This window comes from Vidua chalybeata, chromosome 17, assembly GCF_026979565.1.
Source record: "Vidua chalybeata isolate OUT-0048 chromosome 17, bVidCha1 merged haplotype, whole genome shotgun sequence".
NCBI lineage: Eukaryota > Metazoa > Chordata > Aves > Passeriformes > Viduidae > Vidua > Vidua chalybeata.
Window position 1 is genome coordinate 12930310 of NC_071546.1, and position 71261 is coordinate 13001570.

General features: G+C 46.3%; 2 protein-coding genes and 1 long non-coding RNA gene across 5 annotated transcripts in view; 1 reads left to right on the forward strand and 2 right to left on the reverse strand.

The window, feature by feature from the left end:
• Positions 1 to 6160: 6160 nt before the first annotated feature.
• Positions 6161 to 37492, reverse strand: DOK5 (docking protein 5). Of its 3 annotated transcripts, none has more exons than XM_053958872.1 (8): positions 37326 to 37492; positions 21364 to 21471; positions 14895 to 15009; positions 14692 to 14811; positions 13821 to 13909; positions 10521 to 10656; positions 8723 to 8843; positions 6161 to 6761 (listed from the first exon to the last, which is right to left on the reverse strand). In XM_053958872.1, exons 1-8 carry the CDS (start codon positions 37389 to 37391, stop codon positions 6656 to 6658), a joined length of 861 nt encoding a protein of 286 aa, XP_053814847.1. In that variant the 5' UTR covers positions 37392 to 37492; the 3' UTR covers positions 6161 to 6655. The 3 variants fall into 3 exon arrangements, with proteins under 3 accessions (XP_053814847.1, XP_053814846.1, XP_053814844.1); XM_053958871.1 differs by having other exon boundaries at positions 13821 to 13971; XM_053958869.1 differs by having other exon boundaries at positions 13821 to 14010.
• A 6978-nt stretch (positions 37493 to 44470) lies between these two features.
• On the forward strand, positions 44471 to 45459 carry LOC128796748 (uncharacterized). The gene is made up of 3 exons (XR_008433886.1): positions 44471 to 44576; positions 44853 to 44919; positions 45093 to 45459. It is a non-coding gene; the product is annotated as an uncharacterized LOC128796748 (long non-coding RNA).
• Positions 45460 to 70959: 25500 nt separating this feature from the next.
• The window catches only part of PFDN4 (prefoldin subunit 4), a 2453-nt gene continuing 2151 nt past the window's right edge, over positions 70960 to 71261 (reverse strand). Inside the window, exon 4 of the mRNA XM_053958857.1 lies at positions 70960 to 71261. This exon is cut by the window's right edge and continues 128 nt beyond it. Within this exon, the coding sequence (XP_053814832.1) occupies positions 71258 to 71261 (4 nt within the window). The 3' untranslated portion in view covers positions 70960 to 71257.

Sequence of the window (71261 nt, forward strand, 5' to 3'; positions counted from 1 at the left end):
AGGGTAAGGGGCCTTTACTCCTTCCCTGCTCTAATCCTGCACAGGTAATTACTTCAGAGCCCTGCCCCGATCCAAAGCACGCTGAAATTGGTGCAGCCCTGCTGAACTCGCCTGCCTCCCTGCACTGGGGCTGCCTAAGGAGTGGAACTAATACAGTTTAAGGGTGCATAATTCCCATTCATGTCAGAAAGGAGAGGATTCCTGTGGAGATCAGCATCTCCTGATTGCATGGCTAATCACTGCCTCCCCGCTCCACAGGCGAGGCAAATAAACATTTTTCCCGGGAGTGAATAAATTCAAAGGTGACAGCTGAAGTGATGGAAGTTAATGGGGAGAGCAGCATTTCAGTGGGAGGAGTGATAAATAAATCCTGAGCTCTCAGGACGCTTCACCAAACCTGGGGGACAAGGCTCTGCCCTGCCCAGAGCATCCCCACAGAGAGGAGCAGGTTATCCCAAAACCAAACAAACTGAAAGGAAAAAAAGGGGGAATCCTGCTTGGAGTGAGAAATATCTCTGGAATGGGCAGGGCTCTGCCTCAGCTCCTTCCTGCACCCTCGGGGTCCCAGAACTCTGGTGCACAGTGGAAGAGTCAGCACCTCCTGCCTTGCTCAGGGGGGACACAGGGAATTTCACCATCTGCTAAGATGCTTTGGAGCTCACAGGAAAGGGATCAGCAACAGGAAGAATACCTGGGCAAGCAATTCTGCACCTTGCATATGGAGAAAATAAATTTGTGTGCATTGGCAGGACAGCCTGGGGTCTGTTCTTCTGATTAAGGATGGTACTGCCCTCCAAGTTTTACTTTCCAGAAGCATTTCAATGGTTCCATGATGGAAAACGAGTGGAGAGTGGATGGTGAGAACGGTGCCAACATAATCCCTAAACAGACCAGAGAGGTGAGAGCCTTACCTGAGAGCATCCAGCTGCCAAAATCAGAAATCACCCCTCATGTTAAACCCCACTTTCTCAGCTTTAAACAGTTCTCTCGCCTTGGTTAATCAGAGAATCAGAATCATCTGCTTTTAGTTTTCTGTCCCAGCACGTTTTTTTTAATTTTTCCTTCCCTGTTCACAGCCACAACTTAATTTTAACCACAGCTACATCCCCCTGCCAAGAAGAAATGAAGTGGCAGCTGGTTTTAGGTATCAGCAATTTGCTGGCTCCAGAGCAGTATCTCAGCACACCTTCTGCTGGCATCTCGTGGTTTCACTGCAGAGCAGAGTCAGGAGCATTTGATGGAGCAGGCACAGGTGTTATTCAATTATTGGCACTCTGCTGACTTCATGGCTTACACTGCTTTTCATCCTTGGCTAAATGGCCTCATTCCAAAGTGCATGCTGTGGGCACAGCAGAGACCAGGAGTGTTCCATTCATCTATAATCAGTTCCCTGTGTGGAATTTACAAATCTTTATTCCATCTCTTTCCTCCAGGATGAGCCCCCCCACCAGCTCCCCTCAGCCACTCCTCACAGGACTTTGAAATTATTTATTTTCCTGCCGGAGCCGGGCCCGGGGCAGTGCCGGGCGCCGATCCCAGGGCCAGGACAAGGCTGGAATCCTGGGATCCCAGGGCCAGGACAAGGCTGGAATCCTGGGATCCCAGGGCCAGGACAAGGCTGGAATCCTGGGATCCCAGGGCCGGGACAAGGCTGGAATCCCGGGATCCCAGAGCCAGGACAAGGCTGGAATCCCGGGATCCCAGGGCCAGGACAAGGCTGGAATCCTGGGATCCCATAGCCAGGACAAGGCTGGAATCCTGGGATCCCAGGGCCAGGACAAGGCTGGAATCCTGGGATCCCAGAGCCAGGACAAGGCTGGAATCCCGGGATCCCAGGGCCAGGACAAGGCTGGCAGCCGCAGATCCCAGGGCCAGGACAAGGCTGGCATCCCGGGATCCCAGAGCCAGGACAAGGCTGGAATCCCGGGATCCCAGAGCCGGGACAAGGCTGGAATCCCGGGATCCCAGAGCCGGGACAAGGCTGGAATCCTGGGATCCCAGAGCCGGGACAAGGCTGGAATCCCGGGATCCATCCCAGAGCCGGGACAAGGCTGGAATCCCGGGATCCCAGAGCCAGGACAAGGCTGGCATCCCGGGATCCCAGAGCCAGGACAAGGCTGGCATCCCGCGATCCCAGGGCCAGGACAAGGCTGGAATCCCGGGATCCCAGGGCCGGGACAAGGCTGGAATCCCGGGATCCCATAGCCAGGACAAGGCTGGCATCCCGGGATCCCAGAGCCAGGACAAGGCTGGAATCCCGGGATCCCAGGGCCAGGACAAGGCTGGCATCCCGCGATCCCAGGGCCAGGACAAGGCTGGAATCCCAGGATCCCAGAGCCAGGACAAGGCTGGAATCCCGGGATCCCAGGGCCAGGACAAGGCTGGAATCCCGGGATCCCAGAGCCGGGACAAGGCTGGAATCCCGGGATCCCAGGGCCAGGACAAGGCTGGAATCCCGGGATCCCAGGGCCGGGACAAGGCTGGAATCCCGGGATCCCAGGGCCAGGACAAGGCTGGCATCCCGGGATCCCAGAGCCAGGACAAGGCTGGAATCCCGGGATCCCAGGGCCGGGACAAGGCTGGAATCCCGGGATCCATCCCAGAGCCGGGACAAGGCTGGAATCCCGGGATCCCAGGGCCAGGACAAGGCTGGAATCCCGGGATCCATCCCAGAGCCGGGACAAGGCTGGAATCCCGGGATCCCAGGGCCAGGACAAGGCTGGCATCCCGCGGCAGCCACCGGCATCGCAGCCGGCAGCCACAAACACTCCCGGCTGCTCCTGCTCGTCCCCTTATCCCCTGTATCCTGCGGCAGGAAAATCACAAATTCTTCTCACCAGCGCGAAAAAAATCAGTCTTGCGATGGCTTCGAGCAGATGAACCCCTCCCTCCTTTTACCCGCAAGATTCCCAGAGTGTTTAAAAGCCGGGAAAAACACTCATGGACGAACCAACCACCCTGAATGCCTCAGCACCTAATTCCTTTTTTTTTTTTTGTTTGTTATTTTTTTTTAATTTATTGACAAAACTTACTATCTTTCCTTATAAAGTTTTTAAGGTTAACGTGTTTAATTAAGAAATGACACTTAAATTATTTTTACTTTTAACTTAGTTACTAAGTCCTAAATGAGGATTTCTTTGCTTAATTACAAAATACTGTTTCAACTTTTGAAGAAGGTGGTAAAGGAGAAGGACTAGTTTCTGCCTTAAATTTTTATCTTGTTTTGTAAATATTACCATATTTTAAAGTTTTTTGGTATGTGGTATTACACACTTCTAGTCAAAAGACACACTTAATCCCAGTTCTGTCAATCAATTTTGGAAGCCTTCTCCACAGCCTCAGGTCAAATGTAGTGCTGTTCTTCTGGGGGTCAGTTTGTCAGCACAGAAAGTCTCAAACTCTCAGCATCCAGAACTCCAACATCAGAACCCACAGGCAATAAAAAACAACCAGAACAAACTTTTCCCTGCATTTGTAAATCCAGAAGTGCGGAGCAATCAATAGAGCCGAGGCCTGGGTTTTAATTAGAGCCTTCTGTCTGAAACCAGCTTTGCTTTAAACACTCCAGGGCTCGTGGTAGGGGCAGAATATTCCCTAAAAAATCAGGGAATGGTTCATTAGTGTTCATGGAAACAGAGGATCAGTCTGCCCTTGTGAAAGTTAATGAGTACAGCAGATTTCACATCCTGGCCCTGATCTCAGCGCCTGAGGCTGCAGGGTTGTTATCACTCCCCAAACTGCTCAGCTGCAGGGCTCAGGTACAGCTGTCCTCGAATTAATTTCATCTGTGTGAATATTTAAATGAATGCAAATCCGCCTGCAAGTCACCAACTTCTAGAGATGCTCACCTGCTTTAATATTGATGAAGCTTTTCTGCTGTAAGGTGTAAGGGAAAGGAAAACTGAACACAATTATAAGAATAAGCATTGAGAGCAGTGAAAGCTGGAAAAACAGAAGGTGTTTCACCCAGACAAATGCTAAACCAACCCACTTCAATCACTGCCTGCCCTCAAGGAGGCAAAAATTGCTTTATTAAATCTTGGTCAAGCAAAAAATGGAAGATCTACTTTATGTAAGGAAAAAAAAAACAACAACAACAAAAAAAGGTCTGACCTATGATAAAAATACCTCGAGGTTTTGAGTGACTTTTAGCAAGTCCTGGTGCAAATCCATGTCCCTTCATCCCTTTAAATGGGAATGGAGATGATGTGACCCATCCCATTTCTCCCAGCAGCACCAGGATTTATTTCCAGCAGCTGTGTTGCCCTCTGTGCTATTTAAATCATGCCACTTGTATTTTCTTACCTGAAATAAAAACATCTAAGAAAAAAAAAATTAAAAAAAAAAAAAAAAGGGAAGTCCTGATATTAGATTTTTTTTTTCTAATGCATTTGATTCCAAGATTGGCATTTTAGGATCATTACCTGCTGTGATCTGGACTCACTCTATCCACTGTGCTATTCCAGTTTGTTGGTTCAAAAACTGGAATAACTTCTCAGCATGGATCTGAGACCTGGGATGAGCAGCTCCACACTTCCTCCCTGCTCCCTTTTTCCCTTTCCCCTAACACATCTCCACTGCTCTGGCCTGCAGGTGGATTTTGTGGGACGACAGCATTTCCCTGAGGCTGGAGGATCTAAAAAAGGCCATGCTGGAATCCCATGGGGCAATTGAAACCAGTCTGTAAATTGGGTTTTATTGTCCTTTTTACCCAGAGCCCAGCCCCGTGGTGAGGGGCTGTTTTTGTGGAAGGTTTGCAGGGCAGACTCTGGAGATGAGGAATTCTCAAGGATGTGGCACCCACTGAACCCTGGACCCCAGAGCCCCACGAAGGGTTTGCAGCACGTTCTCCGAGTCCATCTCCTCAGCCAGAAGCACCTGGAGGATCCACTGCAGCTCTCCCCAGGTGTGCCAGCGTCCCCAGAGCCTGAGCAGCCAGCTCCAGAGCCAGGGAGCCCTTCCCACTGCCAGGAAGTATCGGAGTTCAGGCGACCCCGGCTCGGGGAAGAGATGCTGATGTCTGCTCCAGATCAGGAGGCACAGCTCTATTAAATCTACACTATGTTACATTAATATACTATTTAAAGAGACACTATCCTATTTTACATATTTACTTTTTACTTATTTAACCAACTCAAACTCGTGACTCAGCTGAGAGCCCAGCACAGCTGGATCCCACTGGGCACTGACCCCAACCAACCTTCACCAGGATCCAGCCCAGCAATCCCTGCAGGTGAACAATCTCCACACCACATTCCACATGGGGAAAACAGAGGGGCAGAGATGAAGATTGTTTTCTCTTCTTCTCTCTGTGCTTCTCCCAAGAGACAGAATTGTGTCTGTCTGTCCAGAGTGTGGCTGTCACAAGGCAGCCATTCCCTCCAGGAGCAGCAAATCCCCTCATTCCCTCTGAGCCTTCTGAGCCAGCAGTGATGCGAGGGTGACTTCATGTGCTGCTACCAAAAATCAAACCAAAGCAGCTTCTTCATCCTGTGTCACCCCACCCAGTGATTCACAGCAAAGTGAATTCCAGGCGGTTTCCCAGCCTTCCCAGGCAGTTTCACTGGCAAGAATCATCTCAGAGCTGGTTGATTTAATGACCCTTCATTTAAAGGCCAAGGTTAGAGTGGCCTATTTTTTTGGGTCTCTGTAATTGGAGTGTTCAGCCACAGATAACTGTGTCCTATCAATCACTGCATAAAGGTGAATAAAAGCATTTACTGAACTGTCATATCCAAATAAAACAACAGCTGCTGCCAGGGAGGGAATGCATTAGCAGAAGCAAACCTGGAGGATAAAGACTTATTAGTCACAACATGCCTTTGAATCCCTTCTTTGCGTGAGCAGCTCAGCTCTGGGATGAACAGAATCCTTATTTACAATAAATTAAGCTTATCTTTGCACTGTGGGGTACCTCCCACAACAATGGCAGATTGATTTTACTTCCTTCAGAAACACATTTGCCTGCACCACTCTCAGGGTTTGGCTTTCCCTCCCCTCCAGTTCTGTTCCTACAACACTCCTGCACGTGGAAATCCAGCACTTACCTTTTTCTATTTTCAACTCAAAGCCCCAGACCATGATCCTGTCCTAGCAGAAAATCAGCTTGTGCTAGTTGAATGACAAAAAAAAAAAAAAAAAACAAACACTGCGCCACAAATCGCTTGGGACTTTTTTTATTTTCAATGTTTACAGAGATGGAAATAAATACAGGGAAGAGGAGATTCTTTTAAAAGAAATCAACCAAGTCTTCAAACGGGAAAAATTGTATCCAAGAGCTGCTTCAAACTGGCCACCATTCCAGAGATCAGGAACAGGGTAACAATAATGGGAATAACTAAAGGTAAGCATTGCCACAAACCAGTGTCAGGAGACAAAATAACCACACCACAGCAAGACTCTCACGTATTTACAACATAGCTATCATACAAAACCAGTGGGAAGTGTTTAGGGAGTGATTTCTTCTCTGTCCAGCTGTAAGATACAAAAGATACACCAGAGGGTTTGGTGGTTTGGTTCCTCTCCCCAGTATCCACAGAAGTGTTTCTACTTTTGGCAAAGTTTAAAAAGTCCTTTGTATTGCAAGAATTTTTCATCCAACCTGAACTTCTCTGTGTCTCCATCCTTGGTTGTCATCAGCACTGCACTGGGTTGGTCAGAGGACAAAGATTTTGTGAAGCTCTGCCTGGATTTTTATCGGTGCTCCGACCTGTAGGCTGGGAAGGTGTCCGTGGGATGGAGCTTCAGCGGGCTGGAAACATCTTCACAGAGCAGATGGAGAAAACAGAACAGCCCAGTCAAACACAGGCACCCCAGCCAGTGATTCACACACAGATCAATTCATTACATCTAACCCTGCTTAACCTGCTGCTCCAGCTCAGAAATATCCACACAGATTTTCTTTACCACTTCCATCAGAACAGAAACTTGTACAAAGCAAATTAGGTTTTTTTTTTTTGCAAACTTCTGAAATTTTCTTGCATTTAAGATGTAAAAATGCTCTTTTAGATCCTTTTTCCCCAGTCTAACAAGCAAGATATTTTTCTAAACATAAAACAAGTGGTTTGTACCCCTGCAGTCTGTTTATCTCGTGCCAGCTCCATGCTGAATTACTGATTTAATAAAGGGCTGCCACCAGCAGCTCCTCCTGCCATGCCCTCATCCATGGAACAACTCTGAGCAGGCAGGGAAGTGCTGCTTTCACCCTCCATCCCTCCTCTGCACGGAGCTTTCCGTGTGCTGCCTGCCCCCTCTAGTGTCGGAAAGAAAGAACCAGGAAAAACATTTCCTTTAGGAGTTGTTTGGGGGTTTTTTTTTGTTGTTTTTTTTTTTTGTTTGTTTTTTGTTTGTTTTTTTTTTGTTGTTGTTGTTGTTTTTTTTGTTTTTTGTTTGTTTGTTTTTTGTTTGTTTGTTTTGTTTTTTTTTTTGGTTGGGGTTTTCAATTCTGCAAACAAACACAACTCCACGGAGCTGAGCTTGGCCCAGCTCCTCCGAGGTCTGAGCATCTCGTGCTCCAGGAGGGGAAGCACATCAGCACAAGGCATCAGTGCTGCACATCAGGTGCTGCACTGTCCCCTCTCGCAGGAGCCTGGAGCTCAGAGAGCTGAGCAGTATTCAGGCTGAGTGTCACCCATGAGTGTCACCCATGAGTGTCACCCCCACGAGTGCCACCCCCACGAGTGCCACCCCCATAGAGCTGAGCAGTATTCAGGCTGAGTGTCACCCATGAGTGCCACCCCCACGAGTGCCACCCCATAGAGCTGAGCAGCAGTTCAGGCTGAGTGTCACCCATGAAGTGTCACCCATGAGTGCCACCCCCACGAGTGTCACCCCAAAGAGCTGAGCAGCAGATCAGGCTGAGTGTCACCCATGAAGTGTCACCCATGAGTGCCACCCCCACGAGTGTCACCCCAAAGAGCTGAGCAGCAGATCAGGCTGAGTGTCACCCATGAGTGCCACCCATAAGTGTCACCCCCACGAGTGTCACCCCCATAGAGCTGAGCAGTATTCAGGCTGAGTGTCACCCATGAGTGCCACCCATGAGTGTCACCCCCACGAGTGCCACCCCCATAGAGCTGAGCAGCAGATCAGGCTGAGTGTCACCCATGAGTGCCACCCATGAGTGTCACCCATGAGTGCCACCCCCACGAGTGTCACCCCAAAGAGCTGAGCAGCAGATCAGGCTGAGTGTCACCCATAAGTGTCACCCCCACGAGTGTCACCCCCATAGAGCAGATCAGCATTGGGGCTCAGTGTCACCCCCATCAGTGTCACTCCAACGAGTGCCAGCCCCATCAGTGCCATCCCCACGAGTGTCACCCCCGTGGATGTCACCACCACAAGTGCCACCCCCATGGAGCAGAGCAGTGTTCGGGCTGAGTGTCACCCCCATGAATGTCACTCCCATGGATGTTACCCCCATCAGTGCCACCCCAATGAGTGTCACCCCCATGGAGCAGAGCAGTGCTCAGGCTCAATGCCACCCTTGGGCAGGTATCAGGTGAGGCTCAGTGCCACCCTGGGGAAGGGTGTGGCTCAGTGCCACTCTGGGGTGGGTGTGGCTCAGTGCCACCCTGGGGTGGGTGTGGCTCAGTGCCACCCTGGGGCAGGTGGCAGGTGTGGCTCAGTGCCACCCTGGGGCGGGTGTGGCTCAGTGCCACCCTGGGGCGGGTGTGGCTCAGTGCCACCCTGGGGCGGGTGGCAGGCGTGGCAGTGTCCTTACCTGGCAGGCCCAGCAGCTGCCCGGTGCTGTGCTGCCGGGTGATGTGGTGCCAGTAGGCGCTGCGGGGCAGGGGCACCACGGTGCCCAGCGACACGGCCCGCTCGCTCCTCCTCAGCTGCAGCTGCAAGGCAGGACAGGGCTCAGGGACAGGCTGCAGCAGAGGGGCAGCACCCCTGCAGCACAGCTGCCCCTGCAGGGGCTGCACGTTCCGTGACGGGGTGCTGGGGGGGCACGGCGCTGGTGATAAAGCTGGTTTAGCTGCTGCCTGCCTGCATCTCGTGGGTCTGTGGGCACTTGGGAGACGGAGGTTTTACATCATCTGTTAAAGATGTTACTCCACAAATGCAAACCAAACGAACTGTAAACCTCTTCAGGGTCATTTCAGAACTGACCCTGCTTTCTGGAAGTGGAATTGTTCTCTCAGCAGGTTCCTGCATCACTTCTGACCCTGCTGGGCTACAAATGTTAATGAAGTTATGCTGACCTAGCCTGGGTTAATTTGAAGCTGCTTAATTTAGCCACTGTTGAGTGCTCGTCTCATCCATCCATCTGTCTCCACTGAAGATAAATTTAGATATTTTTGAACAAGAACTCCCTTCATTAAGTGGAACTGAGAGGTTCTTGGTTTTAAAGAGAAAAGTAAAACCCAGCAAAGATGGTGTTAGGTGATGTTTTACTGGGAAAGGGCAAAGCTGCAGCACTGCTGGCTGCAGGTGAGCTCTCCTCGTATTTCTGAAAGAATCCAAGTGGGCAGCTCTTCCCAGGGAGCCTCTCTGGCCCTTCCCAAACCATCCCTGGAGCACACACACCACTCAGCAAGTGGAAAACCAACCTCACTTTGCAAATAGACTGATGAGAAATGCTTCCAAACAAACTCACGGTGCTGATTAATCACAGGAAATTAATGAGACTGAGACTTTCTCTGTATTCATTCACCTTACTGAACAAACTAACTTTGCACCCACGAACACCGAGGAATGTGCGTGTCCTTGTTGTTTTTATCCTTGAACAGGAATTCCAGTTATACAGATTGCTCTGAATTTTATAATCGAATGGGACTGAATGAATAGAATAGAATAGAATAGAATAGAATAGAATAGAATAGAATAGAATAGAATATACTGTCATGTAATATAATGTAATAAATATAATAATATAATATAATATAATATAATATAATATAATATAATATAAATTACTGATATGATAAATATTATATAATGTAATGTAATATAATGTAATATAGAATATAATATAATGTAATATATAATATAATGTAACATATAATGTAATATAGAATATAATATAATGTAATATATAATATAATGTAATGTAATGTAATATATAATGTAATGTATAATATAATATAATATAATATAATATAATATAATATAATATAATCTATGATTGATATAATGTAATGTAATACAATATACTGCAATAAATATGATATATAATATATTATAACGCATTGATATGATATGCTATTAAATGGTATTATATAATATAATGCAATGTAATATAACGTAATAAATATAATAATAAAATATATTATTAAGATAAGATGATAAGCTAAGATAAGGCGATAAGCTATGATAAGCTACGATAAACTTTGATGAGCTACGATAAGCTAAGCTAAGATATAGTCAATAATAATATCTTACTAATGATATGTAAGAATAGTAATAATAACAAAACTAAGGCTCTACTGATACCGATGACGGTACCAGGAACACCCCCCGAAGCAGCAGAAGCCCGGCGTGGCCGCCCAGCCCCAGCGCCCCCGGGCGCTCCGTACCATGGAACTCTTGAGGCTCTGCAGCAGCCGCTCGTGCTGCTCCGCGATGGCCAGGGCAGCCGAGTGAACCTTCTGGTAGATGGCCTCCCCGTGCCTGGTGTGGAAGACGAAGAGCCCCTCTCCCGTGTCGCACATCCTGCCAAGGCACGAGCACAGGGCAGGCAAGTGGCAGGCGGCAGCTCCCAGCCCTGCAGAGCCTCCCGTGCTGCCCGCCCGGCTCTGCCAGCGCTGGGGGACAGAACATTCCTGTTCACCTGCCCACCTGTGCATTCCCTGCCCTTCCTCAGCCTGGAAATGAACCTCGGGCTCATTTCAGCGAGGACGTAACAGAGGAGGGGGTCTTTATCAGAAAGCCTCCAGGGGCGGTTACGGAAAGATAACCCGCTAGGGGTGAGGGCACTTTATAGGTTTTAGGAAATTAACATAATTAATATTATTGATTGATTATGATTCATAATTATTAATCGGTATTATTTGATACTAGTAATAATATTATGTTTCAATAATTGGTTAATATGTTATTATAATATATATTTATATTTAATATAAATATAATATAATGTAATGTAATGTAATGTAATGTAATGTAATGTAATATAATATAATATAATATAATATATAATGTAATATAATGTAATAATATGATATGATATGATATGATATAATATAATACAACATGATATGATATAATATAATGTAATGTAATATAATATCATGTAATGTAATGTAATGTAATGTAATGTAATGTAATGTAATGTAATGTAATGTAATATAATATAATATAATGTAATGTAATATAATGTAATGTAATATAATGTAATGTAATGTAATATAATTAATATAATATAATATAATATAATATAATATAATATAATATAATATAATGTGTTTACTATAATAATCTTAGTTATAAATAATTAATAATAATTATTAATTAGCATGAATAATAATTTTTATAATTAATAAGGGCACTGGCAGTGCTCTGTCCATGGAACATCTCCAAGAGCTGTTCTCCAGCTTTGGTTCCCAGCAGGAGCCAAGACAGCTCTGGGGCCCTGGGCCCCCCGGGCTTGGAGCTCTGGAATTTGTTTTGCCTTTCTGCCAAGGGAAAAGCCTTGGAGAAGGACTGGGGAGAGCAGCCACAAATACAGAGCAACAAACGGGCGTGCAGAGAGCACAGGGACACTGAAAAAAGCTGAAGGGCATCATTTCTGCCCCTGCCCAGCCCTGGTGCATTTACTGCATCATTTCTGCCCATTTCTCTGCCCAGCCCTGGTGCATTTACTGCATCATTTCTGCCCAGCCCTGGTGCATTTACTGCATCATTTCTGCCCAGCCCTGGTGCATTTACTGCATCATTTCTGCCCCTGCCCAGCCCTGGTGCATTTACTGCATCATTTCTGCCCAGCCCTGGTGCATTTACTGCATAATTTCTGCCCCTGCCCAGCCCTGGTGCATTTACTGCATCATTTCTGCCCAGCCCTGGTGCATTTGCTGCATCATTTCTGCCCCTGCCCAGGCCTGGTGCATTTACTGCATCATTTCTGCCCAGCCCTGGTGCATTTGCTGCATCATTTCTGCCCCTGCCCAGCCCTGGTGCATTTACTGCATCATTTCTGCCCAGCCCTGGTGCATTTACTGCATAATTTCTGCCCCTGCCCAGCCCTGGTGCATTTACTGCATCATTTCTGCCCAGCCCTGGTGCATTTACTGCATAATTTCTGCCCCTGCCCAGCCCTGGTGCATTTACTGCATCATTTCTGCCCAGGCCTGGTGCATTTACTGCATCATTTCTGCCCAGCCCTGGTGCATTTGCTGCTCCCTCTCCAAACAGCCCCAGCTGGACCCTCACAAGTGCAAATCTCTGGAGAGTTCCTGCACAAACCCAGATTTTTATATTCAGCCTCTGTCTGGAGTCTCTGCCAGGCAGGATTAATTTGTCTTCCCCTTTTGGACTTTTAATGAGTGATGCAGACTTTTGTCTTCCCCTTGAAACAACAAATACAAATTTTATTTGAGTTTTTTTGGGGGGGTGTATATTTGTTTCAGTATTTTAACAGGGCTACATATTTGTTTCGGTATTTAAATTTGGGGGGGATGGTTTATATTTGCTTTAAAATTTAATTTGGCTTTTTTGGGGGGGTTATATTTGTTTCAGCACTTTAATTTGGTATTTTTGGGGGGTTTTATATTTGTTTCAGTATATTGAGTGGATGTTTTTTGGTAGGGTTTATACTTGTTTCAGTATTTTAACTGGATTTTTTTGGGAGGGGTTATATTTGTTTCAGTATTTTAATTTGGTTTTGTGGGACAGTTATATTTATTTCAATATATTAATTGAATGGTTTTGGGGAGGGTTTATACTTGTTTCAGGAATTTAACTGGAATTTTTTTTGGGAGGGGTTGTATTTGTTTCAGTACATTAATTGGCTGCTTTTTGGGAGGGTTTGTACTTGTTTCAATAATTTAACGGGATTTTTTTGGGAGGGGTTATATTTGTTTCAGCATTTTAACTGGGTTTTTGAGGGATGTTTATATTTGTTTCAGTATTTTTTATTGGGATTTTTGGGAGGGGTTGTATTTGTTTCAGCATTTTAACTGGGTTTTTGAGGGATGTTTATATTTCTTTCAGTATATTAAATGGATGATTTTTGGGAGGGCTTATATTTGTTTCAGCATTTTAACTGGGTTTTTGAGGGATGCTTATATTTGTTTCAGTATTTTTTATTGGGTTTTTTGGGAGGGGTTGTATTTGTTTCAGTATTTAAACTGGGTTTTTGAGGGATGTTTATATTTCTTTCAGTGTATTAAATGGATGATTTTTGGGAGGGGTTATATTTGTTTCAGTATTTTAACTGGGTTTTTGAGGGATGTTTATATTTCTTTCAGTATATTAAATGGATGATTTTTGGGAGGGGTTATATTTGTTTCAGTATTTAAACTGGGTTTTTGAGGGATGTTTATATTTCTTTCAGTGTATTAAATGGGTGATTTTTGGGAGGGGTTATATTTGTTTCAGCATTTTAATTGGGTTCTTGAGGGATGCTTATATTTGTTTCAGTATTTTTTATTGGGCTTTTTGGGAGGGGTTATATTTGTTTCAATCTTTTAATTTGGTTTTGGGAGAGGTTATACTTGTTTCAACATCCTAATTGCATGTTTTTTTGTTTTTTTTTTTTTTTTTTTTTGAAGCAATGGATCCAGACTCTGGCTGCAGATCAGCTCCCTTAGCCTTGGGAACCCTTTGGGAATGGTTGAGCAGCCCCGGGAAGGCAAAGGCAGAGCAAACCCTGCACCTACCTGCCTGCCTCGAAGGTGAACCAGGCTGGGTCCCGCCCGTAGCGCCGCAGGGCACTGAGTGGCCACGAGACCAGTTTGACTCTGGGATTCTGGATGTCCCAAAGACAGATATTCTCAAATGTTATCTGCAAGGTACATTCCCCATGCACATCTAAATTAGGGGATGGCATCAAATACACATTGAATCTCTCTGGGAGAAAAACAAAAGGTTAGTCTAAAATCCCTGCCCAGCACATGTGCAAGTCATTCAAGGAACTTCCTATTTTCCATCTCTATTTCCACTATTATTTCCACTTAGAACTACTCATTCCCACACAAAGAATTCCCTCCTTTAACTCTGTAAACTCCACGAATGCTGCACCCAAAGGGCAGCAAATATTTGTGTGTGCACTCAGAGCCTGAGGAGAAGTGCACCAGCATACTGCTGGCATTTGCAAACTGCTCATAAAGTTGTGAGCAATTTGTGAATAAATCCCTTGCTTGTGCAGGTAATGAGCTCATTTGCACAGGGAAGTGGAGTAGCCACGGGCTCAGGTTTTGCATGCAATTACTGTTATTTATTATTCTCTTTACAAAGCCTCAGTCACTGACATCACACCAAAAAAGCACACAACAAATAGTTCCCATCTCCAGGGGAACTCCATCATCTGAGAAAGGGAAGTGCTGCTCCAAAATAATTCTAGATAACTTACTTATTATCTCTGCTAGCAATTAAAAGCCAAAAATAAACCCCCAAACAACCAAAACCACCCCCCCCCCCCGAATGGCAAGGAGGGCTTGGAAAAGCATTTTTGCTCCTCTTTATTCCCAGTCAAAAAGGCTTGAAAATAACTCAATTAAAAACCCGAAATGTAAAAATCTCTGTACCTACCACTCTGCTCCCTCTCTACTCCAGATGCCAGCAAGTCAGGCTCTCCAAGGCTAATGTCATTAATTCGTGTTCCCAGGCACTCCATCTGCAGCACCTTGCACCACTCATCTGCCTCAAGTTCTGTATGAATGCCCAGAAAACCTCGGTGTAGGTACATAACATTTATAATTCCACACTCAGTGCTCCGAGGCCATTTTACCCACCTGAGTCACAAGCAAAGGTTTTGGAGGTGTCATCACTGAAATAAACGCCCACGGCGTGCTTCTTTGTGCTTTTTGGCAGCCTCGAGACACTCTTCACGTTGTTGAGCTCCGTGACCTGGAAAAGCACAATTTGGGATTTTAACGAGCTCGGCAAGAGATCTGTCCGTTCTTGGCTGGGCAAGGGGAGGAGAGAAGGGAAAAAAAAAGAGGGAGGAAAAGGTGAGGCAGCATCAGCAGGCTCGGGATGTCGGTGGTGGCTCTCGAGGAGATGCAGCCTGGCCAGGAATCACCTCGGAAATCTCAGGGGAAATCCCACGTTCCCCTGGGGGATGCAGCAGCCACGTCCTCCAGCTCTCCCAGCTCCACAAGACATCAGTGTGACACCATCCCGATGGAGTTTCAGCCAGGGGAAAGGTGGAACCAAAGCCCCCTCCAGCCTGAGCAACATTCACACGAAGGGCACGAGAAAAACCAACCTGGTGCAGCAGAGCCAAAGGGAGGTGGAGATGGAAACCCAAAGGATTCACCCGTGTGGAGTTCCAGCACTCCCAGCTCCAGCACAGAGGGAAAAACAGTGGTGAAAAGCTGCTCTCTACATTTTTTTTTTTTTTTTTTTTTTTGAGGGAAAGTTGAGGATTTGTTAGACTGGTCCACTTAAAAAAAAAAAAAATCACAGTTTTTGTTATCACAAAGTCTTCTAGTAGTAAAGATTCAGAAACACATATTTCTGTTGTTTGGTTGCCAAACAGTGATTGGAAAAATAGCTTTTACACACAAAAAAATATAGAATTTGGTATTTCCTTGTACACAGCTTTAGTAAATACATAACACACTGATTTCATTTTTCTAATGTGAACCTTTCACCCTCACAACCCATGAATAATGCTCCAAAATTTGGCTGAGGAACAATTCTTCCTTATTATTTCTTTAAATGAATCACACTTCCAAGCAAGACCCCAGAAAAGCTTTTCCTGCTGTGAATGGGAGGCACAAAGAGCAGTTCATGGACAGCATCTCCCCAGAATAAAATCAAATAACAGAGCCAATAACAGAACCTCATTCCATGGGCAGCAGCAGCAGGATGGAATGGAAGGGGCATCCCATGGGGAGCACCCAAACCTTCAGCAGAGCTGCCAAATTTGGAGCTCAGCTTTTTCCAGCCTCCAGCTTGAAGATTTTGCCAGGTGTCAAAACTGAGAGTTGATAATTGGGCTTAATTCTGCACGAGGTTTTTGGTTTTCCCCCCCTCTTGCAGGAAATGCTGCGGTGGGAGCAGATCCCCCACGCTGAACACAAATCTGTCACAAATTCCTGGGACGTGGCAGGCCAAGCACAAACTGCCAGCTGCCACTTCCACTCCAAGACGTTTTTCTCAGACATCAAGAAAGGATTTGAATGCAAGGGAGAATAAAATCAGATTTTTCCCCATTCAGGACAGCGACCACCTTGACATTTAGGCCGAGCACATTTGCATTTCCTGCAAGGGAAACTGCAGGTTACCCAAGCACTGTTTATCTCTTACCTATTGCCTCTGCAGTACTCACAGAGGTCTGTCAGGCTTTTCTGGGAGACTAACTCATCTTTTTAAGTAAAAATTCTCTCTAAATCAACGCCAGAGCAGAGGGTCAAGACAGAGAACACGAATCGGACACTGCCAATAGTTTGTTGCGTCATTAATTTCACCAAATCCTTTGGAATTTGTGCTTTAGCTCTGAATTTTAGGGGGGGAAAAATGAATTTATATTTGGAGAAATGCTTTCTACAACATTTGGCAGCACCTGTCTCGTTTTGTGCTGCACTGAGAGCTCTTGTGTGATGGCATTTCACAGAGCAGGGCCCCAAAGTCTCCTTCTCCACCTTCAGATTTCCTGGTGCCACCTGATATTCTCCACTCTGGAATATTCTCCACTCTGGAATATTCTCCATCTGCAGCTCCTGGCACCACCCAAAGCTTTATCCAAGGAGCAATTTCCCAGGGGAAAAGCCTGTGGGAAATGAACCTGCCAGGCCAAGAAAGGCTTATAATGTTTTGTAATTAAGAAACAGTTCTGACTTCTCTTCTCTTCTCTTCTCTTCTCTTCTCTTCTCTTCTCTTCTCTTCTCTTCTCTTCTCTTCTCTTCTCTTCTCTTCTCTTCTCTTCTCTTCTCTTCTCTTCTCTTCTCTCTCTTCTCTTCTCTTCTCTTCTCTTCTCTTCTCCTCTTCATCTCTTTTTTCTTCTTCTCTTCTCTCTTAACTTTTCTTTCTTCTTCTCTGCTCCTCACAAACATTCCACAGAACTCCCCTGGGTGGAATTTTAGCAGAGACACCAAAAACCCCTGAAAAGTTCCTTTAATTCTCTCGAAGCCCTGAACCTGGTGCCTCAATCCCAGCTAAGCTGAATGTTAAGTTAGCTAGCTAACATTAAAATAAATGTTCAACCAGCTCCTTCCTAGCAGAGTGCTCAGATTTGAAACATTTCATCTGCTACCGATACAGTTTTGCCTGGAAAACAATTACAGGTTCCACAATCCAATTTTCCAAATGGATTATTCCATAAGCAGGCAGAAAAGACTGTGTAAATGACTTCTGCTGTTTCCAGGCAAGATTAATACAATGGGATTAAAACTCAGAGCCCCTCGAGGGCTCGCTGTAAGTCCTGTCAGCAGGACACAATTAGTTCAGTTTTTATTGGAATATTGAGGATTCTTCTGGCACATCACAGAGTCAAAAGAAATAAAGAGTTTCTTCCTTCCTCCAGTATTATATTGTTCAAGAATGTGGCAATTTGTGTTGCTTATTTACGTTTAACAAGTGAAAATCAGACATTCACCTGAAAAGCAATTCTCTGTGCAGATTTTGTAGCCTGAATTCTAATTATTTTCCCTCCCTTGTGGGACCAAAGGAATTACGTGGGCAATTTGCTTTGTGCATGCAGATTCCCAGTTCACTCCATAAACCCCAGCTGACTGTTCCCACATAACCTTTATTTTAGGGCACTGTGACCTTTCCACTTTCGAAAAATAGAGCAAGATCAGATTAGAAAGGATTTAAAGGTTAATATTACACCCCCAAAAAAATGTGCTTATTTCTGTTTGGCACCTCCAGTGGTGGGGATGTCCAAACCCAGGCCCCGTGCAGAGCTGCAGACAAAGCCCACAAATGCAAATATTTGGGATTCTCCAAAATAACAGGAGCAGCACCAAGACAGTGCTGGGGGCCCAAAATTCCCATGGAGGAGGAAAGGAGCTGCATCCTGAGCCCCTTGGAATTGGTGCCACCACAACCAGGGCCCTGCCAGCCCCTCTGCACCAACAAATCAGAATAAAATCTTGCATTTTAATCCAGGAAAAAAGGACAGCCTCAGAAAGGAACAGCTGAGTGAAGGAGGCAGGTGCTGCTGAGAAATGAGCTCCATTCATCATTTTCCTTTTCCCCCCTTTAGGGTTTTATGATTAAACCTCTCCTGAGACTGATGGGCTGAGTGAGGGCTCCTCAGGTTTTGTATTTTTATCAATTATTTTATTTCATCAATAAGTTTTATCAATTATTTTATCAATAATTAACTCTGATTTCCATAAGAATCATTCGACTACAGCATCACCAGAGATGCTGCTGCTTTCAGCAGCATTTCAGAATCACTCCAGAGCCCAGATAAATGGAAATGGATTTGTAGAAAATTTTGAAAGTTTGAGAGGAGGTTTACATAATGTGTATTTGTATGGAAACTTCGAGATAAGAAATGTCAATTTCTAAATGCTGTGGAACAGGATAGATATTGCTGAGAGAGAAATTGAATTAGAAGTAAGTTTTAAAGGATGGTTTGGTAAAAAAAGATTAGGTATTTTAGAGAAATAGAATTATGAAAGATGTATTGTAGTAGGACTTATAAGAGCTAATTACAGATGATTAGTTTTAAGGTATTTATAGATTAGTGTAGTTAAAGTTGATAAGTTAAGGAATGTTTATAGTGTCACAAAAATCCCACTATCTTTATAAAGAAGATCACCAAAATCCCAACATTTTTATAAATAATATCTCCAAAATCTCAACATCTTTATAAATAGTAGCACCCAAATCCCAACATTTTATAAATAATATCACCAAAATCCCAACATTTTTATAAATAATATCTCCAAAATCTCAACATCTTTATAAGTAGTAGCACCAAAATCGCAACATTTTATAAATAATATCACCAAAATCCCAACATTTTTATAAATAGTATCTCCAAAATCCCAAGATTTTTATAAATAATATCTTCAAAATCCCAAGATTTTTATAAATAATCACCAAAATCCCAACATTTTATAAATAATATCTCCAAAATCCCAACATTTTATAAATAATATCTCCAAAATCCCAACATTTTATAAATAATATCACCAAAATCCCAACATTTTTATAAATAATCACCAAAATCCCAACACTTTTATAAATAATATCTCCAAAATCCCAAGATTTTTATAAATAGTAGCACCAAAATCCCAACATTTTATAAATAATATCGCCAAAATCCCAACATTTTTATAAATGATATCACCAAATTTTTGTAACTAAAAAGCAGGTGGAAAGCAGTGAGTGTGGAAGACACTGCCATGTTCTTTGCTGGGTGTTTTGATCAATAATTAACTATGATTTCCATAAGAATCATTCAGCCACAGCCTAATACAGAGCAGCAGGGACAAGTTCTCTTTTTCCAGCAGCTCATATTTAATACTCTCAGAAGCTCCATCATTCACATTTAAATTTCACACATTTACAAGGCTTATTTAAAAAAAAAAAAAAAAAAAAACCTGCATTTTTATCCACCTGTGCTCTTCACAAAGGAGCACATTTCGCCCAGGAATGCCATTTAATATTCATTAGCTCCCTCTCGGTGAGGTTTGTTAAAAATAAAGGAGATCTGTCAGTTTGGAGAGCTGATGACTCCAAACCAGAGAACAGCCTCACTCAACATCCCATCTCAGCTCCCCCTCTGCCTGAGATTATTCTCAAAATCCAACTGAACCCCAGAAAATCAAAATTTTCCCACTTTTCATCCCCCTGGAATTGTCCAAGGCTGGGCTGGGCAGGGCTTGGAGCAGGGAAGGGGTCCCTGAGGAAGAACTGGGTGATCCTCGAGGTCCTGTGCACATGACTGGCAAAGTCCTGATAAAAACCACACCAGATTTGTGTGTCAGTTCTCAGGGCCTGATCTTGGACCTTCATTCATTCCTGTCAAATCAGCTGCTAGAGAGATCCAGAAATTAAATCGACAGCAGGAGCAAAAGTTTGAAATTAAATAAGTGCAAAGCTTGGCTTAAAACTGGAAATCCCTCCGAGCCAGTGAGGGTTCCCATGGTGCTTTCCTCTGCAGAGCCAGGCTGTGGTGGGTTAAACACCTGCAAACAGGTGCTAACAACTTTAACTACACTAATCTAGAAATACCTTAAAAACTAATCATCTGAATTTCATGAAAGAAGAGAAGGAATTCCAGCCTCATTCAGGTTCCTCTTGGATTTCATATCCATTGCCCAAGGTGCTGCTCATACATGGCATTGACACAATGGGAAAAAAAAAAAGCAGATTTGCATCAATAATTGAGAGAGTTATATAATTATATATAAATAAAATAAATGCAGTGTTGGACAGGGGGCTGAAGTTCTTACACACACTGTGCAGCCCTCACACAACAAAAAAAAAAAAAAAAAAAACCCTCATTACTTCTGGAAGTTGCCTAATAGAAATGTGAATTATTTCTGGGCCTGACTTATTAGAAATAGCCACGGGTTTTATGACCAATCAATTCCAGACTCCGTGGCACTCAGAGGCAGGATTCCCCCAGGATTTCCTCCTAAATGCCTGTCAGAGGGAGTGCAGAGCAGCCTCCAGCTCCTGGGAATTTATGCCCATAACCCCTAACCTGCAGTTGCTGCCTACAATTATGATAAATTAAAGGGTTTCTGATTTCCACCTCCATGCCCAGGAGAATGACACATGGAAAAATGAGACGTGCATCATTCCAGAGCAGTGGCTGGAGGGAGATTCGTCATTCTTTTAATAGCAGTGAATTTAGCAGAGCCTTGCACAGCATCACTGCTGTAAAAATGACTCTGCAGCTGCCTCCTGTCTTCCCACAGAGGCAAAACCCCAGGAAAATGGGAACCTCTGGCAGCCTTTGGCACTCCCATGCTCCCTGGGATGGCTGTTCCTGTAAAGATGAAGAGCAGGAGCCACTGCAAAGTATTTCAGATGTGATTTTAAAGGGCTGGGGAGAGGAAAGGCCAAATGCTTTAACAAAAAAGTCATTTTCTGCTTGCTTTGCAAGGTATTTGCTAGAAAGAACATTTATTTGGCGTCCACTGAATGAAAGCACACACAAAGGTTTAGGACCTTAAGAGTTAAAAAAAAAAAATCAATTTTCAGGCTAAGCAATACACAAAACTTTAGATTTTACTAAGCAATAAAAGTAATCAAGTGATGAAAGTTTGAGAAAACCTCGTTCCTTACCTTGTGGTAGCACCTGAAGTAAGCAGCTCGTTCATCTGAGAACTTCTCCAGCCTCTTGGGGCCTTTGCTTGAAGCTTTTTTGAAGACTAACCAGCATCTCTGGTAAATCTGGAGACACAAAAGAACAAACTTGACCTGAGTATCACCAATACCCACAGAGGAGTGAAATCTGATTAAGATTCTCTCAGAAGTTTAGAGAGAACACAAGCCCAAGCTGTTGGGGAGTGTGTTGGGTGTATTTGTGTGAATTCTGTATTTTGTGAATAAGGGTAACACGAGGGAGCAGGAACTGAATTACTGACAATGGAAAAAATCAGATTATTTAACTGCAGAACCCAGGATTTTGCGCCCAGGGTCTAACTGAATTTAAATCCAAGTCATTTGGGGCAGACTCTGTGCAGAGTGGTTTTTAAACCACCTTTTCCAACTCTCCAGCTCCTGCCACCATTCCCTGCAGTCCTCCCAGCCACCCCTGAGTTCTGGTGCTCCCGTCTAGGAATATAAAAAGGTAAAAGACTTTAGAAAGTGCAAAAAGGCCCCAGAAATTAGACATAAAGCTGAGAAAGGCTGGGAAATTTCTAAACCTTCTCATGGGAAGCTAGGAAGAACCAAGTGAATACATTGGTATTTATCATAAGGAACAAGAAAGAACAAGAACTTATTGACAGCTCAAGATGTGAAAAGTCCTAGATATATGCTGTGCAAAGATAGAAAAGTTTCCATCTTAAAGAATGAATTGTCGTGTGTTGTTTGAGGTTCACAGAAGTCCTTTTGTTAATGTTAAACCCACGTGGGTCCTTTCCTAATTGGTTAGAGTATAATGGCTTTACACCTTTTCTTTTATGCTGTTGGTTCAAAGAATATGCAGAAAAAGGCTTTGCACGGGCTGCCATCCTGCCTCTGATCTGTGTTTGCACGGGTGTTGTTGTTTCCCTGTGTCTCTTGCTTTTTGCCTGTGTGGTACAGACAATAAACCCTCGGTGTGGAGCAGTCAGGGTCTGTCCCGTTTGGGACACACGGGCCCATCCTGCACTCGGAGCTCCCAGCTGAGCTCGCCCTGCCTGCAGAGAAGGCAGGAATTACAGCCCTGCCAGCCGCTCACAGCCCACGCTCCACCAGCAGCTCCAAAGCAACACCTGGCAGCTTCGAAATAGATCCAGACTGCCACCACAATGAGTGGGATTTCAAGAGCAAAACAACAACAAAATAATAATAATAATCAGGCAGGCCCTCAGCAAGTCGTTCACAGCACAAATTCAGTGGTCACAACATCCCACTGCCCCCTAAGGCAGCTCCCAGCAGACAAACAGCTCCATCCTGATGGACCAAAAAAAGTCTTTACGTCCATGAAAAATAGCTGTAACTGCCTTGCTGCACCCAAAAAAGGTTGTTAACCGACTGGCTGTGCTTTTTTCAACAGTTTCTAGCTGTTTCTCCCAGCTTTATCATTTTTCCCCCAGCTTTCCCACCCCATCTCACACTCCTAGCCCTTGTGGCTGCAGGAGCATTTCGGTTATGGCCAGGCTGCTCCTGTGCCAGGCACCAGCTGAAACTGGGGTTTTTTCCCCATTTTTTTTCAGGATTTTTTCCCCCATTTTCCAGCTTTTTGGCCACTCAGCCTGTTCTGTTAAATGCAGGGGTTTGAACTGAATTGTTCAGAAGTCACTGAGCACAAGGACAGCTCACACCAAAGGCACAATTTAAATATGCACCTACTTCTGTTGGTGCTTGCACAGCTGTTCTGCCAGAAGAACAGCCCCACATGCTCCCAGGTGCCTGCTCCATCAGCAATGCTGAGCCCACTCAGCCCCCAAATCGACATTTTCAGCCCCCAAATCAACATTTCCACTGCTGCTCCCCAGCAGGAATTAGCTGAAGTGTTGCTGGCTGGAATTACCTGCACTGCAAGCACTGGGGCTGACAGGGATTAGAGAAGCCAAACAGCAAATTTTGGGATCTGATGTGCTGGCACGGAGCTGGCATGTGCAAAACACCTAAAACACACCAAGTTTTCCCTGTGAGATCTTCTGAGAAAGCCCAACTGAGGATTTAATTCAAGTATCAAAAATTAGCATCTCCTCCTTATGGCCTATCCTGAAAATTCCAGCTTCTAAGAGCCCGTGGGACAGGCAACACCACAAAATTCCAAGGAAATATCCTGGCTGTTCGTGAGGTGGATCCCCCAAACCCCAGAGAGGCGTTGCATGGCCAAGGTCACATCAAGTCCCTTCTATTTTTGGCTGCAAGAGATCATCTGATGTAAATCATTCCCAGAACTGCAGTGACTTCAAAGGAATGATGCAAAGTGAGGATCTGGATTCCTGCCCCTCGGAGCTTCCCAAGCAGGCAGGAATGGCCAGGAATGGCCAGGAGAGGTCAGGAATAACCAGGAATGGCCAGGAGAGGTCAGGAATGGCCAGGAGAGGTCAGGAATGGCCAGGAATGGCCAGGAATGGCCAGGAGAGGTCAGGAATGGCCAGGAGAGGTCAGGAATGGCCAGGAATGGCCAGGAGAGGTCAGGAATGGCCAGGAATGGTCAGGAATGGCCAGGAGAGGTCAGGAATGGCCAGGAGAGGTCAGGAATGGCCAGGAATGGCCAGGAGAGGTCAGGAATGGCCAGGAATGGCCAGGAATGGCCAGGAGAGGTCAGGAATGGCCAGGAGAGGTCAGGAATGGCCAGGAATGGCCAGGAATGGCCAGGAGAGGTCAGGAATGGCCAGGAGAGGTCAGGAGAGGTCAGGAATGGCCAGGAATGGCCAGGAGAAGTCAGGAATGGCCAGGAATGGCCAGGAGAGGTCAGGAATGGCCAGGAGAAGCCAGGAATGGCCAGGAGAGGTCAGGAGAGGTCAGGAATGGCCAGGAGAGGTCAGGAGAGGTCAGGAATGGCCAGGAGAGGTCAGGAATGGCCAGGAGAGGTCAAGAATGGCCAGGAGAGGTCAGGAGAGGTCAGGAATGGCCAGGAGAGGTCAGGAATGGCCAGGAGAGGTCAGGAATGGCCAGGAGAGGTCAGGAGAGGTCAGGAATGGCCAGGAGAGGTCAGGAATGGCCAGGAGAGGTCAGGAGAGGTCAGGAATGGCCAGGAGAGGTCAGGAATGGCCAGGAGAGGTCAAGAATGGTCAGGAATGGCCAGGAATGCCCATCCATCCTTGGGCTGCCTAAAGACTGCAGCAAATCTGAGCTCAGCTGGAACTGGACCTTCAAACCCACCCCATTCCCCCTCCATGAGCACATTTCCCTGTCCCAGGCTGCTCCAAGTCCTGTCCAGCCTGGCCTTGGACACTCCCAGGGATAAAATTTTAATTACAATTTAACCTATCCTATAAAAAAATTTAAAAAAAAAAACCTAAATGAAATATCATACTTATATCTTATTACTTTGTTGTTTACCTTAAATAACACAATCCTACCCATAAATCAGCCAAAAACCAATACAGAAGTAACCTTAACCAATACATCAAACTTAGATATCATTTATTTAACTTATTCAAGTCCAAAAAAAACATTCTCAACCTATTTAGTTGGTTTACCAGTAAACAGTTAACCAATACCAGAAAATATCTCTCCAAATCTTCCACAGTTCATTCTCAATCCCACTAAAAAACAGAATATCTAAACCAAATTTCTCCCTAAAACACCCTGTGAACCTCAAAGTTTAGAAATCCTTAATCCTTAATATGGCTGAGTAAAAATGGGAAAAACAAATCTTCTGATTTTCTCAGCTTTGGGGTTTGGGAATATTCTCAGGCACAGAGGGAAACTGAAACCAGGGGCTGCTGTCCTGTGTGATGACCCAAACCCTGGAGCATCCTGGAAATGAGGGTGGCAGGGAGACCTGGCAGTCCTCACCTCCCCAGCGAGCACAGAATCACCAATCCTGCATTTCCAAGTGCCTGAAATGCCCTTCCTTATATAGAAAAATACAAATTATTGCACAGGATAGAATATTCCACTTGATAAGAGACAAAAGATTTGAATTTAGAAGTTAAAATCTGCATTACTGCGCCCGACCCTCATTATTTTTGTTGAGGAACCGATCTAAATAAACATCTGAAAATGGCCAAATGTTTAGAAATTGGGGGGGGGGGGGGGAAGGTTATTTTTCAGATCTTGAGGCAGGGGGGTTAAAATGGCTGTTTTAAAAATTAAGATTTGTGGCTTCCACCACGCTCCAGGAAAGCAGAGAGATTTTACTACTAAAACAAACACTCCCACCCTTGTTTGTTATTTCAGAGGGGCCCAGGGGTCCCAAACAGCAGCACAAAGCCTCAGCTGGCAAATTTCTCCTCCGAGAACAAGTGAACCTCCAAGGGAAGCTGCCCTGGTTTGTTCCTCCGTGGTGTTTTTCTGCACTTTGCCCTAAAACAAAGAATTCCAACGAGCTGCATTTACAGGGACGCTGAGCTTGCTGTCAAACAAACACAAACTTTGCATTTTTCCCAAAGCAGGAGCTGGAAGTTCTCCCATGCAGCTTGGGGTGCCTTCCAGGAACCCCGGGACATTGCCAGGAATTTACTTTTGTGACCTCTAGAAACAGATAAAACAGTAAAGGCACAGCACAACCCTGGAGAAACTCCTCGGTCTCTTCTGAAATTTGCCTTTTTTTTATTTTAATTTTGTAGGGGGGGGAAAGTGCTGCCCCTTTACCCAAGGCTGGTAGGAACTCTCACCCTGAAGGCTGCAGATGGAAAATCATTGGAGTGCTCTGGTGGACTTTGAGAGGGAGGGCTGGAATTCCAGGTCCAAGGTCCTCCCAGCAGGGAGCAGTTTACACAGGCAACCAGCCAGGGTTCGGATCTTCATTCTTCTCCTTAAGGAAAAAATGCTTTCATCTGTCACTCCAGAGCCCAAAGGTGGGAAATGAGCCCTGAAATCACTTCCAGTTCAAAGGAAATTTTGTGAGGGGATGGGATCTAGAATTCTGCTCTGCTTCTGGAAGAATGAAGCCGTGCCAGGAGACAGACTGCAGCTCCTTTAGTGCACAGCATCCCCCAGGCAGCAGATCCCACCAGCTCTGCTCTAGTTCTCCTCTGAACGGGACTGGGCGACCCTGGGGAACACCAACAATCTCCCTAAGAGCTCACAAACTATGTAATTGGAATTATTCCCCCCATAAAACTACGGCTTGCCTCTCCTTTTCCTGCCCGTGCCCACGCTGGCAGATCGTCCAGGCCAATTTCCCCCTGAAAAGCCACAATATAACAATTCCAAAGAGATGGATCGCTGGAAAAAAAAAAAAATCCCAGAGCTCTGACTGGAATTGTGCTCAGCAGGGCCTCAGTGGTCCCTGCAGAGGGGACCAGGGGCTGTGTAAAAGCAGCAGCAGAGCTGCCCACGTGCTGTCTGTGAAGCCAGCCCTGCTCCTGGCAACGAGACAATCTCCCTGTCCCAGAATACCCATTCCATGTGGCAGGAGCGAGCCACATTCCCTGGATCAGCTCACAACGACTGCATCAATCAAGGCTGCTTTGCATCCTGCTATTCCCTTCTCCTGGGCACTACACGAAATAATCTCAATTCTCCTTCCCCCCGAGAACACATCTGGGGAAGGATAAACCTCCCTCCTTCCTCACTCAGGCTCTGTCTCCACCAGCAATATCTTACATGAGAGTCATCTGTCGCCCTGGTTATCAAGAGTTTTCTAAAGCCTTCTGAGTTTACATTATTGTAGAGAACTTTCTCACAGAACTTTCTGTAAATAACCTATTGTTTTGCATTCTTTCATAGAGGCGGAGAAATTTGATGTACAGGTGGTTTGTCCAGTGTCGTTGGAGAGGTGGCACATTCACCCTCCAATCCACTGGCATCTTTTGAGAACTATAAAAGATTGGAGTCAGAGAAAATAAATGAGTCTCTTCATCGTGACCAAGGCTGTGGTGAGTTGTTTTTGCTTGTGTCATTTGGTGACAGTCATCCACAGCTGCTAATGGGGAATGAGGCTGTGATCTTGTTTCTGGCTGCATTCAGAATGCACAGTGCTGCTCAGGATTGCAAAGGTTTTTGCATCAAGTTACAAAACCCAGCTTTGGCACTGGCCAGGACTTGCTGCACAAAGAAACGCCTGGCAGATCTTTAGGAATCTGTGCACCTTTAACTCTTGTTAATGCAAGTCACAACAGATTGCTACTGCTCTGAAACATCAGGCACTTCAGGTCTTTTCTCTTCAAAAACTCTCCCCTCCCCAGCTGGAATTACATCAAGCAGAAGTGGGATTTTTTGTTAAAGGTTCAGGCTCAGAGCCATTTCTCCAGCCTTAGCTTTTCTTTACAATAACGTGCCAATGTCTGTCATTGATGTTGGGCAGTGTGTCTGTGCCTGAAACCAACAGAAAAGTGTCACCAGCACAGCAGGACATGGAGGGCAAGGAGAAGGAGAAGAAGGTCAGGACACGCCCAAATCCCTCCATCTTGTCCCCTTGAACCCCTTATTTTAAAACCCCAAAATTCTACTTTTTCATCCTGTGTTAATTCAACTACCACACTGCTCAAACCCTTGTGGTTTGTAATTCCTCACACAGAGTTGGCAGCTTTTCCCACAGGCTGAAATCAAACCCACAGGTGTTTTTGACTTTGTGCCAGGGTCTCTGAGCCCCCTGCCAGGGTCTGGAGCCAGCCAGGGCAGAGGGGTGTCCTGGGTTCCCACTCCAGAGAATCACTGCACGTGCCAATAAAGCAGGTTAGCACCGTGTCCCCCTCAAACCCAGCAGCTGCACTTCAGAGGCTCCTGGTTACAGACCCTGGCCAGGGGATGAAGGACTTCACAGTGAAATCCCCCTCTGGCACAACCTCTGGAGGGCTTTGCTGGAACTCTGTGGCTCAGGCAGGGCAGGGGAGCCACTGGAGCAGCACTGAGGACCTGGAGGGACAGGGACACCCAGGACGGTGGCACCTGGGGCTGGACAGTGAGAGCTGACAATGGAAAATGTCTTTAAGGAGACAGGGCTGGGGTTTGGACCTTGCTTATCCCACAAGTGTTCTGTAAAGGAGTCCTTTCTCTCCCCCCTCTACTCAGAGCACACTGGGAGGTGCCTCTTAAATGTGACCTAAAAGACATTAAAAGCAAGACTTGAGTCTCCAGACTGCTCTCCCTGCAAAACTGATGACTTGGATGAGGTATCATTAGAAAGAGCATTATGTGAAATACTCTTCCTCTTTTTTTATGGGCCTACAGCCTACAAAGTGTAGGTTTGCTGGCTTGTTGGGGTTTTTTACAGACCATACACAGGGCAGGTTATAATTCAGGGCTGCTTAAGGCCATTAGGGGAGAGAAGAGCCATTCCAAAAGGAGAGCCAAGAAGCACTTACAGCAGTGACAGCTGAAAAAAAAGCAGCCAGGCTGGAGCTAAGTATCAAATTTGGCTCCTTGAACATCTGCTAAGCTTTCTACACGGGCACAGTTAATTCTGGACATGAAACTGGAGAGGAGAAAATCAGCCTGGGACTGTAACTGGGCAGGAGGAACAGTAAAGGCTTCCCTGGAGGCTAAAGCTGGGCTCTGTGCAGGCAGCTCGTGCTGCCAGCAGCTGGATTAGCAGCTGGATTTGCAGCTGGATGTGCTGCCCTGCTGGGCCAGCCGCGGCACAATCCCGGGAACCAGCCCCGTGTGGGATCAGGGAGCTGCAGAACAGGGTCTGCAAGGATTCCTGTGTGCCACTCCAATTGCACAGGCTATGGGGCACTGCTGCAGCTCATTAACAGCTCACAGAGCTCACTAATTAGGACATGGGGTGACAGCCATCCCCAGCTCTGCCAAGGACACTCCGAGGACAGCCGGGGCAGCAGGGTGCCCTCCCAGCAGGCACAGCTGGGACCTGCCCCACGCCTGGGCTCGCTCACAAACTCAGGTTTTCATCCCCCCACAGCACACAGCCAGCAGCAGGAGCTGCATGTCAGAGCTGCACTTGTTGTGCTTCAGAGCTGGACTCGTGATTTTAAGCCGACACCTAAGGAGACCCAAAAAAAAAAGGGGCAGAAGTTGCACAGGAATGAGGCCTTTCTGTCAGTAAAGCAATTTTTCCAGCACTAAGCTGCCAGCATCCAAAGCCAGCCACGGGAGAAGGGCTGCAGCTGCTCCATCCTTGAGCAGCCCAGCTGTGCCTGAAAACAGGATAAAAAAACCTGCAAAACTCGGGTAATGCTGCTTGTTAGGAGCTGCTTGGAGAGCCGAGGTGACAAATGCCCCGCAAGCATCCCACAACAGATGGGAAAATGGGAATAACTTCCCAATCCTGGCCTGCTGTCACCCTGTGCCACTCCCCTGCGAGCTGCAGGAAGCAGCAGAGGATTTTCTGTAATAAATGCAGCTGCTGCCACCCCTGCAGACAGCTCCAGGCGTGCAGGTGACTGCGTGGCACTGTCTCAGCACGAGGTAAATTTATCCCATTCCTCCCACGTTTCCCCTTCACTCCTGGCATCAAAGCCCTGCAGGCACAGGCCGCTGCCCGGGCTGCTGGGGGGCAGCTTGGAAATCCAAGAGAACGGGCATGGAAAGGCAGCTGGTGCTGCCAGGGAGGGCCCGCAGGCTGGGCTGCACCAGAATCGGGGCTTTGGCACGAGGGAGAGTGACCCTGCACATCTGGAGTGATGCTGCCCCTCTGCTCAGCACATCTGGAGTGATCCTTCCCCTCTGCTCAGCACATCTGGAGTGATGCTGCCCCTCTGCTCGGCACATCTGGAGTGATGCTGCCCCTCTGCCCGGCACATCTGGAGTGATCCTGCCCCTCTGCCCAGCCCTGTGGGGCACATCTGGAGTGATCCTGCCCCTCTGCTCGGCACATCTGGAGTGATCCTGCCCCTCTGCCCAGCCCTGTGAGGCACATCTGGAGTGATCCTGCCCCTCTGCTCAGCCTGTGGGGCACATCTGGAGTGATCCTGCCCCTCTGCCAGGCCTGTGGGGCACATCTGGAGTGATCCTGCCTCTCTGCCCAGCACATCTGGAGTGATCCTGCCCCTCTCTCCAGCCTGTGGGGCACATCTGGAGTGATGCTGCCCCTCTGCTCGGCACATCTGGAGTGATCCTGCCCCTCTGCTCAGCCTGTGGGGCACATCTGGAGTGATCCTGCCCCTCTGCCCAGTCCCATGAGGCACATCTGGAGTGCTGTGCCCAGCTCTGGGCTCGTCAGGACACAAAGCTCCTTTTTTTTTTTGGGGGGGTTTTTTTTTTGTTTTTTTGGGGGTTTGTGGTTTTTTTTTTTTTTTTTTTGTTTTTTTTTTTTTTTTGTTTTGTTTTGTTTTGTTTTTTGATTTAGGGGAAAGGACCAATACTGACTTAAAGAAACACTGACTAAAACAAGGATTCCAGAGGCAGTATTTCCCTGGTAGAATTCCCTTTTCCACTGGCTCCTGCAGCCCTCCTGCCCTTTTCCAGGTTGCTCAGTGGACAAACCCAGCTGGTATGAATTTCTCATGTCCCAGCTGGATAATTAAAGACAGAGTTCAGGAGTTCATTCCCATTTAGGAAGATCCAAACTGGAGAAAGCTGCATTAAAAACTCTACAAAAGCTTTACACTCCTCCATTTACCAGGGAATGGGCACTTGTATTTTACCACAAGCACCGTGCCAGGAGTCTGCCACTCAATGGGATGAGTTAATTCAGAACATATTAATTCAGAACATCAGCAAACATCCCCCCTCACCTTCCTGGAGACATTCACAGGAAATTTTCCTTTGCCAAGCACAGAGAAGTCATTGATAGTTCCCCAGACAAACATTACTTGGCAAATAAGGGACAATTTAACCTCTTACATTGACATTACTGAGGGGAAATACCACTCTTTTTACCCTATTGATCTTCTGAACTGAAACAAGTGACATTATTATCAGTAAAACAACAACAAAAAAAAAACCCCACCAGTATTTATTTCAACAGCTTGAACTCTCACTGGTATTTCTGACAGCACTTGATGAAGCCAGACAAAAAGATAATGGAGCAGTCCATCATCTTCCACAGCATTCCTGAAGCTACACAAACACCAAATTAAGATGTCAGGCTCACATTAAGATGTCAGTCTCAGGAGCAGCCCTTGCATCTGTTACTTTCTTTCAAGTGTTTCCACAGCCACTGCAAAATGTTATTTATCCCTGATCTCACTCCAGGGCAATGCCCCTGCCCGGCAGCAGGAGAATTTCCTTCACACTGGGAAGGGAACTGAGGATGGGAAGGCACCAGAATCACCAAAGAGTAAATTTCAGCCGTTTATAATTAGGTTTCCTTTCTCTTTCTGCCTCTACAATCATCCCTGACACACCCTTGCAGGGCTGGGGCTGTCACCTCCAGAAGTCACAGATTTTTCTACCAAAGGAAGAGCAAATTGGGAAAAGAGAGCCAGGATCCACAACCAGCAGGTCAGGGAAGCGTTTGGGATAAAGGAGAAAGGGTCAGATTTGCTTGAAACTTGTTACAATAAAGCATCTTTAGGACAAGATAGCAAATGGGCAAGAGGCACTTGTTTAGGAGTCAGTTCAGCCCATGAAAACATTTGGAATTGATTGCTTGACTTCACAAACTAAGCCCATCTTCCAAAGAAGAGCACAGAAGGTGATTTATCTGAAAACAGGCTGGAAAGCACAGAAAAAGCCATTCCTCCTCCTAAAATGTGCCAGCATCAAAGCAAGAGTTTCACACTCCAAATCATGATCTGTGTAATCTCCTGGGGGGAAACCAGGAATAGTTCTGAGGTTTGTCCTTTTTGGGTTTTGGTGGGGTTCTTTGGGAACAAATTAAGACCCTCATCACTCCATGCTGTTCCCACAAGTCAAACATTAAAGGAAACAAGATGTAATTCCACCACGGGAGCTGCAAAACTTCCTTTTACCTCCTCCAGAGCCGGGCTGAGCACCCTGATCCCCCAAGGCAGGGGTGACACAAGGTGACGGCACCCGAAGGACAGACCCTTCTCCAAGAGTCCCAGAGCTGACCCCACAAGGCCACGGGCCTGGACTCTCATCCCACCAGCTCTGGGCCACAGAAAACCCAAAGGGGCCCCAGAGGGAGCTGCTCTGGCCTTCACTGGGATCCCTCCCCTCAGCAGCTCCAGGAAAACGCTCCAACTTCCCAAGGAATGTTCTGGAGCCCATCCCTGCTGCCACTGACAAGCTCCAAGTAATAAGAAATTTTAATATCTGTGAATATATTCTGACACCTTATCTAGCAGCTCGCCAGAACTCTGAATTTCCAGTGGGATTAATATCCTGCAGGTTGCAGTTGGTGCCTGAGAAATCTGTTCGCTTTTTCCCCTGTCTCCAACTTCCAGACTGAAAGGAGCTGCAGAGGTGAACAGAGTTTTATTAATAAAGCTGCTTCAAATGGAGATACAGGCAACTTTTTTCCTCCTCCTTCCCCCCTCCCCCCAGCCTTACATCATTCTTCTTTCCAGTTTTCACAGCTCAGGCTCTTAAAATCCTCATATTAACTTGCTGGCACATGTATTCAGGCACCAAATCTCTCCCACCATATGGTTCCAGTCCTGCAGATTGTCTCTCCCCCACTCTACCTCTCCTCCCACAGGGTTTCACAGAATCAGAGCTGTGCAGAACTTGTCAAAGTACATGTCACAGGCAACGTGCAGCACCAGTCTCCTCAATGAAGCTGCCACAGGACTCACTTTAATTAAAATCAAGCTCAGCAAACCCTGAGAGCTTGGATCTCTCTGCAGCTTCCCACCGTTTCTGCTGAATTGGACAAGTCCTGAGCTCTGTGCAGGAGCTTCTCCAAATTTCTAGGCACGAGGCAGAAGTTTTCCCATCCAAAAGGAGGGTGTGCAGCCAGCACTGGTGCTCTGCTTCCCTGAGGAACAGCCCACAGGACAAAACCCCTGGATTTTCCCAGTTCAGTCTTGCACGTGCCCACTGTGAAATGGGGAACTCCTCACCCAACGCTCAAATAAACACAGGAAGGCTTCACATCCTCCTCGTTTTAGGTGAAAGTTTAATATTGCCAGAAAATCACTAAGCAAAGCAAAGCAGGCAATCCAGAAAACTAAGAACTATTTTTTTTTTTTTCCCCGCTGAGTTTTTTAATCAATGCAGAAATATTTGAGCACTGCTGACACCACTTCAGCATTTCCTAGGAACAAACAGCTGGCTGCAAAGTTGGGCAGCCTCAGCTCCCTCCTGTCACAAGCTGAAGGCTGAATTACTACAAATCCCTCCAGGGGCTGGCCAGGAGTGCCCTGATGCTGGAGGACACCCCTGACAGCACATTCCTTCCCCCTGATGCCATGAAGATGTTTTGGGCCAGTCAGGCCCACCAAGCACAGAAACCTGACCCACACAGATCCGATTTCTGTCCTCAACGAGGGTCACACGAAAGAGGGAACAATTCCACTGCTGGAGTGCCAGCAGTCACATCTTCCACCAGAGTTCAGGAGTGGATACAGGAAGGGGAAGTTCAGCCTGGACAGGGAGTGCAAGCCAAAAAGTGAGCCTGGAACCAGCACACACCACTGGAGCCTCCCACCCTCCACAGAGCCTCAGCTGCCTTGTCCCTTGTGCAGCTCCTCCTGCTCACCACTGCCACAAACCCCTCCAGTTCAAAGATCTGCTCCTGTTTTGATTTTAATTGGTATTTTTAATTGAGCCAGACCAACCTAAAGAGAAACTCAGGTGTGTTCACATCACCCCCACCCCAAAAATGGAAAGCCAAGAACAGGCTTTCCATCAGGGAAACATCTCCATGATGCACTCCCCCTCAGGAAGGTCACACCTGTACCACAGAACGAGGCATTAGGAGCAGCAGATTTGGGGGCTGGATTTTGCCATTCCCTTGGGCAGGGTTACATTTGCACGAGCGTTTGGGCTAGATAAAATCAACAAATCAAAGGAATGAATTGGAAAACAAAGAGCATTTCCCAGGACTGCAAGGCAGGAAAAGCCAAAGCTGTCCCAATGCCCTGGAGCTTGGGAAGGTGGGAAGGGTGGATTTTGTCTTCCCCCCTCTGCAGGAAACAGAATTTTGCCAAGAGTGGATTGTCTGAAAATCAGGAGCACAAAAATGACTTTTTAGACAGAGAGAAGCCATAAAGCAACAGCCCTGCTTCATGCATGGATATAAATCCCTTAATCAGCTGCAAAAGCACTGAGAGTGCTCCTCCCCACACACAGGTCCTGGTGGTCCCTGACAGAATCCCTCCTCCCAGAGCAAAGCTGATTTTCTCCTGGTTTCAAGAACTCTGGGAGGTTGTGCTTGTGCCCTGTCAGCAGTTTTCCAGCACACAGCCTCCTGTGTGTCACTGCTAATGACACACCAGCCCCACACCACTGGCTGAGGGAATTATTTTCCTCCCTATAAGGATGGAAAGAGTGGGGAAGAGTGAGCTTTCTGCTGAATATATTTGGCTCTGCAGAAGACACATGTGATACAAATGTTGCTATGGAAACTATTCTATTAAATAATATTCAATTAAACTCACACGTTTGAAGCACGCAGAAAGAGTTCAGGTGCAAAACTAATTAGCCTAAATTCAATTTTTGGAATTACAAAGCAGGGCCTTCCAGAACTGTCGCGTTCCTCTTAGAAGAGGTTTGGATTGGAGCAAGCTGCTTCTCTGCACCCCTTTCATTCCAGACGTGGCACCTGCACCCCCAGTTCCTCAGGAAAGTCATTTCTCGAGGTAATTTGTGGCTCCCAGCCCTGCTCCCAGTTCCCTTGGAGATGGAATTGCCACAGCACTGTAGAGGCAAAGGCAGGAGCTGAGCTGCATTCAGCCTGGGGAGACAATGCTCTGATTACAGCTGTGCCACCAGAACACGGGAATGGATTTCAGCGACTCCCACTCACATCCTGCCCCACAGGGAGCGCGAGATCCCTCTCAATGAACCAGCAATCCTGCGGGGGCTGCAGCAGCCTCGGCCTTCCTGATGTTCTCACAGCGTGGGGAAGTTGTCTGATAAAAAGTCACTCTTTTATACTCCGAAGTATTTTTTCCCTTCCCAGCTCCTGGGTGTCCCACAGCCCTCCCCAGCCCAAAACAACCTTTAGGCATAAATCCTTCACGCTCTGAAGGAGCCAAGCTGACAGCAGCCACTGAGTGAGACCGAATTCAGGCTCCTGCTGAAGCCAGGAGCTCAGCCAGCTCCAGGTGTCCCATCACACCTGCAGCCAGGAGGAAGAGGCACCAAGGGGCAGGGACACGCTCCAGCCCTGCCTTTAGAGATCCCAGACTGATGGAAATTACCCATTTCTGCTTGGCTGCTGCACATCAGGGCACAGGGCTGTGAGCAGCTTACAGAAAACGCTCCAGGAAGAATCTGCAGCCACATCTGCTCTCGAGTCGTGGGCCAGCACTTCCCAAGCTGGAAACTAAGCAGCCCTGAATTATAACCTGTGTATGGTCTGTAAAAAAACCCAACAAGCCAGCAAACCTACACTTTGTAGGCTGTAGGCCCATAAAAAAGAGGAAGAATATTTCACATAATGCTCTTTCTAATGATACCTCATCCAAGTCATCAGTTTTGCAGGGAGAGCAGTCTGGAGACCCAAATCTCGCTTTTAATGTCTTTTAGGTCGATTCAAGAAGCACCTCCCAGTGTGCTCTGAGTAGAGGAGGGAGAGAAATTGCTCTTTTACAGCTGTCACATGCACATCTCCTAAGAGGGCATCCAGCACTTCCTCAGCAGCAGCACCCTCAGAGTGGTCTGGAAAGCCTTAATAAAGGAAAGGCACCAGCACTGACAGCATTTACAGCTGTTGTGGGCTTAGGTAAACCTTCTTCACGGAGCTTTACTGTTACAGCATGGAAAAATGCATCACAGTTCAGTCTCTGTCATCCTTTATGCCAGAGCACACTGAGCACTGATATGTGTTCAGTAATGAGACTGAACCAGGGCACACCAGTTGTGCCCGATTTACTACGAGCGCTCTCCGAACGGCATTCCCCCAAAATGCCACAGGACCTCAGGGTTTTACAGAGTGAGCTGTGCCTGCGAGGGCAGGGATGAGAAATCCAGCCTGATGGAAGACTTCTCAATCTTTCCTGTTTCCAAAACAGCCTGGGAGATAGATGCAAGTTCCCAAAACTGTGGAGAAGTCATTGCCCACGGGTACAGCAAGAGAAGGGAACTGTAACTGCAGTGAGGCAGCAAAAGCTTGCAGGGGATCACAGACACTCCCCCAAATTAACAAATTCTGAGCTGGCAAGCCAACGGTTTTTAACAAACACAATAAATCAGTTTCTTTGCGGTCCTGAGAGGCTGATACAGCAACTGAAATGTTTCATATACACAAAGCCTCCCTCCAGGCGCATCCCCCCTGAGCCAGGCTCCCTCAGGGACACGGAGCTCTCCAGTCCCATCCCCTGCCGGCTCGGGGGAGCCCCTGCACTGGAGGAGCAGCCCTGGAATTTCAGGGCTCATCCCAGCCCAGCTCCTGCGGGGAGCTGCCCTGCCCACAGCCGGAACCGGGAACACGCCACGGCAGCAGAACAACGCGAAAATAACTCCAAATATTAAACCAGCGGCTGAAGGGGGGCTGCGTGAATCTTCATTTCGCTCAACTCAAGCGACTCTAAAAGCCCCGAAGACACCGCAAAGCTTCACCTGTCCCACGCAGGACCCCAAAGCCCGAGTGGCAGCAGGAAGCGGAGCACCTGAGCGGCTCCAGAGCGCTCAGCGCTGCCCTGCCCGGAGCTCCCCGCAGCCCCAGCCCGGGGCACGGCCCCCAGCCCCGGGTGCTCCCGGAGCAGCGCTCGGAGCTCAGGGCAGGGACAGCGGGTTGGAGGCAGCGCAGCATCCCCGGCTCCCGACGGGAGAGAGAGGAGAAAAGGAATATATCCATCCACACCTACACATAACACAGTGTTCAGGTGCCTTCGTTCCTCTCTCCCCACCTTTTTGTTTCCTGCGGAAAAACCCACCCAGCTCAGTTTGCAAAAGGAGGACAAAGGAGTGGCAGGGAAAAAAAAAATAGCAAAAAAAAAACCCTAAATAGCACAATGCCCAGCCCTGGGCAGGCTCCCCCGGGCACTCACCCCCAGCCGCCGGCTCCGGATGCGCACGTAGCCCTGCTTCACGATGTCGTTGAAATTGGAGGCCATCCTCGCCCGGGACAGGCGGCGGCGGCGCCGCTCAGCCCGCCCGCATGGCCGAGCAGCGCCAGCCGCGCCCCGGCAGCGGCAGCACCGCCCCGGGAGCGACACAGAACCGCCCCGGGAGGGACACAGCACCGCCCCGGGAGGGACAGCACCGCCCCGGGAGAGACACAGCACCGCCCCGGGACCGAGAGCACCGCCCCGGGAGAGACACAGCACCGCCCCGGGAGCGACAGCACCGCCCCGGGAGAGACACAGCACCGCCCCGGGAGGGACAGCACCGCCCCGGGAGGGACAGCACCGCCCCGGGACCGACAGCACCGCCCCGGGACCGAGAGCAACGCCTCGGGACCGACACAGCACCGCCCCGGGAGGGACACAGAACCGCCCCGGGAGGGACAGCACCGCCCCGGGAGAGACACAGCACCGCCCCGGGAGCGACAGCACCGCCCCGGGAGGGACACAGCACCGCCCCGGCAGCGGCAGCACCGCCCCGGGACCGACACAGCACCGCCCCGGGAGGGACAGCACCGCCCCGGGAGAGACACAGCACCGCCCCGGGAGGGACAGCACCGCCCCGGGAGGGACAGCACCGCCCCGGGACCGACAGCACCGCCCCGGGAGGGACACAGAACCGCCCCGGGAGCGACAGCACCGCCCCGGGAGGGACACAGCACCGCCCCGGGACCGACACAGAACCGCCCCGGGAGCGACAGCACCGCCCTGGGACCGACAGCACCGCCCCGGGAGGGACAGAGCAGCGCCCCGGGAGGGACAGCACCGCCCCGGGACCGACAGCACCGCCCCGGGAGGGACAGAGCAGCGCCCCGGGAGGGACAGCACCGCCCCGGGACCGACAGCACCGCCCCGGGACCGACAGCACCGCCCCGGGACGGACACCGCTCCTCCTGCCGCACCGCCCCTCCGAACAAGCCGCACCGGCCCGGCAGGGACGGGAGCGTCCCCGGAGCGCCCCCGGAGCGACCCGCACCGCCCCGCACCGCCCTCTGGAGCGACCCGCAGCACTCCTGGAGCGACCCGCACCGCCCCTCAGAGAAATTTAAGAATAATTTAAGTGGATTACTGTTGTATTTTAATCTCATCAAAACTCCGTCCCGCACCAAGCCCCGAGCGGCCCGGGCCGGGCACGGAGCTGTCTCAGCTCCCGTCCGCACTCCCTGTGCTCCCCGCTGCTCCGTGCCCGCACTCCCTGTGCTCCCCGCTGCTCCGTGCCCGCACTCCCTGTGCTCCCCGCTGCTCCGTGCCCGCACCCTCGCCCCCATCCCGCACCCTGCAGCCGAGCCGAGCCCGCCCTGAGCAGCCCCTCCGTGCTGCGCCCCCCGCCTCAGCCCTGTGGCTTCCCCCCCAGCAAAGTGGCTTTCCCAGAAAGACTTTTGGATGCCTGGAATTCAGGCGGGATTCTCCGGAATCTCCTCCCAAGGACGAGGGGCGGGTAAGCCGAGCTGCTGCCCCGTGCCTCACGCCGGGGGAATGTCCCAGGAGCCTGAGCCGTGTTTTTTAAGGGCAATGTGTGGTCGCAGTAAGGACCTGGCACCGGGCCCTGGGGTTGCCTTCTGTGGCTCCAAGTTCTCCTTTTCCCAGAAAGTGCAAACAGTGCCAAGCACTCCGGAGATGCAGCAGAGAGGGGCTCTGGTGGCTCCTCACGGGTCACCTGCCAGTGGCACGCTATAAATACCATGTCCTGGAAAAGGGACTGCTCAGCTCTGCAAAACAGCTTTTATTAGAGCCACAAATACAGCCCAAGGAGGTCAGCCAGACGCGGGGCTTTGACTTTGGGAATTATCCTGAGCTGGAAATCACAAATGGGCCAGCAAAGATGGCAGAGCAGGGACGCACCACGGAGCACGCCAGGGAGAGCAGCCCCAGCTGGGCTGAGCTCAGGGCCGTGGGGAAGAGCTGCCCATATTTATTTAGATCACAGAATCAAAGACTCATTTAGGTGGGAAAAGATTATCGAGGCTAAATCCACCTGTGACAGAAGCGGCCCCTGTCTGGTTTGGATGTGTGGCTCCATCATTTCGGGCAGCCCGGAGTGCTGTGCTGGCAGCGTGGTGCTCGCAGCTCTTGCTTGAAGAGGTGATTATGCTTTGTGAGGCTTTGCGAAATATTAATTGATGGAGAGGATTTCAGAGGGCTCTCCAGCTGAAGGACTGATTCACTGAGGATAGAGGAGGCAAGTCTGCTCTCCTCGCTTTGGGATTTTACACTTCCCGCTCCTTTTCACAGAGCTTTTTTTACAGAATGCATCAAATAAAACAGCTTCAGCCAGAAACAGCAGAACCTTCCACCCCCGTGCACCAAAACACGCCAGAAATTAGAGGAATATTCTGAGATAAATCTGGAATATGACCTTGAGGCCACCAGGCTGATCAGAGGGATGGAACATCCCTCCTATAAAGAAATGCTGGCACAGCTGGGGTTGCTCACCTGGACAGGAGAAGCTTTGGGGTGAGCTCAGTGTGGCCTTGCAGGGCCTGAAGGAGCTGCAGGAAACCTGGAGAGAGAGTTTGGACAGGGATGGAGGGACAGGACACAGGGAATGGCTTCAAACTGCCAGAGAGGAGGTTCGGGTGGGATATTGGGGAGGAATTGTTCCCTGGCACAGGTGCCCAGAGCAGCTGTGGCTGCCCCTGGATCCCCGGCAGTGCCCAAGGCCAGGCTGGGCCAGTGGAAGGGATGGAGCAGGAAGAGCTTTAGGATCCCTCCAGCCCAAACCATGCCCTGAAATCCCCACACAGCAGCTGCACGTGGCAAAGCCCAGGCTGCAGAATTACCGAGAAATGCCCTTTTGTTCAGTACTAGTGCTGGAAGCATCAAGTGACTTCTAAAGCCAGGATTAAAAAGTAACAATAATAAACAAACCCAGAGAGGCTTGGCTGGGTTTCAAAGACATTTGGAGCAGGGAAGAAGTGACAGAGCCACTTTAAGGTGGCTTTTCAACAAGTTCAGATGTTTCTTCTAATCCCTGGCAGGAGCTGTAAACACTCACTGCTGGTTTCATCAGTCACTGGCAAATTCCTGCAGGTAAACACATTCCTGAGAGCTTGGCTAAGTCAAGGTGGATTTAAGCCTGTGCTTATTCTTTGATGAATTAGGATATTAGAGGCCACTTACATCTTCCCTTTGAACAGCATAAATCCCTTACACACGCCACGGTTCAAAGAGAAAATGCACTTTAATTCCCACGTGGGCAATACATTCCAAGAATGTGCCAGAAAATCGCATTGTTCAGGTTTTCCCCTCGGTGCTATCTCCAGGAAAAAAAACTTGTTTCCCACTTTTTAATACATAAATGTGGGCCCTGGTTGGTTTGACAGGAATCCTTTCCTTTCCCTGGGTCTGCTGACCATTAGCCCTCACCACAAGGAAATGCAGCACTACATTTATCTTCATCCACATTCCAAGCTGTCAAAAACCTCTTTAATAAGCTGTCACTGAAATTCTTTTCCTTTTAATGCCAATATTTTTGCTATTATTTCTGGGGAAGATAAGAGCCAAGGGTCACTTTGAAGCACCAGCCAGTTGTTAATAATTTAAGTGGATTACTTTTATATTTTAATCTCGTCAAAACTCTCATTGTGCTGCCTGGCAATGAGCTCGTTGCTTTTAGCCCCCTGCAAACACAAATCACAAATTTTAACTCAGTTTTCCCCAAAATGCCATCCTGACATTTGAAAAGGAAGTTACATTTCTCTTATTTATCTGCAGCATGAGACCCTTCCTAAGAAATAGGAAGATTTTTATTTATTTATTTATTTATTTATTTTATTATTGCCAATATTGCAATAATATTGGCAATAAAAGGAAAAGAATTTCAGGATATAATTTCATCATGGCTGAAATCTGCCAAACATCTCTGGGAGATCCCAAATTAAAGGATAAAAAAAACTACTTAATTTCAGGAAGCAATATTTACCATGGAAGTTATATCGTGAAGTCAAGCATTTCCTGATTAAAAACAAAAAACAAAAAAACAAAAAAACAAGGAAAAAAAAGAAAAAAAAAAAACAAACAAAATAAAAAAAAGAAAGTTTCTCATTTGATCACCCTGAAATTATTTTCTGGAACTCTGTAACACACGTCAATATTTATTTATGAAATGCTCCCCTACCATTTTTTGACATTTCCTCCTGATTTTTGCAGTGGGAATTGTGAATTTGGACGAGTTCTAGCCATGAGGAGTTACAACAGGTAATGAGTGAAATAAGAGATTCCAATTATTAATAAAAGTCCATGGGTTTCCTCATGTTACTGCAGACTTAGAAATCCCTTATTCTCCTTTTGCAAAGTGTTGCCTCGGATCATTTAATTTTGGAGAAAGACAAAAAAAAAAAAAAAAAAAAAAAGAGGAGTTCATCCCAAATTTCTTTCTTTCAGAATGCAGAGATTTGATTCATTTTGCCTCATGACTGTGGCTCGTTCTCCTCTGGTGCAAGTGCTGGATCCACAGCATAAAACTGCTCAGAAATTCCTTCCCCACTTATGTGTCATGGTGCTAATTAATTTTGAGTGAATGAATTCTGCTGAAATGAAGATTTCTCAGGTACTTTTCCCTGCTGTTCCATCCCCTCCTGTGCACATTTCTCTGTACATCACCCACAATCTGTTTTAAGACTCGGGCACTGTCCAGCTCTGTCAGGCTTCAGGCTGAGGAGCTGGGTCACAGAATTTAGGAAACACCCATAAAATTGGGCATAAATTCGAGCATTCCCCGGTGGAGTGAGGGCAGGACCCTTGGATAAAACATCTTTATTCACTCTGGTGATTTTTAAACACATCAGGTTTCGCTGCATGAGTGAAATGCACACAGGATTACTGTGCAGATGTCAGCCAGTGCCAAAACATGGGAATTCATGAGACTGAACATTCAGCTGATTAAAAAAACCCCATCCTAGCAGCAGGCAAGGCACAGAGCTCGTTGTGCAGCAAGCAGGGAAGTGCCTGCCAGCAGGATAATCAATATTTAATGACAATAAATAATCGATTAACAGGGCTGCCATGTCACTGTGCACAGAGCAGGATTCCTCCCAAGAATTCTGCAAGGCAAATCCTTCTCCTGCCTCAGCGCAGCTCTTAGCACTTATTGCTGCAGAAAATCTACGCTTGGAATTTTGTGGTTTTTTTATCTTTTTATTGCTGTTAAGTGAGCTGGGAGAAAGGAGATATTCTAACTATAGTCCTTGCAGATGGCATTTGGAGAAGACACCAAACAGTGCCAGTTTAGCAGGCAGTTTGTTATTTTGTGCTGCCTTAGGAGCAGCAGATTTGGGGGCTGGATTTTGCCATTCCCTTGGGCAGGGTTACATTTGCACGAGCGTTTGGGCTAGATAAAATCAACAAATCAAAGGAATGAATTGGAAAACAAAGAGCATTCCCCAGGACTGCAAGGCAGGAAAAGCCAAAGCTGTCCCGCCGCCCTGGAGCTTGGGAAGGTGGCAAGGGTGGATTTTGTCTTCCCCCCTCTGCAGGAAACAGAATTTTGCCAAGAGTGGATTTCAATTCCGTGCCAGGTCACCCAAAAGCAGTGCACAAACTCAGGGGTTCTGACTGTAGAATATCTCAATAACATTATTTTGCAATTATCACCCAAAGTTTACCAAGTTTTCCGCCAAAGTTTTCCACCATGACTCAAGGCTCTCCCGGCGTGGGTGGGATTTGCAGCCCTGTCTCCTGCAGCTCCGTCCCGAGGAACTCAGCAGAGCCACCCAATTATCCTTGATTTCCCTGCAATTCACACGGAAAATATTGCAGATTGTGTAAATTATTTCAAACGGGGGTTCATTAGCACAGGTGGCTTTGCTCTCCTGGCTCTGGGGACTCATCTGACCGGGGGAACACGCACGGATTAGCAGCAGAAAGAGGCATGGCTAGAAATACATATAATAAATATACAAATAAATATACAAAAATTACAAAATATCCACTGATAAATTCATAAATTCAGCCAACAAAGCCAGCCTGAGAAACCTGCCCTGCCCAACATTAACAAGTCCTGTCAGCAGTGCCTCTGTTTCCTCACTGATATTTAAATGTTACATTAATTCAAATTTCACTCTGTCATTATTTGTGGCCAGACACATCTATCTCACTTTATGCTCACATTTTTCCAATCAGTCGTTTACAAAGCAGTTTAAATGCTATATGAATATTAATAACAAGTGAATTCGGGTGGCAAAAAGGCTAGAAATTGTTATAAAATGCAGTGCTGAGGAATTACTGAACCTGTGTTCTCCATAACCCACAACAAAATGTGCTGAAACTTAAATATTGTATTAAATATATATATATTTATATATTTATTTTATATATTTTATATATTTATATATATATATAAATATTGTATTAAAACCTCATAACAGCATTATTGTAGGACTCTTAGGGGTTACTTAAGAGTATTGAAATTCAAATTTTGGTCATTCAGGGCGAGTCCTTGTGAATTTATACACTTAGACCCTTCTCTTTCAAAACAAACCACGGCCAAAAAAAAAAAAAAAAAAAAAAAAGGTGGGAATGGGAGAAGTCATTTTAAATTGCAGCTGTAACAACATTATCTGTCCAAAGCTGGAAAATCCGGCAGCAATCCTGCTCCTGGCACCACTGCAGGAATTGTGGGCATGGCTGTGCTGCTCCAGGAATCACCTGCGTGCTTTGGGATTTTCAGAAGGGCTGAAGGAAGCCCAGCTCTGGATGGATTTTCACTGGGGCTTGGCTGCCTCCCTCTGCAGGTCCCGGGGGAGCCTGGTCATTGCATTTGTGGCTTTGGCACTGCAGGATTTGCCCGTTTTGCAGTGGATTTGGGAGGGTTTAGGCAGAGGGCAAAGAGCAAGCAGAGCCTGGCAGCAGTGAGAGAGGATTCCAGGGGTTTTATTGTGCTTGCAGCAGTGCCAGCTCCCCCCTGGCCTCACGCAGGAAGATGAGGGCAGGGATTCATTCCTCTCCTGCCACTCTTGGGAATTCCTGACCAGGAGCAGTGGAAGGTGCAGCCCTGACTCATCAGGAGCCTGCAGCGTGCACCTCAATTAGAGCAGTGCCACGGTGACATCACAAATGAATGGCCTCACCCCTGGAATGGTGTTTGAGCCACGGCTGTTCCAGGCCTTGTTCCCTGAATGATGGATGAGTAATTCCAAAGCCCTGCTCTCACTCTCCATCAATAACAGCAGTTAGGAGGTTTGGGGATTTTTCTTTTTTTCTGGAGGAATTGGTATCTGCTTGTTGTAACTCTTGGCTGGAGGTTCAGTAAATCCAAACTGGCAGAATTTCACTCCCTTCAGCCCAGCCTGCACCTGTGGACATGTGGGTTTGTCCTTTGTTTTGGGAGTTTGCCTCAGGGTCTCCAAACAGGGAACAATTCCTCCCCAATATCCCATCCAGCCCTGTTCTCTGGCAGTTTGAAGCCATTCCCTGTGTCCTGTCCCCTCATCCCTGTCCAAACTCTCTCTCCAGGTTTCCTGCAGCTCCTTCAGGCCCTGCAAGGCCACACTGAGCTCACCCCAAAGCTTCTCCTGCCCAGGTGAGCAACTGTGCCAGCAGAGCTGCTCCATCCCTCTGCCCATCCTGGTGCCCCCTCTGGGTCTCTCCAGCAGCTCCAGCTCCTGCCAGAGCTGGGCCCCAGAGCTGGCTGCAGGACTCCAGGCGGGCTCTCACCACGTGAAGTTCTCCTCCACAGTCAATCTTTCCCTGCAGGAATTCACACAGGATGGAAAACGTTCCTGCAGAAGGTGGGGACAGCAGTGATGACATTCGGGCTGTCAGGGCCGCTCCTCTGGCCACCAGCAGGACTTCCTGGTCAGCAGTCCCCTGGATCTGGAGAGATGCCACCCAGTAATCACTTTTCTGGCAGCTTGTTCCCTCTTTTCTGAACATCCTGGGACAACACACGAGCCAACAGTGGCGAAATCCCTCGATGACTTCAGCGATTTCATCCCTCAGTGCAAATAGGGGTGACTTATCTCACATCACACACGGAGCTGTTTGTGGCCCCTGGGGACACTTTGGTCACCCATGGCACGGCCAGGCTGCTGTGAGAGGACCAAGCAGCTCCTTGGTTAATTGGGAGGGTTAATTGGGAGGGTTAATTGGGAGGGTTAATCTCACCTGCCCGGGAGATGGAGGGGCCGTTGGATGGATCAGCTCAGGATGCAGTTCCCAGCTGTGGCTCAGCTCAGGACAGCACAAGCGATGCTGGGATGGAGCCATGGCATGAATCAGGGATGAGTGTTTGTTTCCATGGCACTGGAGCTCTGCTGTCATCCTCCTCCCACCCTGGGACACTTCATTTCCCTGACACCAAACTTTAACAAATGTTATTGCCTCTGATGAGAACCGGCCCTTTCTCTCAGCCCTCCTTTGGGCAGCTTTGCTAAAAAGCATTTCTGGGGAATATTTAATGTCACCGTCACATTTTCTGCTTTGTCTCAAACTGTTTGCCACTAAACAAAATGTATAATTGCAAATCTAATTACACAGATTGTCTTTTTAAATGAGCTTAGCAACTCGGCGTTTTAATGAGCAAACCACAAACCTGTTATTGCTATTATTAAAGGTTTTGTGACATTTCTTACTTTAAAAGTGTAAGCAATTGGTGATTTGGATGGATAAAGTTCTTTAGTGGCTTTTCTCCTGGAGCTTTTTTTCCTGTATCCAACTTAAATTAAGGGATTTGACTCCACTGCATTGTGACAAAACCTTGAAACCACTGACAGGAAATAATAAAATTTATATCCAGTGGAATCTCTCCGTGCATTTTCGATATGTTCAGGTGTTGTTGCCACCTCTCAAAACTGCATTGAAAAGGTGAAAATCTGACTTTTTTAAAGCCCCAGCCCCTTTAACATCACCAGTTGGTTTTCATTAATTTTATACATTACATTTCTAGGCATTTTAATTTCAGAATAACAACAGGACCCTGAAGAACAGCTTGGTTTGAAGCATCTTTTAGTTACCAGCATCAGAATATGTGAGTGGAGTTTTGATTTAGTCCTGCCCATTCCTTAAAGGGCATCTCAGCCCAGACCACCTCAGTAATCCCAGAAAACATTTTGCAACGGATTCGCTGACATTTTTTTGCTTGTACCTTCATTTCTAGAAGAAAGGCAGGAAACCTTTTTCTATATAGTTCTGTTGATTTTACTTTCCTGGCTCTTTTTGTGGTTCGTGCTGGCAGCTGAGCAGGATGCAAACCTGATCTGGGCTCACTCACCTCCCTGAAGCCCAGCAGAAGCACCACAAAAAACTCCTCTCACATGGGCACTTTTTGCTCTAAAATTCCCAACCTCACCCAAAAGGAAGATTATCCTTTCACTCAACAAGTGGCAGCGCAGAAGATAAGCAATCCTGCCAGCAGATTAGAAAGACTCCAAAATCTCCCTGTAAAATAAACTATTAAAGGCTTTGATGTGTCCTTATCTGGCAGGGAGAGATTCCCCAAACATTCCAGAACAGAAACAATTGCACTGCAGGACTGGAAGGCAAAGCAATAAACTCTGTGTGCACTTTTGGAGCTGAGTCAAATAAAAAAAAGAAAAAAAAAAAAAGAGCAGTCCAGGCTTTAAGGAAGCACAATCCACACATAAAAAAAAAAAAAAATTAAATTAAATATACCTTGCACATATGGAAACTAAATTGCTCCTTGTAGCTTAATGCAAAGGATTCATTGAGCTGGGAAATATTTTTACTGGTACATATAGGAGAGGAGGGAAAAGACCTCCTAACAGTTCAATAATATAATTTAACAGAAAAAAAATGTAACATATACATACATATGTTATGTATATATAAATAACATAATTTATACAAAAAAGTATAAATGAAATCAGCCTATGTAGTGAACTTTGCAGTATTTTCAAGGATATTTGGGCAAAAAGGTTGCTCAAAACTCATGAACCAGAAGCCAGAATCCAGTGTGGTGAAGCTAAAAGGCAGGCCCTGAAAATATAAAAAAAGATCAAAAGGTTTATTTAAAAATCTGCTTAATTGAAAGCGAGTGCCTGCAAACGGCCACGCTGGCAGAGCATTTGATCCAGAGAAGGTTTCAGATGGTTAATGGTAATTATAAAATATGTGACAAATTAACTCAAAGCAAGTGAAAATATACATGACAGATAAAAGCAAATATTACAGCTCTGCTCACAACTCCTCAGTCTTTCGGTGACAAGAATTTTAGGATCGGTCAGAAAGTACTTGAAAAAAAAAGGAAAAAAAAAGGAAGATAAAAGCATTCGTTTGGAAGATGAAGCCACTGCAGTTGCAATGGAACCTTCCAGTCTGATGTGCCCAGGCACTGAGGGGCTGATCAATCTTCAAGGCTTTGGGGAAGATGAAGAATTTTTGAAAAGCCAACCCAACAACCTTGTCAAAAAATCGTATTTGTGATTCACATTGCTCCCTGTGAGTCTGCCTCACGGTCACAGTCAGGGCAGGGAGGAGCCCTCAGCACCTCCAGTATTGCAGAGCAGCAGGAGCTGAAGTGACACCTAAACCCCACTGGCTTTCCTTCCTGCAGCCACCCTCACGACATCACTTTTATTTACCATCACTAAGTGCTGGAATCTCAGCTCTTCTCCTGACCCCGACATGTCAAAGCCAGCACAAATTCCAACAAAAACGCTGCTGCCCTTTGGTGCTGTGCCAAAAGCACTCCTGGTCCAGCACAGCACCTCACGGCAGCCAGGAGGAGGCAAATTTTGGGGTGTGCCACCCCAAAACTTCCCTGCAAAGAGGCACCCAGAGGCTGGAAATGTCCCCTCCCTCCCTCCCTGCAGTGCTGCTGGTGGGAATCTGCCTGGTTTGTGCTCCAGAGCAGCTTTGATTACAGGAAACATCCTTGCCTGAATCTACCACGTAAAGGAGCACGAGACAATTAAAAACACCCTTTGTTAAAGCCCCATAATTGCATGAAACCCCATAAAGCTCTGCCATGTAGGTATTGGGGTAGTGGGCTTTGGGGGTTTTGTTTTGTTTAGTTGTGTTTTTTTTTTTTAAATTTGGTTGGGGTTTTTTTTGGTGTTTTTAATTTACAGGCAAAATGTTAAATCACCTCTTCTTCTTTTTTTTTTTTTTTTTTTTTTTTTTTTAAGCCCAATTTCCCTCTTCTGGCGTTATCCCAGCTCTGCAAAGGATGCTGGCGAGCAGACAAGGAGCATTAGGAGCACGACACCCAGCCCAGACAGCAGCTGGTGGAGGCTCTCACCTCTCCCTAGCAGGGAACAGAAGGAAAAGCAGCTCTGCAAGAGGAAGGAAAACCATCCGACACACACCGGGAGCTCAATGGGATTTGCATCAAACCTGCAGCTCGTTAGAAAAGAGAGAAAAATAAGACAAATGTTGGAATCTTGGCTGCTTGAGAATTTTAAACTTTCTGTGCTGAAAAGCCAACAGAACCATAGACAAAAAGCTTCATTTGTCTGCTGGAAGGGAGAAAAAGGACAAGATTCCAGTGATGGCATCCCTGGGGGTGAGGAGCAGGTTAGGAAGGAGAGCTCCGGGGCAAAGCTGGCCGTATTTTAGTGAGCTAAAGGGAGATTTGCATTTCTCCCAGTGGGAGGGAAAAGCTGAAGGTGGCAGATGATTTTTTCCTGTGGAAATGTGAGCAAGCACACGGAGGCATCGAGGGGAGGGATGGGGCCTCACAATCGCTCCTTCAAACCAGGCCCTTCCTGAATAAAAACCTTCCTTTAGTCTTGCTCCAGTTTTTCACCTGCCACTGCAAAGAAATTTCCCCCACCACGTCCTGTTGATGCCTTTTCAGGCAAAAAAAAAAAAAAAAAAAAAAACAGAATCCAGACAGAATTAAAGGAATAAAAAGCTGTTATATTTATTGAAGGGCCTTCAGGTACATTTCAGGCAGACAAAGCCCCCCCTCCAGGGGCTGCAGCCAGAATGGATGACAGGTTTTCATACTTTTATAAGTTTAATCTATTTGCATATTGGGGGTTAATCTTCAGGTAATGAAGTAATTTAGCCCAAATTTGCTGCCCTAACTCACTTTTGTTTCCATCTCTGGGCCCTGAGGCAGTGAGGGGTCCTTGACTGCCAGGCCTGGAGAGGAATTGTGTCTGCCCCAAATGGGGAAGCAGCAGCTCACACTGGGTGTGGAGCTTGGAGTTGCACACTGAAGAACTGCAGGGTTACAAATAGATGGAAAATACAAAAGCTGAAATCCTTCAGCATCACTGAGTGGGAGGTTTTGACTCCTGCTCAGGAGCCAGAGGTGGTCCAGACCCAGGGAAGTGCCTCAGTGGAACATCTGCTCACTGTGAGTGAGCCCTGTGTGCCAAACCCTGGGCTGTCACTGAGGGAGGATGATGTGCAGTGCGGATTTAACCCCAAAATCTGGATTTTCTACAGAAAAATCCATGGCAGAATTAGGATGGACTGTCACCAAACAAGGTACCTCAGTCCTCACAGTCACACCAGAGCAGCCCTTTAATTTGAGATCTGCATGGCCACAAGTGTCACCTGCTCCCACCAGGGGACCTAGACGCTATTTTGATATGGAAATCAGTCCTGAGGATTGTTGTGATTCCTGCAGAATAATCAAAAGCATCAGTGACATGGAGGTGGAAGAGAAATTCATTTAAAATTAACAATTATTGGTGTGGCATGATGGCACGAGGTTAAAGAGATGTCTGAGTGCAGACAGCTCATGTTTGAAAAAATTCTCATTACATTTTGCCCTGGAGTAATGATTTATGCAATTAGGATGTTTCCTTCAGCTAACCTTTCTCCCTCTATCCAGGCTTCCCAACCATCTTCATTATCCTGGAGCACGCTCAATGAAAAATTTATAGCAATGATCAAATCTCCAGGAAGCTCATGTTCAGTTTTTGGGTTTTTTAAGTGCCTCAAATTGAGGACTGAAGACAACAAAATCATTTCACTGCTCAGTCTTAAAAATGTTGGAAGGACTAATCTTAAATCAATCCATGGATCCCTCTGGTCCATCACAGAGACCACTGACAACGATGTAGGAACACTGGATTTCTGTAATGCTGCAGCTCAGCCACGTTCCTGGATTCCTTAGGGATCATTCATTTTTGTTTTTCAGGACATTTAAAGAAATCCTTCTCAAGCCAAATGTGTTTGTTCTCCTCCCCCTGTTTGATTCTCAGTGCAGTGCGTGTTACACGGATCACGTTACACTGAAGTGAATCACAATAATTCAGAACCACAACGTGCTGCCACCTCCTTTTGATGGGTTTGTTCATGAATATGTACCAGAAACCCAGAATTTGCCTTTTGGGCCCGAGCTGATCCTCCTGTGGCTGTCACACAGCAGCATCCCAGACCAGGATCTCGCTGAGAACGGGTCCAGCAGCATCTGCCAGCACCTTCTGAGGCTTCCAGAGAACAGAGAGGCTGCATAATTAACAAGTCAGCACCCTGCAACCAGCCCGAGGCAATGTGAGAGCTAAAAATGACTGGAGAAGCGCAAGGAGTGGCAGAAGGACTCGTTCTGCTCGTTCGAATAATGAATTGGCTTCAAAGAATCGAGTGGAGCTGTTGTCTTAGTAACCCAGTCCGAGAGAGAAAATCTTCTGGGAAGTTGGCAGGCAGAGCCTGGAACATCTGCACACCCGGGCAGGATGGCAGATCCAGCTTCTCTGGCAATACCTGGCAGGGATCGTGTTGGAATTCAGCAAATGCTGGATTAAACAGAACAACAGAAGTTGCTTTTGCTGCCCCTGTGGCACTCATTTCCCCCCACCCCCCCCCCCAAAAAAAAAAAAAAAAAAGACAGAAAAAATAAAACTGGCAGGTCAGCTCAGGACACACCTCACTGGCATGTATTTGGGGTTTTAAATAAATGCAAGCCCAAAATGGCACTCAGTCAATAAAACCCCCTAGTGACCAAAGTTGTGTGAGGAGAGCATTTCCTGTTACCCTGTCCGGAAGGATTTTCAGTGTTGTGCATTTGGAGCTGCAAAAGGGAGTGATCCAAATACGAACTAAAATCAGCAAGTGTGTTCAGGCACTGAGCTGTGCGTGAGCTCTCTGCCATGGAAATGCGTGCTGCAATTACAATTTGTTAAAAATACATCATTCCCTCGGGCTAAACCATCTGCAGGCATTCACTCACCTTTGTGGACAAGCCAGGATGCCACTGGCCTAAAAAACCAGAAAAATTGTATCAAAAATAGCGTGGCCAGAAGGGCAGGGACTGTCCCTCTGTGCTGGGCACTGGGGAGGTGACACTGGCCAGTTCTGGCCCTCACAAGAGGGACACTGAGGGGCTGGAGCATGGCCAGAGCAGGGAAAGGGGCTGGGAAGGGGCTGGGGAATCCCTGAGGGAGCTGGGAAGGGGCTGGAGAATTCCTGAGGGAGCTGGGAAGGGGCTGGAGAATCCCTGAGGGAGCTGGGAAGGGGCTGGAGAATTCCTGAGGGAGCTGGGAAGGGGCTGGAGAATCCCTGAGGGAGCTGGGAAGGGGCTGGAGAATCCCTGAGGGAGCTGGGAAGGGGCTGGAGAATCCCTGAGGGAGCTGGAGAATTCCTGAGGGGGCTGGGAAGGGGCTGGAGAATTCCTGAGGGGGCTGGGAAGGGGCTGGAGGATCCCTGAGGGGGCTGGGAAGGGGCTCAGCCTGGAGCAAAGGAGGATGCAGAGGGATCTTTTCCCTCTCTGGAATTCCCTGCCAGGAGGGGACAGCCGGGGGGGTCGGGCTCTGCTCCAGGGAACAGGGACAGGAGGAGAGGGAACAGCCCCAGGCTGGGCCAGGGGAGCTCAGGGTGGGCACCAGCAGGAATTTCCCCATGGAAAGGGGGTCAGGGACTGGAACTGCCCAGGGAGGTTTGCAGTGCCCATCCCTGGAGGTGCCCAAGGAATTCCTGGAGGTGGCACTCAGAGCTCTGGGCTGGGGACGAGGTGGGGATCAGGCAAAAGTCACAAGATTTTGTGATTTACAGAGGGAAAAAAAACCTCCAATCCAAAACTCAATCTTCAGAAACCAAATCATTCTTTCCCAGCCCCCACTGTTACTGTAAAAGAACAATTACTGTGGCAAATGGACAGATTTAACTGGAGTGCCTGCAATGATCTCTCCTGAACAATATTTCGTATACACGTCTGTATTTCATCAGTTTGCTCTGCAAACAGCAGAGAACTCTGCAATTCACACGACAATCAGTCTTTTGTAGCATCACTTTGATTTTTGGGTGATCTGAAGTGAGGGTCTAAGAGCTAATAAAGCATTTCAGATCATCTTGCTGGAATTTTAAATGTGCTCCCCAAAGAGGAGAGTGGTGCTCGTGAGCCTGGAGTTCAATTGGCTTTAGTGGTTTAAATGCAAAAGAAAGTTAATTAGTCATTAAAAAAAAAATGCTCCATGATAAACATGATAAACATGGCAGCCCAATTTGTATTCAAATATGACTTTTCTGGTCAAAAATAGAAAGCAAAGCAATTAGCCTGCAAAGGCATTAACTGCTGGGGTTATTCAGTGGATAATGAGCAAATGCAGCCACCCGCCACTTCCCTCTGCAATGTTGTTTTTCATTGCCTTTAATGCTTTCCCAACATTAGGGTTTGTTTACCATTATGGTGATTAACAACAGGATCAAACCCCGCTCTCAGCTGCCTTACAAGACCAGGAAATTTATTGCAGGAGCAGCACTTGGCCCTCTGCAATCCCTGAATTTCAACCACAGCTCAGCAGAGAAGCGATTTGAGCACTGAGAAGCCTCTTCAAAGTGTGCAGGGAGTGCTGTCAGCTTGACTTGGTGGCTTTTAAAATGTAAATAAGAAATTATCAGAGATCTTCAGCTCACGGGAGGCATGGAAATCAACAGCGTTCTCGCTGAGGGAAATGCAGGAGGGATGGAAACAGCAGTGAATGACTTAGGGAAGGAGCACTGGGCAGCCCAGGGCAGAGCTGGGCAGGACAAGGACACTCAAATAAACCCCTGAACCTCGTCCTGGAGGCACAAACAGCCAGAGTTCCACTGCAGCTGGACAGCCCACGTGCACAATGACACCTTCAAGAGGCACCTGAGAGATTCAGAGGGAGGAATCCCAAATTTTAAGTGATTTAACCTGATTTGAATTGCATTACTTTTCTTCTCCCTCTCGGAATATTAATTGGGGTTTTTGACAGATCAGTTTGCTGTCAGTGAGATGAAAGATATGCCTGTCAGCCAATGTTTACAAGGCAGGCTTCAAGCTGAGAGAGAAAATTAAAACCATTACCATGCCACCAGTCTGAAGCCAAACTTAATATCACACCAAATATTTTGCAATTAAGCTGAATTAGAAGAAATGAAGGGAAGAATCCTTCACCTTGGCTGGAATTGGAGTTTTTACCTCAGCACATTGTCCAGTCACACTTAAATCACAGATTTGAGGAGAGGGGAGAGGGGAAAGTGAGCTCACCAAAACACTCAGTGTTGTAAAATCATGTTTTCAGAGTGTTCTTACTCCAAGCCCTCCAGGAAGTTCTGCTGGGATCAGCTGGAGATGGATGGAGCAGGGTGTGGAATGCTCATCCTCTGGAAGTCCTGGATTGCTCCACTGAATAACCCCAGCAGTTAATTTTGCAGGTTAATTGCTTTGCTTTCTATTTTAGACCATATTTGAATCCCAGCTGGGGTGCCAGAGCATCCTCAGGATGTTCTGGATTGCTCTGGGCGTGTGCTGCCAACAGGAATTGTTCTCTCTGCTGCTGCTGCCCAAATCTCCACCCAGTTCTGGCAGAAGCACAATTTGGTTCTTGCAGAGCATCTCCAGAGAGAAACAACAGAACCAGACATCCCTCAGCCTCCTCGCCCTCTGCCTCTTCCTCACCCAGGGGAGGCAGGGTGGGGTCAGGGGCAGCAGGATGGCACCTGTGCCCACCCAGCACTGCCCAGGGAGGATTTTCCTGCTCTGTGCCAGCAGATTCCCAGTCCAGGACAAAGCCTGGATTCCCAGTCAGCCCCAGGATAAAATCCAGATTCCCAGTCAGTCCCAGGATAAATCCCGCAGTCCCAGACACTCCCAGGAGAAAATTCAGATTCCCAGTCAGCCCCAGGACAAAGCCCAGATTCCCAGTCCAGGACAAAGCCTGGATTCCCAGTCCAGGACAAAATCCAGATTCCCAGTCAGCCCCAGGATAAAATCCACATTCCCAGTCAGTTCCAGGATAAATCCCACATTCCCAGTCACTCCCAGGATAAATCCCACATTCCCAGACGCTCCCAGGAGAAAATTCAGATTCCCAGTCAGTCCCAGGACAAATCCCAGATTCCCAGTCACTCCCAGGATAAAATCCAGATTCCCAGTCAGTCCCAGGACAAAGCCTGGATTCCCAGTCACTCCCAGGATAAAATCCAGATTCCCAGTCCAGGACAAAGCCCGGATTCCCAGTCCAGGACAAAGCCCGGATTCCCAGTCCAGGACAAAGCCTGGATTCCCAGTCAGCCCCAGGATAAAATCCAGATTCCCAGTCAGTCCCAGGATAAATCCCACATTCCCAGTCACTCCCAGGAGAAAATTCAGATTCCCAGTCACTCCCAGGATAAAATCCAGATTCCCAGTCCAGGACAAAGCCTGGATTCCCAGTCAGCCCCAGGACAAAGGCCAGCTCCAGCTGGGATCCCAGCTCACCTCACAGTGAGGACTGGTTCATTTGGAGACAGCATTCCTGCTGCTGGGCAATAACTGGGTGAGACAGGAGGAGCCTGAGGCTCTTCCCCAGGCCCATCTGAAGCACTGAGGCAAAATAAAAGGGGGATTTGCAGCCCTGGCTTGTCTTTCCAGCAGTGCACATCGTTTGTGAGCACTGAGTCAGTGCTCCTGACAGGTACAAAGGTCGATTTTCCCCTCCTTGAGCAGAGGAAACTGAGGCTGCTGACTCAAAATCCGATTTCCAGTCACTGGCTTGGCTGATTAATCATCAGTTTTGTCCCAGCTTGAGCATGAAAGCCTGGAGCTGTTGGGAAGAGTGAACTGGGGTTTCAAATGCTCTCAAAAATTAGTATTTGGTGTCTGTTTAAAAGCATCCAGAGTAAATGGGAAGGGCAGGTAGGGAAGGACACCTCTGAGGGAAGGAGGAGGAGGAGGAGAAATCTGCTGAGTTTTAGCTTAGAAAAGAATCCTCAAATCACAGAATTTGGGTTTGGGTTGGAAGGGAGCCTAGAGACCACCCAGTTCCAACCCCCTGCCATGGGCAGGGGCACCTTCCACCAGAACATTTTGTATTTTTGACTATTGGTTGGAATTACATCCCAATTTAACGAGCTGCAGTTCCTTTTTCTCCCACAGAGAACAGCCTTGCTGACATCTCCTAGGCTGTGTTGCCACAGATTTTAGCAGATTCACAGTTTGATTGCCACAAGACTTCCCAAACTAAAAAACAAAGATAAAATCCCTCTTATAAATTTAAATATATAAATTATATCTTTAATAATATATTGATAATATTTAATACTATAGTAATAATAAATATATAAATTACATAAAATATATATAATATTAAATATATATATATTATATAAATTTAAATCCCTCAAGGCATTTAAAGTCTGTGTTGAAGCACTGACTCCTGATACCAAAAATCCTTTGGAACACTTTGGAAATATGGGAGCAGAAAACAGAGTCGATATCTTTTCATCTCAATCTTGGCAATTTTGGGACAAGAGCAGGGGGACATTTGATGGGCTTTTAAGAGCTTGTTCAGGGACTTCAATTTAAAAAGGATTAGCCACTACCCAAACTGGTGTTTTAGAGGGAGGAATTCAGGGCTTTAAGCACCTTTATGCCCCTCATTCTGGAGCTTCAGACCTGAATCAGACCCAAACTGAGCTGAAAAAGTGATTTTTGCACTTGTTCATTCTGTGACCTGACCAGAGCAGGTGAGCCCCACCCCAGGCTGGCACAGAGCAGGATTCTCCTCATCCCTTACAGCCTGCTGGGACTTCACACAGCAGTGTTTTATAAATAGATATTTTATACAACCTGCTGGGACTTCACACAACAGTGTTTTATAAATAGATATTTTATACAACCTGCTGGGACTTCACACAGCAGTGTTTTATAAATAGATATTTTATACAACCTGCTTGGATTTCATACAATATTTTATACAACCTGCTGGGATTTCACACAGCAATATTTTATACAATAGATATTTTACACAACCTGCTCATATTTCACACAACATTATTTTATACAATAGATATTTTATACAACCTGTTTGGATTTCACACAACAATACTTTATACAATAGATGTTTTATACAGCCTGCTGGGATTTCACAAACAGTATTTTATACAACAGATATTTTATACAACCTGCTCATATTTCACACAACAATATTTTATACAATAGATATTTTACATAACCTGCTCATATTTCATACAATATTTTATACAATATGTATTTTATACAACCTGCTCATATTTCACACAATATTTTATACAATAGATATTTTACACAACCTGCTCATATTTCATACAATATTTTATACAACAGATATTTTATACAACCTGTTTGGATTTCACACAACAATATTTTATACAATAGATATTTTATACGACCTGCTCATATTTCACACAACAATATTTTATACAATAGATATTTTACATAACCTGCTCATATTTCACACAACAATACTTTATACAATAGATGTTTTATACAACCTGCTCGGGTTTCACACAGCAATATTTTATACAACAGATATTTTATACGACCTGCTCATATTTCATACAATATTTTATACCACACGTATTTTACACAACCTGCTGACATTTCAGACAACCCGAGGCAGCACAGTCCTGCTCTGGTGCCTGTGAAGCTTTCCTGGAGCGCTCTGGGTGGATCAGGAGCTCAGGAGCCAGGCCAGACAATGCCACTCCTGTAGCAGGTGGTCATTTTCTTCTCCAACCTGCTCATTTTGAATTCTTCCAGCCTGGATGTTTGCTGTGGGCATGCAGGAAGAAAAAGGGAGAGTGCAAATTGCTTGTGCCAGTGGCTCATGCATTTTCAGCAGCCAGCACAGGAATGAGTTCATTTGGAATTGAAATTAGCTCATTATAATTTCTTTTATTGCTGGCTCCTGACCAAGCAAGGAAATGCTTTCTAATATTCACAACATGCTGTACAACTCACTGCTTTACAAACAATTGGAGAAAAAAAAATATTGTGATCAGAAAATGATATTCTGGTTTGGGTTCAGTCAGACTAGAAGCAGGAGTTGGAAAACATAGAGAAAGTCACAGATTTTGGTGAAATTATTCCACGAGATTTGTGTTCCCCATGCTACCTGTAATATTTCAGTAGTAATTAATACAGCAGTGCTTTATGAACCTCCTTGCTTTCCCTCTAATTAAGCCACACTGGCATTGCCTGTAAAGAAAAAAAAAAAAAAGAGAGAAACACTTTTCTGAGCATTTTAAAAACTCCAGGGGAAAAAAAATAAATCTGCTTTTCACTGCAACATGGCCTAGGTGAGAATCTGACTGAAGAAAACAAAATTTAAAAATTTCTGGAGGAAATTTCAATGAAAAAATGGCAAAACCAGCAGCCAAGGTGCTGGGCACTGGAGGGAGAGGATGGGGAATAGTGTCCTGCTTTTCCCACGTGCATTCCCTGCCTCCCAAAAACACCTGGAGATGCTGCTGTGCTCAAGCCAAAAATCTTCCCATTTGTTCTGCAGGTCCAGAAATTCCCTGATGTTCTACAAACCCTGGCACAGCTTATGCCAGAACTGGGATACTCCAGAGCTGTTTTATTGCACTCAGATGTCAAAAAAAACCCCTCCAAAATTCCTTCTGGGTGGATCATCCCAGCAGTGAGATAAGGAGCTGAATTCTCCTGAGGGCCAGCTGAAAGGACACATAATTAGATAAAAACAAATTAGGATTCTATTGAATTCTTTTAGTGGAACATTCATTTCAGCAGCAGAGAGTGTGCATTAGGGTGTCAGAAATGTAAATGGCTGAAAGCACAGTGGGGCATTTGGGAAAAAGCACATTATCCTGGAGCTACATTATCCTGGTGAAGTGCAACCAAAACAGATCCCTCCACCGAATTTACACTGGAACTGTCAGAATTAAGAAGGTCTCTGAAGGATAATGTTTTATGTCACCATTTTCTTGGTCAATATTTGACAGAAAGTCTTTTTCCCCCCATTTTCTCAGGGAAGTCAGACTCCTCCTTTTCCCTGCTCTGTTGTTCCCCAGTGCAGACGAGGCTGTGCAGACCAGGAGTGGGGAATTTGATAAATGGATGATAAATGCCCAGCCTTCCCCTGCCTTTACTGGGGTCTCACCTTGTGCAACACTGCAGACAGCTTTGATTATTGTAAAAATAATAAAAATTATTTTAAGCAGGCCAGGGCAGACCCCACCCCGCCTCACACAATAAATCTGTTTTCTCTCTATTTCTGACCCTCCACTCGGGCTTCACTGAAGAAATAAATGTTCTCCTTCAGCACTTGGGCTGGGATTTCTTAGCAATGAGGAAAGTCTGACAGGAGCCACATGAGCGATCCTGGGGCCCAGACAACCTGGCCTGCTGAAATGACAAACTGCCTCTTTCTCCCAAGGATCACAAGCAGTGAGAAAGAGCCTGAAAGCAGAATTTAGCTGACAATCCAACTGCATGAGCCTTTTTCCTGCCCCCAACAGCTCCACTTGGATCCCAGCTGTGTTTACTGCTGTGGCAGAAAGCATTCTTTGCCTTGTAAGCTGATTAAATTTGACCCAGAAGTTAGAGAAAAAATGAATGTAGCATTCTGTTAATCCTTTTTTTTTTTTTTTTTTTTTTTTTTGCTAACCATCCAGCATCTCAGCAAGCTGAAGAAGTGGGAACAGTTTAATAAAATGTTACAGCTTGCATTTAGTCCATGCTAAATCGAGAGGAACGCTATCAGAACTGCTGCTCCAGAGGTACAAAGGGATCAAACCCACAGCACGCTGCAGAGCTGCCTCCCAGGATTTGCAGACAGCACCAAAGGGAAGGAGACTGAGGTGGAAAATGAGCTGGTTGGGGATGGAAGTGCCGCTGATCCTCACCAAGAGGCCTTTCCCCACTCCTTTATTGGGGTATTTTAGTGGGAAGTGCTGGGCTGTGTTCTGCCCTCTGGGGATGGGGCAGGGTGTGGCAGTACATCCTTCTCTCTCTCTCAGGATTTTTTAATAGAGAAGCACAGAGAGAAAGAAAGAGAAAACAATTTCTGTTTCTGCTCCTTGTTTTCCCTGTGTGGAATGTGTTTGGAGAATTGTTTACCTGGGGGGATTGCTTGGTTGGATTCTGGTGAGGATTGTTTGAGCCTGGTGGCCAATCCAATCCAATCCAATCCAACCCAATCCAACCCAATCCAACCCAATCCAACCCAATCCAATCCAACCCAACCCAATCCAATCCAATCCAATCCAACCCAATCCAATCCAATCCAATCCAACCCAATCCAACCCAACCCAACCCAACCCAATCCAATCCAATCCAACCCAACCCAATCCAATCCAATCCAATCCAATCCAATCCAACCCAACCCAAACCAATCCAATCCAATCCAACCCAATCCAATCCAATCCAACCCAATCCAATCCAATCCAATCCAACCCAACCCAATCCAATCCAATCCAATCCAATCCAACCCAATCCAACCCAATCCAACCCAATCCAATCCAATCCAACCCAATCCAACCCAACCCAATCCAATCCAATCCAATCCAACCCAACCCAATCCAATCCAATCCAATCCAACCCAATCCAATCCAATCCAATCCAACCCAACCCAATCCAATCCAACCCAATCCAATCCAACCCAATCCAATCCAATCCAATCCAACCCAACCCAATCCAATCCAATCCAATCCAATCCAATCCAATCCAATCCAACCCAATCCAGCCCAATCCAATCCAATCCAACCCAATCCAATCCAACCCAATCCAATCCAATCCAATCCAATCCAATCCAATCCAACCCACCTGTGGCTGGGCTCTCAGAGAGGGGCACGAGTTGTGAGGAGTTAGATTTGGCAGTCAGAACAAGTAGGTTTGTAGTTTTAGTATCTCCTTTAAATAGTCTATTAATGTGTTATAGCATAGTTATAATAAAGAAATCATTCATCCTCCTGCGCTGGAGTCACACATCAGCATTTCCTCCCCCCAGCTTCACCTGCAGTTACAATAGCAGGGTTTAACTCTGCCTTTCCCAGCAGTGCTGCTTTTTTATTTTAAGCAGAACTCCAGAGGATCTCTGGGGCTGCAGAGGAGTTTTCAAACCAAGGGGCACTCAGGCTGGAAATTGCATTTTTGGCAGCAACACCTGAAGGTGACCCCTCAGGATCTGGAGGGATGGAGAAAGGCAGGTCTCCTGTGTTAATTAATAAGCTGTTTAACTAACAACTGGATTTTCAATGCACAAGGAAATGGGAAGCAGGGAGTCCATGGGAACAGCAGGCTCCAGGGTGTTACTTTTGGGAATACATCTGAGCCTCAAGGTCTTGCTGCAAAACCAAGTTCCCAACACCTAAACTCTGTCTTTTCATTGCTTCCTAATTTTGAAGACCCAACTTCACAATATGCATCGCTTGAGGCTGTGAGCACTCCACCCTGAAGAAGCTGGAAGAAAAATCCCTTTTTTGAGGCTGGAATTCCTGCCTGCCCTGAAGCCCCCGCGGGATTCTGAAGGGTGTCTAACACCTATTGCAATCCCCACCTCTGATTTTGCATTTTTTTTTTGATCAGCAGCTGGCTCAGAGAATTCAACCAGCTGTTCCTTGGGAAATGAGGGCTGCTGAAAAGTCGTTTAGCCTTGGCAGTAAATTCATCCAGACTGCAACTTGTCTTTCCTTTGCTGCTTCTCCTCATCAGATTCCAGCTCGAATATTCCACGTGTCAAGAGCCTTCCTAATGGCTTTTAAAAGTGAGGGATAGCTCACATCCAAACTCTTAGCCAGCTGAGTAATTCCTGTGCTGGGTTTTTCAAGTGTCTGAAAGTGATTTCCTTGTCAGACAAGCAATAGGCAGAGAGGTTCATTAGTGTAATTATGATTTCTGAAGGTAAATGCAGGAAAATGGGAAATGGAAGGGCAGCACATGGGATACAGCAATCCTCAGCATCACCTGTGCTTTGTGTTCAGTACGAAACATTAACCTCAATCCCTCTGAAAACTGCTCAGGGGATTACTCAGTGCTTTGAATCAGTGTCGTTGTCCTGTGCAAGTCAGATGGAATGTGGAGACTGTCACTATTTATCTTTCAGGGCTGTAACCTGGAGAATTTTACCTGCTTCTGATTTTAAATACTTCAGTTGCACACCTGATTTCCCAGACCCCAGCAGAGCTATAAAGCTGGAAAATCACTTACAGGACCTGGTTCACTGCCTGTTTATTCCCTTTGGTTGAAATACTGTCAGGATAATTTAAAAACATCTCATTGCTCCCCATATAAAAATACTTAAGATGATGATTAACTGTTAGAAATGAGATTGATACCACTTGATTGCTGTGTAACTTCAGATATTTAAAAACTCCCCAGATTTGTGCATGCAAATGCTCAGCCCTGTAGCTCTATTAGGAGCAAACAGGATTTATTATGTGAGCTGTCAGCTCCTTTGATCTGTGCATTCACTCAAATGCTCTTTGCAGGCAAGTGCAATTACACATGTAAAGTGCAGAGGAAAATGGATTAAACAGGTTTGGAACCTCTCAGAAAAAATCACCCCATGTACATTTTAAGCCACCCTTTTCACAGCAGCTGAAAAAAAAATTCTATTTATTTCAGAAGTGTAAAATCCTATTTATTTTAGAAGTGTATTACAGTTGCCAAAACCCACTCCAAAATTATCAGGGGTAGGGATTATGATACATTGGTTTACACGTGATTTTGGGAACTGAGGCATCTCTGAGTTCAAGGACAACACAACCAGGGTCAGCCTCTAGAAACCATCAGCAACTCCTTTATGAAAAATTAAATTTTGCTTAATTTTTTTTTTTTTTTTTTTTTGCAAGGCCCTACAAAGATTTCCTGTCCAGCTGCAGCAAAGTTAATTGAAAGTCAGGCTGGAAAATTGTAATTAAAGCCAACGTGCAGCAGCAGGAGGGGTGGAGGAAGGCAGGCAGAGCGTGCTCAGTCTCTGACCCAGCCGCTGAGTTGTTCATGAAAGGAGCTCAGCGTTTTCCCAACCCAAACAGCCCCAAATCCACCCGTGCCAGAGAGGACAATGTACCTGTGCACAGGTGGCTGTGCAGCTAATGGCCTGGGGACAGGGGGTAATTAAAGCTTCACTCCGCAGCTCCAGGAACTCTGATCCACTCCCCTGTCTCTTCATTGATGCTCTGCTCATTAAACCTGCACCGATCATTAGCTCATTAACAGCTCAGAATGCAAATGAGGGCAGCCAGAGGCAAATTAATGTCGGTGGTTGTGAGGAGTGTTCAGAGCTGGGCTGATAATTTTTTTTACAACTGCTGTTATTAGAGTGGTTCAGTCAATGAAAGCAGCTCAAAGAAATGAAAATGAAAGCTAACAGGAATTAATATTGCGCTGTTAAATAGCCAACAAATCGCTGTTCTGAAAGGTACAACTCACAATGCTGGTGGCTCGAATTTCCTGAACCAAAAGGTGCCCTTTCTTCTGTTTTAATACAGAAAAAAAAAAAAAAAAAAAGCCTGTGTCTCTTCACCGAGGCTGCACCACTCTGAAACACACGGGCAGAGCTTGGGCAGAAAAAACCTGGGTAAAACCTGGAATGATTCGTGCCCAGTAATGAGTTACACACAATGATGAGGTCAGGGGGATCTGTCCCCAGCTCTGCAGCCTGCTTGGGCCAGAGGAGGAGCAGTTAAAGAGGAATCCTGATGGCATCAACCTCATTTCTAACAGTTAATCATCACCTTAAGTATTTTTATATGGGGAGCAATGGGATGTTTTTAAATTATCCTGACAGTATTTCAGCGATTTCAACCAAAGGGAATAAACAGGCAGTGAACCAGGTCCTGTAAGTGATTTTCCAGCTTTATAGCTCTGCTGGGGTCTGGGAAATCAGGTGTGCAATTGAAGTATTTAAAATCAGAAGCAGGTAAAATTCTCCAGGTAAAAACCCCACATCCCCCCAGATCTGTGCAGTGCCCTTTTCTAGGCAGTTCAGCTACCTTTAAAAAATGACTCCACTTTTACAAGTAGCAGAGCAAAGGAGTTAATTAACAGGGCACTTAATCACATTTCCTGGCACCAATACATCAGCTACAGGTGTCATTTCCATTAACATCCTCCAATATTGATATTTTTCAGGACTCTGTAAAAGTGCTGTTAATGGAGTTGAGAAGAAGAGATAATTTTCTTGCTGCAGCGAGTCTCTGTGACTAAGTGCTCAGGCTCTGGTAACAAATGAATGCAACAACCTTTAAATCCTTTCCATACAGACAAATTAATGTATTTCTCATCATAATATTGCTGGGAATGCAGACAGGTCAGTGCATCTTTGTGACTTTTCCCTGCATGAGTCAGATTTACACTGGGGGGAGGAGGGATATAAGAAAAGTGCTGGGATGACAAGCTGATAAACAAGCTAAAATAATATCATTTGCACTGTGCCGTTTGTATGTTGCCAGCACGCGCATAATTCCAGAAATTACTGTGGACAAATCCGTTCCAGGAGGTCCTGATGCTTCCTCCCCGTGAGGAATTTGCAGGGCAGAGCCACCCAGCCCTTCCCTGCAAGAGGAAAGTGCCACTTGGGCTCCAGCACTGCTGCCATTTCAGTTTGATGGCAGGGTTACAGTCTCATCCTCATTTCCAAACCCCTTGTGCTAGTAGTGCTTAAGCCTTAATTGCACATTTAATCATCAGAATTACGGAGTGGCTCGGGCAAGTTGGATGGGAAAAATGCAGTGGGCAAAGACAGCACAGCAAATCAAACGGCAGAGGGAGGAGAGAAGTCATTTTCTGGTTTGCAGAAAATGTTAAGCATGTTTTTCAGCCAATGGGGGAATGAGATCCCTGCAAACATCAGCTTCTGCTGAATGCTCTGTGCTTCCTGGAACTAATGATCTACAAATGTATCTGTTTACCTACAATCCAAAGGACACACTGCCATCAACTAAACTCAAGCACTAAAAATGGGGAAAATGGAGCTCTGGACTCAGATTTTTCTGTAGCTGGCTGAGTTTTTTCAAAGCTCTGCACACCAAATCTCCACTGCACACGAGAAGTGTTCTGTGTTTGAAGGAAAATATAGATTTGAAATTTGATAATTACAATACTCAACTGCAAACAGAAAATCCATCCTGTCTACAGGTTCTCTGAACCCAAAAATCTCAAAGAACTTCTAAATCACTTCAGTCACCAAGGAAATAAAGGTGACACAGTTGGTGAAATAATGAACTGGGAGCTGGGATGTTGATGCTGAGATGTCAGAACTGCAATTCCTGTCTCAGTGCCTGGTCTCCTGCAGCATAATTATTTGGAGAAAAGTCAAAATCAGATTTGAAAACAGTCCCCAGACAATAGAATAATTCTTACTACAGGTAACCGTTTGTTACTGACACTTCTTCCTCCAGTGGAAGTCTTTTGGTGGCCGTGTAACTTCTGAAAAATGAAACTCTGACTTCACAACTGAGCTGCCAGCTCCAATCACTTTGTTAGAACTGGGTAAAAATACATCTCCCTTCTTCAGAAAAAGTTGTCCTTTTCTCACTGGAAAGCAATTTGTTCAGCAAAACTTTAAAAGCTTTTTCTAAATAATCCGAAGGTATGAAGCTGTTCTGGAGGCTGCCCAAAAAGAGGATGAGGGACACAATCCAACCCCGTGTCTGACAGTGGGAATGGGTTTGCTTTTGTATCCAGCTAAATTCTGCACTCTACCCCCAGAAAATCAATTCCTCCTCTGGTTTAACTGCCACCAAGCCCAAACTGATACTGCAGGGGGAAACTGGAGTGATAAATGCAGGTGGGTTTGACCTTTTTGCTGCAATCGGGCGTCACAGGGATGAGCACCTCCGCATCACCCACGGGGTGTAGCTGTGCTGCACCCCCCAAGCCCCGGGGTGAACGGCATTCCTGCCTCTCCTGGGAAGCCAGGGAACCCTGGAACCTCTGCCCTGAGGCTTCTCAGAGCTTTGCTTTGCCATCAGCCACAGCAACCCCAGCAGAAATTCCTGGTGGGAATTCCCAGCTCTGCCAGCCTGCCTCAGGTTGTGCTTCTCCTTTCCCTCGAGGATTTTCCTGCCACTGCCCTGCTGACATTTCCCTGTCAGTTTGTGGGTTTTAAGCTGGGTAACTCTTTGGGGGCTCCTGTCACCAGATGACACAAGGAAAAACGACGCACCACAGCCTTGGTCATGATGAAGAGACTGATTTATTTCCTCTGACTCCAATCTTTTATAGTTCTCAAAAGATGCCAGTGCATTGGAGGGTGAACGTGCCACCTCTCCAACGACACTGGACAAACTACCTGTACATCAAATTTCTCCACCTCTATGAAAGAATGCAAAACAATAGGTTGTTTACAGAAAGTTGTGTGAGAAAGTTCTCTACAAGAATGTAAACTCAAAAAGCTTTAGAAAACTCTTGATAACCAGAGCAACAGGCTCCCCTGGCAGGGGAGACCCTTTTGGAGTAATTTTGTGTTAGGAACGAGAGATGTATTGGACTTGTTTGGTTTTTAGTTCTTGTTTATTGCTATCTATTTAAATTCTGTCCCTACAAATGAAAAAGATGGGATGGTGGGCTAAATTCTGTCCCTACAAATGAAAAAGATGTGGGTTTCTACATTTCCCTCTTCCAGTCCACCAAATACCATCAGATGTGGAAATCTGAACTTGTCCTGCTCTGCACACACAGCAGCCCAGAGAAGTGCTGGAATGATCCTCGTGGTTCCAGCTCCCTGGGATCCTGATGTGCTTTACAATAATTTAAAGGAAAACTTCTTCCTCTCCAATGCACTGGTGACGAGCAGATGAAATCTCTCCTGGGCCCTATGAATTATCAGCAGCAAATCTGGGCCTTCTTGATAAATCAGATAAAGTATCTACTGTGCAACCTTTCATTTAATCCACAGACTGATAGCATGTTGCTCCAAGCTTTATATCTTAAAGAAAAACCCCATGAAAGATGGACAGGCTGTGCTAATGGTGTTTGACAGCTCTTTGTCCAAGAGAACAGCCTCCAATAATGCAGTTCCAGAGAGCAGAGATTTCCCTGGCTAACATTTGCTGTGGGTTCAGATGACCAGTGACAGGCTGGGGTACAAAATGACAGGGACAAAGGCCTCCTATCCCAGGTTTATCACGAGCCCCAGCCTCTCAAATCTGCAAATGTATCTGTTTACCTACAGTCTAAAGGACACACCGCCATCAACTAAACTCAAGCACTAAAAATGGAAAAAATTGAGCTCTGGACTCAGATTGAGAGAGCTCAGATTGAGCTCTGGACTCACGAAGCTCATCAGCAGCTTCGTGGGGTTTTTTTGTGCATGTTCTTGTTTTGGTGGGGCACGTATCAGCAAATGAGTGGAACAAACTGACAGAGAGGAGCTTTAGATGGGATATTGGGAAGAAATTCCTCCCTCTCAGCATGAGGAGCTTGCCCAGAGGAGCCTGTGGTGGCTTTCCTTCATTTATAAATATTTTATAGCTTTAACTGTTTGCTTGGCTTGCATTAGGGATGGAACAGGTTTGATTTGGGTGTGTGAGCAGCTCAGAGCTGCATCCAGAGCCCTGATCCAGCCCAGCCCCTTTCTCCCTCTCTTGTTGACATTTCCCCAGCCAGTCTGGGCTCAGCTGGGCTCTGACACTCCGAGCTGGGCACAGAGCAGGCAGCCAGGGCTCCGTGTGCACTCCCGTTCACACAGCCCCGGTGCCAGATAAAAACCCAGAGACAAACCCGGCCCGAGCTCCCACCCCTTGTGTGTCACCCTTGGGGTTTTCAGTCGGTAGATGGAAATGCACATTTGCATTTAGGTATTTAGAAATAGAGCCTCAACTGTAGATCTGTCAAATTAACGAATAAATTTAGGAGTAAAAGAAATTCTGCACCACTTGTTTAAAACCAAGTATCGTGACTGCAATGAAATGTGTCATTGGGAACCAAAATTCTTCCACATCAAAGTCCATTTTGTTCCTTTAGACAAAAATAAAATAAAATGCATTCATTTGATTTTTAATATTTAGATTTTGAAATACTAATTTGTACTATTTATATTTAACTGCACACGTGTTGCAGCAGCATTTGCTGCAAAGGAAAAGTCAACTCTTCCAAATGCCATCCTGCACATCTCCAACTCACCCGGGACTCCTCAAGAGCTGAAATGACCACAATGATTTGTTTTAGGTAGCACACACATAACAAACACCTGAACACATCCCCAACCCCAACAAACAGAGACAAGCTTTCGTTTTAAAACCTTTCCCAGAGGCTGTTTGATCCCTGATATGTTCAACACTGGTCTGGGAGACATTTTCAGAAGCAAACCAAAGCTCTTCTGGCTGAACTTTTAACAGCAGGATTAAAAACCAGAGGGGAAAGTGCTTTCACAGCAGCAATGGAACTGAATGTTTTATTATTTTCCCCCCAGGTGTTAATAAAAAGCAGTGTTGGAGTTACCAGCAGCCCTTGGCCATGTGTGTTGGGATTAATAATTTTCCTCTGAGTTGATTGTACCCAAAGGCAGCCTGTTTTATCTTATAAATAAATATATATTTGTGTGCTGTAGGCTGTTGGTCAAAGGCCAGGCCTTACAAAGAGCTTGCTTAAATTCAGACTTACCCCAGATACCCAAGAGACAGCAGAAATTTAAGCTCTAAGCAGAATTTTAAAACCCCCAAAGCTGTGTGTTGTAAGTCTGGTGTGCACAACCCTGGTTGTTACAGAAAAGGCAGGAAAAGCACCCCGGTTTGATGATGTGATGGAACTCTGGACTGTGCTTGAAGGGTAAAACTTGTCAGACTCTAAAACTCCACTGAACAAGGTTTTTCCTCACTTTGCTGGGCTGTGTTGAGAAATCCAACAGGAATTTTTCTGTAAGGAATGGCTGGGAGCAGTCCTGGCCTAGTCTGGAGTCCAACACTGAGCACATCCTGATGTTCTCCTCACGTTTAGAATCTTTTATTCCATTTTTTATTCCACCTTTTATCATCTGGATGAAACTCCCCTTAATGCTGGGGGAATCCCCCCTGGCCTGTGTTTGGTGTTCTGTGCAGCCCCATCAGCAGCCAGAGTTTAATTACAAAATAATTTGGTTTTCTGCGTGACTCACACAATCTAAATAAAGACAAAGTTGGTTGTAAATAATTTCTGTCAGGCCTTATTATGCCTATATATATTCATTTTTTTTCTCTCTTGTGAATCAGGCTATTAGAATAACATTAGAGAAATTATCTGAACCACTGACTCATGCAAACCAAACTGCTCAGTTCTGTTGTTCCTACAGAAAATGTGGCTTCAGGATTCAGAATTCAGTCTCTCTTTGCCCTTGGATGTGATTTTATTATCACAAAATCGTCAGCGCTTCAGATACACACCATTTCCTGTAATTACTGAATAATTATCCACCACATTTGTACTGTGGAGTGTAAAGGGAGCCCAGATCTGCTCTACAAAATGGGGATTAATAAAGGTTCCACTGGAGATCATCCTGTGGGAAACATTTTTGTACCAGATAGAGAATCACAAACGAGCCTTGCAAATCCCTTAAGTGCAGGAACTGATCCCACCGTGTTTGACAGAGGTTTTACCCAGCTTTAAAAAACTGGGAGCTCCTTAACAGCAGGCACCAAAATGAGCTGAATTTCACCTGTATTTTACTGCTTTAATTGCTGCAGCCAAGTGAAAACCCAGCCACGGGTGACGCTGTGACTTGCAAAACAAAACCTGTATTGAAGTTGTATTTTAAGGCAAAAATAAAGCTGAAAAGGTGACTCCATGAGGAAGGGATCCTCAGCCCAGCACTCCGAAAGCCCTGAGATGAAAGAAGAGCACTTTGTGACACATTTCATCCCCCAGGTGCCTTCCAAATGTCCCTCCCTTGCCAAGACAGAGAATGACAATAAACTCTTGGCATTCTGACCAGGACATGGAAACATTTGTATTGCCAAGTGCACCTCAGGGATTCGGGGGTGTTCAGGGGTGAACAGAGCACACCAGGGCTTGGCTCGTGGGCTTCTATTGCAGTTCTCTTGTTCAGGTAAAGGAAACATTAGAGGCAACAGATTCCAATCTGCCAAAAATAAAAAGTCCTTAGAACACGGGGTGCTGAACAGAGTAAGTGCCAACTCAAAGCCAATTGCAAATCTTCATGACAGAAAGGTTATTAAAAGGCAAAACCAGGATGCTGTCAAATACTTCCAAGCAGCTGATGCACCATCTGCAAAGTCACTTCCACAATGACAACTCCAGAATAAAAAAAGTGTTTCCTGCACGTTCTGCTTTACACATATAAAAATACCAAATGATAGCTTGGCTCAGGAGCTCTGCAAATGACAAAAATTCAGAGGCTGAGCTGAAAACTTTTGAGATGTAATGACTTGCAAACACAATTGGCCAGGGCACACGAGGAAATTGGACATCCCAGGTGCAAAAAAGCCCTCCCATTTTTGCAGCAAGGACTAAGCCAACAGGAAAATTGCATCACACACATGAAACCCTAAAGGGTGAGAAAATAAAGGGGAAAACTCAGAACAATCTCCTCTAAACACCAGCACTGTATTTATGGCCAATCCCAATTTTAGGATCAAAGAGCTGCAAGCTCTCCACACCCTGCCATGGCAGGAGGGTTGGAAATAAATCATCTTTAAGGTCCCTTCCTACCCAAACCATTCCAAAACCCATTTTTTTCCCCCCACAACGAAGCCATATCCATCCTGTGGCCCAGCTGGAAGTGCCAATCATTTGAAACCCCTGCAGGGCTGTGAAATGCTCAGCACAGCAGTGACTTTGGATCTGTCACCATCCCATTAAATCCCTGCAGCCAAAGCTTCTTCACTCCAAGCAGCAGTGGCTGCTGCCAGCCTGGCATGGGCTTGCCCAAAATTGGGATTCCCAGATCTCTGATGCCATCTGCTGGGTGCTCCTCGTTGTGGGTCAAACTCCAGCAGTTTTCACCTGGAAAAATCACCCCTCTTTTGTGTTTTCTTTGGTTATAAAGACAAATTAAAGCAATTAAGGCATTTAAAAATTACATTCAACTCCTCCTAGTGATGGAGGCACAGATTAGGCATGGATGCTGACACTGTGAACAACTGTGACATCAACTTGCTGCATAAATCTGGATTTAGGAGCTGTTCAGGACAATCAGAAATTAAGACTCATCACTGTGACTTGCAGCAGTTTTTGGGATTCCCAAATACAAAGCAATAATTGAGTGAATATGGGGGCTCCAAAAGCTTTTCCTCACTACCAAAGTGAGCTTTAAAGAGCCCTTGTTTGTCCTCTGGCAAATTCCTGACACCTGAGCTGAGGGTGAAACACAGAGGAGGAATTTAGGAGCTCCAGGAGGGCTCTTAAAAACACCTGGACAGCATCACTCCCTCATCATGTCCCCTGTGTCACACAGCTTTTATCCAACAGCCACTCCAAAATTCCCTCCTCCCATTTGTTTTAAATCTTTTCATGAGTGGAAAACAAAACCCAGGAAACTCCAATACCTGCCTGGCTTTATTGCCTTAATAAACAATGCAAATATTCCAATCTTGATGCTTTACCAGCAATGTGAAGTCAGTGTTTTCCTGAATAAATAAATAACTGCAATAACCAAAATAACAAAGTTCTTATTAAATGTACAGAACTTTACAGGGAAGTAAAAAAACAACAAAAAAAAAAAAAAAAAACAACAAAAAGAAAGGGATGGATTTTCTGTTCTCAAATATAATTGCAGCAATGTTATCAAAACATTTAATAACCTAAGGAGAAGTTGGGTGTTGTGTTTAGAAAAGCTTTAA

Coding starts and splice junctions, on each gene's coding strand:
- DOK5 (XM_053958869.1), bottom strand. CDS start 37,391: ATGGCCTCCAATTTCAACGACATCGTGAAGCAGGGCTACGTGCGCATC. Junction 15,010..21,363: donor ACTTCAGGTGCTACCACAAG/GTAAGGAACGAG, acceptor GTGCTTTTCCAG/GTCACGGAGCTCAACAACGT. Junction 14,011..14,691: donor AGTAGAGAGGGAGCAGAGTG/GTAGGTACAGAG, acceptor TTTTTCTCCCAG/AGAGATTCAATGTGTATTTG.